The sequence below is a fragment of the Trachypithecus francoisi genome, unplaced genomic scaffold (assembly GCF_009764315.1).
Source record: "Trachypithecus francoisi isolate TF-2019V2 unplaced genomic scaffold, Tfra_2.0 Lachesis_group10, whole genome shotgun sequence".
Classification (NCBI taxonomy): domain Eukaryota; kingdom Metazoa; phylum Chordata; class Mammalia; order Primates; family Cercopithecidae; genus Trachypithecus; species Trachypithecus francoisi.
The window spans coordinates 31,905,818-31,958,518 of record NW_022681455.1 but is presented as its reverse complement, the minus strand read 5'-3'; the positions used below and the strand labels follow the sequence as shown (position 1 = coordinate 31,958,518).

The 52,701-nt window shown below is 53.3% G+C and overlaps 5 protein-coding genes and 1 long non-coding RNA gene across 15 annotated transcripts; 5 read left to right on the top strand and 1 right to left on the bottom strand.

Annotated features, from left to right (window-relative positions):
• The first annotated feature begins 2,219 nt into the window (after positions 1–2,219).
• On the top strand, positions 2,220–4,845 carry ZBTB12 (zinc finger and BTB domain containing 12). Its single transcript, XM_033216688.1, has 2 exons — positions 2,220–2,626; positions 3,135–4,845. Exon 2 carries the CDS (start codon positions 3,155–3,157, stop codon positions 4,532–4,534), a length of 1,380 nt encoding a protein of 459 aa, XP_033072579.1. The 5' UTR covers positions 2,220–2,626; positions 3,135–3,154; the 3' UTR covers positions 4,535–4,845.
• Positions 4,846–5,319: 474 nt separating this feature from the next.
• Positions 5,320–6,673, bottom strand: LOC117086974. The gene is made up of 3 exons (XR_004438636.1): positions 6,511–6,673; positions 6,186–6,219; positions 5,320–5,800 (listed from the first exon to the last, which is right to left on the bottom strand). It is a non-coding gene; the product is annotated as an uncharacterized LOC117086974 (long non-coding RNA).
• A 63-nt stretch (positions 6,674–6,736) lies between these two features.
• EHMT2 (euchromatic histone lysine methyltransferase 2) lies at positions 6,737–25,326 on the top strand. 7 transcript variants are annotated; one of them, XM_033216681.1, is made up of 28 exons: positions 6,737–6,817; positions 7,464–7,530; positions 7,629–7,847; positions 7,936–8,189; positions 11,833–11,917; positions 12,009–12,049; positions 12,181–12,333; positions 15,113–15,247; positions 15,373–15,487; positions 15,645–15,746; positions 15,966–16,114; positions 16,207–16,350; positions 16,437–16,672; positions 16,752–16,934; positions 17,054–17,136; positions 17,609–17,715; positions 17,813–17,935; positions 18,027–18,128; positions 19,733–19,837; positions 19,950–20,104; positions 20,189–20,356; positions 20,794–20,938; positions 21,311–21,388; positions 21,765–21,880; positions 21,989–22,075; positions 23,988–24,066; positions 24,241–24,416; positions 24,823–25,326. In XM_033216681.1, the coding sequence occupies exons 1-28, from the start codon at positions 6,776–6,778 to the stop codon at positions 25,001–25,003; spliced, it is 3,630 nt and encodes a 1,209-aa protein (XP_033072572.1). In that variant the 5' UTR covers positions 6,737–6,775; the 3' UTR covers positions 25,004–25,326. The 7 variants fall into 7 exon arrangements, with proteins under 7 accessions (XP_033072572.1, XP_033072571.1, XP_033072573.1 ...); XM_033216680.1 differs by having other exon boundaries at positions 19,733–19,858; XM_033216682.1 differs by lacking the exon at positions 15,645–15,746 and having other exon boundaries at positions 24,823–25,319.
• A 715-nt stretch (positions 25,327–26,041) lies between these two features.
• On the top strand, positions 26,042–42,559 carry SLC44A4 (solute carrier family 44 member 4). 2 transcript variants are annotated; one of them, XM_033216671.1, is made up of 22 exons: positions 26,079–26,148; positions 27,257–27,518; positions 27,999–28,047; positions 28,946–29,019; positions 29,145–29,223; positions 30,364–30,463; positions 30,546–30,671; positions 30,873–30,933; positions 34,475–34,562; positions 34,639–34,722; positions 34,989–35,224; positions 35,332–35,431; positions 36,092–36,184; positions 36,472–36,574; positions 39,899–40,152; positions 40,241–40,335; positions 40,434–40,537; positions 40,648–40,721; positions 40,956–41,026; positions 41,126–41,220; positions 41,302–41,386; positions 42,291–42,559. In XM_033216671.1, the coding sequence occupies exons 5-22, from the start codon at positions 29,210–29,212 to the stop codon at positions 42,410–42,412; spliced, it is 1,905 nt and encodes a 634-aa protein (XP_033072562.1). In that variant the 5' UTR covers positions 26,079–26,148; positions 27,257–27,518; positions 27,999–28,047; positions 28,946–29,019; positions 29,145–29,209; the 3' UTR covers positions 42,413–42,559. The 2 variants fall into 2 exon arrangements, with proteins under 2 accessions (XP_033072561.1, XP_033072562.1); XM_033216670.1 differs by lacking the exon at positions 27,257–27,518 and having other exon boundaries at positions 26,042–26,148.
• A 519-nt stretch (positions 42,560–43,078) lies between these two features.
• On the top strand, positions 43,079–46,800 carry NEU1 (neuraminidase 1). 3 transcript variants are annotated; one of them, XM_033216672.1, is made up of 6 exons: positions 43,079–43,389; positions 43,804–43,996; positions 44,545–44,807; positions 45,372–45,554; positions 45,729–45,951; positions 46,048–46,800. In XM_033216672.1, the coding sequence occupies exons 1-6, from the start codon at positions 43,228–43,230 to the stop codon at positions 46,272–46,274; spliced, it is 1,251 nt and encodes a 416-aa protein (XP_033072563.1). In that variant the 5' UTR covers positions 43,079–43,227; the 3' UTR covers positions 46,275–46,800. The 3 variants fall into 3 exon arrangements, with proteins under 3 accessions (XP_033072563.1, XP_033072564.1, XP_033072565.1); XM_033216673.1 differs by lacking the exon at positions 45,372–45,554 and having other exon boundaries at positions 46,048–46,798; XM_033216674.1 differs by lacking the exon at positions 44,545–44,807 and having other exon boundaries at positions 43,100–43,389; positions 43,804–43,929; positions 46,048–46,798.
• A 5,052-nt stretch (positions 46,801–51,852) lies between these two features.
• LOC117086970 (60S ribosomal protein L18-like) lies at positions 51,853–52,494 on the top strand. Its single transcript, XM_033216675.1, has one exon. It carries the CDS (start codon positions 51,881–51,883, stop codon positions 52,445–52,447), a length of 567 nt encoding a protein of 188 aa, XP_033072566.1. The 5' UTR covers positions 51,853–51,880; the 3' UTR covers positions 52,448–52,494.
• The last annotated feature ends 207 nt before the right edge of the window (positions 52,495–52,701 follow it).

The following is a 52,701-nucleotide window of genomic DNA, read 5'->3' as shown; positions in this document are numbered from 1 at the left end:
ACTAGCCCTGTGAGGGATCAGGGCCTTCAAGATAAAAATGCTTTCAGATGAGCTAAGGATGGGCGGAGGAGACAAAGATAAGGACACTGTGATTGAGAGAATTAAGTAACTTGCCCAATGGGCCTCAGTTAGTATAGGAATATGGCTTTAGTTTTTAAAAATGATTTGTGAATCTGGCAGCCTTCTGAGCCAGAGTAGGCTCAGAAACTCCTAGGAATGTGGCTTTAAGCCTAGGTGCGTCTGACACAAAATCATGTGTTCTTCCTCAAATCTACATGGCCTAACTACAAAGACAGCAGTTTAGAACAGACTCTTAGATTCCATAGAGGGAACTGGGTACGGGCATAAAATCATAATTTAAAAGAAAAAGGCAAGCGGTGCTCAAGCCTGTAATCCCAGCACTTTGGGAGGCCGAGTGGGCGGATCACGAGGTCAGAGATCGAGACCATCCTGGCTAACACGGTGACCCGTCTTACTAAAAAATACAAAACTACCGAGGTGCCTGTAGTCCCAGCTACTCAGGAGGCTGAGGCAGGGAATGGCATAAAAGAGCTGCAGTGAGCTAGATCTGGCCACTGCACTCCAGTCCGGGCGACAGGCGAGAATCCGCCTCAAAAAGAAAAAGGCAAAGAGTCAAGGTACCACCTAAACACCGTCTACGCTGCCTCTGCCCTCCTGCCAAACAGCATCCCTTGAGTTCAATAATTCAGTTTCAGCTCAAGCACAAACTTTTTATGGGTGGATGCTGGCTGAGCCAAAGAGGAATTACTTCAACAATCATTTATTGCATGACCTTTTTTGGTTTTTTGTTTTGTTTTGTTTTGAGGAGTCTTGCTCTGTCGCCCAGGCTGGAGTGCAATGGCGCAATCTAGGCTCACTGAAACCTCCACCTCCCAGGTTCAAGCGATTCTCCTGCCTCAGCCTCCCCAGTAGCTGGGATTACAGGCACCTGCCACCGCTTCCAGCTAATTTTTGTATATTTAGTAAAGACAGGGTTTCACCATGTTGGCCAGGCTGCAGGCTGGTCTCGAACTTCCGACCTCAAATGATCCACCTGCCTTGGCCTCCCACAGTGCTGGGATTACAGGTCTGAGCCACCACACACACCCGCCCTATTGCTTTTTTTTTTTTTTTTTCAAAACATAACCCACAACGTAATTCCTGCAACCAAGAAGTTTATAGTCTCATGGGGAAACCAGATATTGAACACATTATAAGAAACTTCATCAGAATTGAAACATAAGGAAAACGCACTATTCTCCTGAAGGACGTAAAAAAGAAATCCAATTGGCAGGAAACAGTGGCATCTTCACACAGACTTGGATAGGTGGGGAAGGGAGTGTAAGTATCAGGTGAGAAGAAGGGGAAGGGAAAGGAACAGCCTTCAAGATGCTCCTAAGTGCTGTCGCTGAAGCTGTGGAGACTGTAACTTAGTCGGAAAGAGACAAGAGAAAGAGAAGGCCCGGGCGCAGTGTTGAAGGGAAGTTTTGTTTAGAGCTGGACCTTGTCAGTCTGGAGGAGAGGTGAGGAATAAGGGGGACGGTGCAGTGGAAGATTAGGGTAGAATCAAACTAACATAAATCACATCATTAAAATTAGTCCTAGGGTTAATTATATACTAAAGGTGAAATGGGCAAGGTCACGGATAGCACAAGTGGAGGGCGACTGTCTTGGCAAGAGGTTGGGATTAATCCTGAGAATGGAGGGGAGCGCGGGTGTGATTTTAAAGGACTGACATGGAGTGAAGGAGAGTTGAGGGCACTGGATCGTCTGGTTTTGTGGCAAGTGAATTCATATTTCAGGCCTGAAGGGCTGAGTCGGTTACTAGCTTTACAAGAGTTGGAAAAGCCTGGAAATGTGGCTGGAGCAACTGTGAACACACTCAGCAGCGGAGGCAGGCGTGGGCAACAGCTACCAACAGCTCTGTTAGCCACAGGTCGGTTGGGCCCCTGAGAGGTGCCGCTGATGCACCCAGGGCAGCGCTCTGCACAGCTGGACCGGAGAGGCACCACTCCTGGGAGCAGGTGGCAGCGCCGGCAGCCTAGAGAATGGGTGCGCGCGCGCGCTGCGGGATGCGGCGCAGGCGGGGCGCGCGGGGACGCGGAGCGGGTAGCGCCATGGGCAGCCGGGATTGGGGGGCGGGCCCGAGTGAGCGGGCCTCCGCGCGGCACTTGGCACGCACGCGCAGACTGGTCGCGGGGCCTGGAGGCACAGAGGAGGGGGAGCGAGAAAGAGGGGGGTGTGGAACGTATTTCCGCTCTGGCGGACAAATAATCCCGGCCAAAGAGGAGGCAAGGCCGTCCGGCCCTTTAACCGCGTGGGGGTGCTGGTGAAGAAAGGGGGGTCGGGAAGGGGGGATCCTGCTCCTTTAATTCCCTCCCCTCTTCCTCCTCCCCGAGTCCTAGCCGACGCCGCCGCCGCGCGCGCGCGAGGCCTGGAACACACGGCACGAGCCGCCCCCGCCCCTCCCCCCTTACGCCCACGCGGAGCCGGCCCCGCGCGCGCGCCCCGTGCACCCCCGCGCCTGCGCGCTGCCCAGGCCCTGCCCGTGTGTGGGGGGCGCTGCCGGCCCCGGGGGGGTGGGGAAAATAGGGGATAAAAAAAACAGCGCGCGGAACCGGGCCAGGTGAGAGGAGCGTGCACTCAGGGTCGTGGGGCTGGGGGGGGCGTGCCACGGAGCTCTGAGCGTGGGGGCAGGGCGTGCACGGTGCGTGCAGGCGGCGGGGGGAGGACGTGAAAAGCGCGTGCAAACGTGTAAGGGGGGGCGGAGGAATGAGGCAGCCGGTAAAGGGGGCGGGGTGAGAAGAGTCTACAACCGGGGCCACCTCGGGGTCCAGAGCCCCAGGCCTCTGCCCCCCCTTTTCTCCGTCCTTCCACCGTGGGCGCGCGGGATCGCCCCATCCTAGCGGGCTGCTGGGCTGGGGGTGTGGACGCCGCCGCCCCGCCCCCGAGAACCACGCCTCCCTCCTCTCAGAGGGACAGCGCCTCCCCAGGGTTGGGGAAACTGAGGAAGAGATCTGAAGACCGAGAGATCGGATGCTGGGGGGCTGGGCAAGAATGGGGGCCAGGGTCCTGGAGCCTTGGCTTCGGAGAGCCAGAGACCTTTGTCTCTGACCGGTTTCCTTCCCAACCAGGGTTGCCCACCCCCGCCACAATGGCCTCTGGGGTGGAAGTCCTGCGCTTCCAGCTGCCTGGCCACGAGGCCGCTACGCTACGGAACATGAACCAGCTCCGAGCAGAGGAGCGGTTCTGCGACGTGACCATTGTGGCTGACAGCCTCAAGTTTCGAGGCCACAAGGTCATCTTGGCCGCCTGCTCACCGTTCCTGCGGGACCAGTTCCTGCTGAACCCCAGCTCGGAGCTGCAGGTCTCCCTGATGCACAGTGCACGCATTGTGGCCGACCTGCTCCTCTCCTGCTACACGGGCGCCCTGGAATTCGCTGTTAGGGACATCGTCAACTACCTGACAGCCGCCTCCTACCTGCAGATGGAGCACGTGGTGGAGAAATGCCGGAATGCTCTCAGCCAGTTCATTGAGCCCAAAATAGGCCTCAAAGAGGATGGGGTCAGTGAGGCTAGCCTTGTGAGCAGCGTCAGCGCCACCAAGTCCCTCCTCCCTCCAGCCAGGACCCCAAAGCCAGCCCCGAAGCCCCCACCCCCACCTCCTCTACCCCCTCCACTCCTGCGGCCAGTGAAGCTGGAGTTCCCACTGGATGAGGACTTGGAGCTGAAAGCGGAGGAGGAGGATGAGGATGAGGATGAGGACGTGTCTGACATCTGCATCGTCAAGGTGGAGTCGGCCCTGGAGGTGGCACACCGACTCAAACCCCCTGGAGGCCTGGGAGGGGGTCTGGGCATTGGAGGCTCCGTGGGTGGCCACCTTGGGGAGCTGGCCCAGAGCAGTGTGCCCCCCAGCACTGTAGCCCCACCACAGGGTGTGGTGAAGGCCTGCTATAGCCTGTCTGAGGACGCAGAAGGGGAGGGCCTGCTGTTGATTCCTGGAGGCCGGGCCAGCGTGGGGGCCACCTCGGGCCTGGTGGAAGCAGCAGCGGTGGCCATGGCTGCCCGGGGGGCGGGGGGCAGCCTGGGGGCGGGGGGCAGCCGGGGACCCCTGCCTGGGGGATTCTCGGGTGGAAACCCCTTAAAGAACATCAAATGCACCAAGTGCCCGGAAGTGTTCCAGGGCGTGGAGAAGCTGGTCTTCCACATGCGGGCGCAGCACTTCATCTTCATGTGCCCTCGCTGTGGCAAGCAGTTCAACCACAGCAGCAACCTCAACCGCCACATGAACGTGCATCGTGGTGTCAAGTCACACTCGTGCGGAATCTGCGGCAAGTGCTTCACACAGAAGTCCACCCTGCACGACCACCTCAACCTGCACACGGGAGCGCGGCCCTACCGCTGCTCCTACTGTGACGTGCGCTTCGCCCACAAGCCTGCCATTAGACGGCACCTCAAGGAGCAACACGGCAAGACCACGGCCGAGAATGTGCTGGAGGCCAGTGTGGCCGAGATCAACGTCCTCATCCGCTAGCCGCGCAGGCGTGGAGGCCAGGAGGCTGGGGTCCCTGGGCTGGGTGGGAAAAGGGCTCTTTGGCCCAGGAGAATTGGGGGGTGGGGGGTCTGGGGCAGAAAGGTAAGAGTAGGAGGCTGAGCAGATGCACGCATCCTGAGAGAGGGAAGATGATTCCTTGGAGAGAAGACTGTTGCTCTTCAGAGTGCAAGAAGCTGGAGCTGGGGACAGGGTTCTTGGAGTAGGCCAGGGAAATACGGGGTCCCAGAGAAAGATTTCCTTCTCTTAGAGGTGCATGTGTATGTGGAGGGAGGGAAAAGGGTCCTATAGAACAAGGGAAGACAAAAATGTTTTACTCCTGGCTAAGGCTGCCCAGGGAAAGGTTATGACATTTCTCGAGATAAGAAGGGTGGGTGGGTGGGTACAGGGAGGGAATTTGGCAGGAGGATGTGCTCCTGCTTAGAATAGACCTGGGGTGAGGGAGTGGTAAGGGGAAAAGATTATTGAGTCCCAGAAAAGGAAGGGGGAGACAGTTCTTGCATGCTGGGGAAATGGGACTGCGAGTATGAGGCTTGCTGAAATTTGAGGGAGAACAAAGACGCCAGGTAAGAGAACATGGGGTGCGCATCCTGGGTAGATATTGGGAAGTGGTACAATAGCAAGAACAATGGATAGTCATGGGGGTGGGGGGGGTAGGGCACTTAGAAAAGAAAGAACACAAGAAGGGCTGTTGGGAGGGAGGGAGAGGAGTAGAGACATACAATATTTTTTAAGAAAAAACATATTTTTTAGGATTTTTTCTGGAGTTTGGGGTTTTAGTTTTTCTGCTTTTGTTTTCCACAAAATAAAAAACAAAACAAAAAAAAAACAAAAAACTTTTTTTTCCTTTACACTCTGGCAACTGCCTGTACATGACTATCCTGCCCTAGACAGCCTCTCCCTGTGATGCTGCATTCTTAATACCTAGAGGTCACAACTCATGCATGTCCCTTGCCTGAAGGAGCCCAGCCCTAAACATGGAAGACGAGTGTGACAAGTGAGGTCCTCTGGTCAGGGACTCCCCCAAGTCCCTGCCCCTAGCCTTCCACCAGTTCTGCAATCTCAACACTTAGCCAGGTACTTCACGGTACAAGTGATGGCAGTCGTGGGGATGCACATGAACTCTATTTGAGGGACTTAGATCAGTGCTAGGGATGAGCTACAGGTGGCCAACCTGCCCACGGAAATTGTAAGCAGGAGTCTGTGTTGGTCATATTTTGGGGTAAATGGTTCATGTCTTCAGGAAAGCTTAAAAAAAAAAAAAATAATAAGTTTGGATTAAGGTGCAGGGAAAACTACAATTCCCAGAAGGCACTGGAATAGTTAACCAAAGAGAACTACAGTTCCCAGAAGGCCTTGAATTGGCCTCAGGTGCCCCACCTGCCTGTGTCAAATACTGCGTGTGAAATCATACAGATATTTTCTAACTCGACCAAAACGTAATACCTAAAAGGATGGTACCCTAAATACAGCTATCGAGGTTGTCTATCTTGGTGTACATCATTTATACTTAAAGTGTCCGCTAGGCTATGACCCACGGAGTACCTGACTGTGCTTATGAAGTGTTCGGCAAAAAAGGTTTACTTACTGCAGTGTCACCAGTCAGTAATGACGTTCGGGCCGCTGGGCTTACCTGGATCCCTAATGCGTGTGGAGGTGTAACACGCCTGATATAAACAGAAGAGACATTTAGCCACAGGTTTTCAAAAGGGCACGCTGCTCCAGGGGACAAGAAGCAATATGCTAGAAGGAGCCAAGAACAAAGGTGTCCTCCGCGTCCCTATCGCTCTCTTCTTGCTCGTTAGAAAGGCGAGGCCAAAACTGAGGCCGAGCCTTCTATCTGGTAACCCAAAAACTAGAAAGGCAGAAAAGCAACCAGAGGCGGGAAAAGCCCAAGCAGGCCAGAGGAAATACAGCCGCTGCAGAGAGCCGGGAGGTTCAGAAGCTCCGCTTGTTACCTAAAACCAGATGGGGACAGAGACGCCACACCTGGGCCCAGGCGTGCCTCGCCCTCGGTCCCTGCAGAGCTGAGGCCAGGAATGACAGGAATTCTCCCTTGCAGCTCCCAGCTTAGGACAGTCACAGCCATCTCCGAAGCCGCTGTCAGGGGAAAATGGCCAGAAAGCGTGTAGCGGCTCCTTTAAGGCTCCTCCTCGCCCTCCCTCCCTTGCCCACGTGACCCGGGGCGGCCGCGCGCCGGCTCGGCCCCCCGCGCAAGCGGCGATGGCGGCGGCGGCGGGAGCTGCAGCGGCGGCGGCCGCCGAGGTGCGGAAGGGGAGGGGGAGAGGCGGGTGCATGCCCGCGCGCGCGCCCGGGGGAAGCGCGCGCCCGTGCAATGCTCCGGGGGTGCAACGGGGCCGGGGGGCCCGGGCGGGACTTCCAGCAATCCGGGGGGCCAGCACCGGGGGCGGATGAGGGGACCAGGGGGTGGGAGGTGGGGGGAGTGGGCACGGAGGCGCGCGTGCAGCCGCCGGCTGCCCCTGAGTGGGCGGCGGGCGCCGGGGCCCCAGGAGCACGCGTGAGGGGCACGAGGGGCCGTCCACCGGGCTGGGGGGCAGCGGGTGCTGGAGGGGTTGGTGCCCGGGGTCCCCGCGGCCTGGGGGACAAAGGGGGAGCGGCGCGTGCAGCCGGGAGGAGGGGGCGGGGCCGGGGCACGGAGGCCCCGCCCCCTCCCCCTCCTCTTCTCTCGGCCCCAGAGATGCGGGGTCTACCGAGAGGGAGGGGGTTGATGCGGGCCCGGGGGAGGGGTCGTGCGGCCCCTCCGGGCAGCAGAGGCCGCGGAAGGGGGGGGCCCCATAGAGGAAGAGGTAGGCCCCGGAGCCTACTCTCTCTTCCCAGGGCCCAGGCATCCTGGACCCCCCAACTCTCTACTGGGCTGACCAGCCCTCCTGTCCCTTGTCTCCCCTCCCAGGGGGAGGCCCCCGCTGAGATGGGGGCGCTACTGCTGGAGAAGGAAACCAGAGGAGCCACCGAGAGAGGTGAGTGCAGCTAAAACGGGCCCCAATTGGACCGTCACCTTCCCTAAACACAAGATCTCCGGAGCCGTTAGCTCTGAACTTTTTCTCTTCCTCTACAGTTCATGGCTCTTTGGGGGACACCCCTCGTAGTGAAGAGACCCTGCCCAAGGCCACCCCCGACTCCCTGGAGCCTGCTGGCCCCTCATCTCCAGCCTCTGTCACTGTCACTGTTGGCGATGAGGGGGCTGACACCCCTGTAGGGACTACACCACTCATTGGGGATGAATCCGAGAATCTTGAGGGAGATGGGGACCTCCATGGGGGCCGGATCCTGCTGGGTGAGAGGCTGGGTAGCCTGGGGGGTGCGTGGGAAATTTCTGACTCTGCCTTCCTTCTTATCTTGCCTTCTGCTTGCCTGTTTTTTAGGCCATGCCACAAAGTCATTCCCCTCTTCCCCCAGCAAGGGGGGTTCGTGTCCTAGCCGGGCCAAGATGTCAATGACAGGGGCGGGAAAATCACCTCCATCTGTCCAGAGTTTGGCTATGAGGCTGCTGAGTATGCCGGGAGCCCAGGGAGCTGCAGCAGCAGGGCCTGAACCCCCTCCAGCCACCACTAGCCCAGAGGGACAGCCCAAGGTCCACCGAGCCCGCAAAACCATGTCCAAACCAGGAAATGGACAGGTGAGTGGGATGGGAGAGATGGGATAATCAACCATAAACCTTTGGTGAGCTCTTTTACAGTTTCACTTAAGGCTTCTACTCCATTTACTCATTCATATATTTAAACAAGGGGCTACTGTGTATCAAATATTAGGCTGTGCTTAATCTGTGAACCAACAGACAGGTTCTTCTCTTCCTGCAGTTTACATTCTTGGGTGGTGAGAGTTTGATGTTAAAGAATCAATTATATAGTTAATGTCTTAATTACTCTTATGATAATGACAAGGTAAGGGAATTTCAAACCACTCTTCCTTTCTACCTCAAAGCAAGCCCTTGGGGAACTCAACTGTCACTGCTCTATTTGTAAAGTTTTTCCTGGGAATCCCAGTGGGAAAGGAGATGAGGGCCACAGAAATAATAGAGGAGGGAAGTGGCAAGGGCCCCAGAGGCCCAGAAGATTTATGACCAAGTTCTAGGGTTACTGGGTCATACCAATTGTTGACCTAAAGAAAAAAACTGAGGCAAACTTAACATTAAGTAGTATATATTTGGGCAGGTTTTGAGGACAGCCTTCAGGAGCAAAGATTCAAGTTGCACTGAAAATACACTCTGATTAGCAGCAGTTACAAATAGGGTTTTTTGTTTGTTTGTTTGTTTGTTGTGTTTTGGTTTTGAAGACAGTTTCACTATGTTGCCTAGGCTGGTCTCAAACTGCTGGGCTTCAGCAATCTTCCTGCCTTGGCCTCACAAAGTGCTGGGATTACAGGTACAAGCCACCACAACCAGCCCACAAGTAGGTTTTTAAAGGAAAAGAAGATTGGATGACATGAAGATAATGAAAAAAAAACAGGCTGACTCTGGGCACACTGCCTAGGAGTTAGCCCTGCTCTGGAAGGAGCCACAAAAAGAAAAATAAAATAAAATAAAAATTTTTTAAAATATTGAAAACATAAAACATAAAGGAAAAGAAGAGGCAATTCCTAAATTGTTTACCAGAAGTTTACATTAGAATAACAAGCTATAGATCTGCTATACATTGTTCTTTGTCTCACAGATACTATGCACATGAAGATAATGGGTGAAGCAGCACCCTAGTCAGGTACAAAATGCCTTTAAGCAGTTGCCTCCAGGCATGGGCCCTAACGTTCCATACTCACTTCTCTCTGAGCCTGATAAATTTTGCCTGCTTCACATAGCACAGATTGCTATGAGCTACTTTTCCTTTCTCACTATGATAAACGTTAATTTTTATAGTTGCAGTTCATTTTGTAAAAAATAGGGAAGAAAAGAAAAATTGAATTTATAAATTAGGTACAGTGAGAGATTAACAACAATAATAACATAATAGCATGATTATAACAATAGGCTGGGCGTGACTTGCCTATAATCTCAACACTTTCAGAGGCCAAGGCCAGCAATCACTTGAGGTCAGGAGTTCGAGACCAGCCTGGTCAACATGGCCAAACCCTGTCTCTAACTAAAATAATAATGATAATAATGATAAATTAGCCAGGCATGGTGGTGTGCGCCTGTAATCCCAGCTACTCGAGAGGCTGAGGCAGGAGAATCACTTGCAGTGAGCCGAGATCACGCCACTGCAGTTCAACCTGGGCAACAGAGCGAGACTCAAAATAAAATAGCACAATTCTAACAATATGCCACCATCACTGCTGATAAACTGGATAAGAGGGGACTAGTGTCACATAAAATTTACCATCTAAAAAACATTTTTAGGCCGTGCGCAGTGGCTCACGCCTCTAATCCCAGCACTTTGGAGGCCGAGGTGGGAGGATCACCTGAGGTCAGGAGTTCGAGACCAGCCTGGCCAACATAGTGAAACCCTGTCTCTACTAAAAATACAAAAATTAGGCCAGGCGGGGTGGCTCATGCCTGTAATTCCAGCACTTTGGGAGGCCAAGGCAGGTGTATCACCTGAGGTCAGGAGTTCGAGACCAGCCTGACAAACATGGTGAAACTCCATCTCTATTAAAAATACAAAATTAGCCGAGCATGGTGGTATATGACTGTAACCCCCCACTACTTGGGAGGCTGAGGCAGGAGAATCGATTGAACCCAGGAGGCAGAGGTTGTAGTTAGCCGAGATCCTGCCATTGCACTCCAGCCTAGACAACAAGAGCAAAACTCCGTCTAAAAAAAAATACAAAAATTAGCAGGGCGTGGTGGCGTGTTCCTGTAGTTCCAGCTACTCGGGAGGCAGAGGTGAGAGAAATGCTTAAACCTGGGAGATGGAGGCTGCAGTGAGCTGAGATCGCGCCACTGCACTCCAGCATGGGGACAGAGTAAGACTCCATCTAAAAATTAAAAATAAAAACATTTTTAAGTGTATAATTTAATGGTATTAAATACTTCCATCATGTGCAATCATCAGTCACCATAACTCATCTTGTAAAACTGAAACTCCGTATCCATTAAAAAGTAGTTCTCCATTCCCTCCACCCCCTAGCCCTTGGCAAGGACCATTGTCCTTTCTTTCTCTGTAAATTTGACTAAGTACCTCATCTAAGTATAATCATACAGTATTTATCCTTTTGTGACTGGTTTATTTCACTTAGCATAATGTCCTTAAGGTTCATCTATGTTGTAGCATGTCAGAATTTCTTTCCTTTCACCTGGGCAGCATACCAAGACCCCATCTCTAAAAGCGGTTTAAAATAATTTTTCAAAGGCCAGGCCCAGTGACTCACACCTGTAATCCTGTACTTTCTGGGGAGGATCGCTTGACACCAGGAGTTAAAGACCAGCCTGGGCAAAATGGCAAGACCTCTTTTCTACCAAAAAAAAATTAAGAAAACATTAGTTGGGCATTGTGACATGTGCCTGTAATCCCAGCTTCCCGGGAAGCGGAGGCAGGAGGATGGCTTGAGCCCAGTTCGAGGCCGAAGTGAGCTATGGTCATGCCACTACACTCCAGCCTGGGTAACATAATGAGACGTTATCTCTTAAAAAAAGTACATCTTTCCTTTTTTTTTTTTTTTTTTTGAGACGGAGTCTCGCTCTGTCACCAGGCTGGAGTGCAGTGGCCGGATCTCAGCTCACTGCAAGCTCAGCCTCCCGAGCAGCTGGGACTACAGGCGCCCGCCACCTCGCCCAGCTAGTTTTTTGTATTTTTTAGTAGAGACGAGGTTTCACCGTATTAGCCAGGATGGTCTCGATCTCCTGACCTCGTGATCCACCCGTCTCGGCCTCCCAAAGTGCTGGGATTACAGGCTTGAGCCACCGCGCCCGGCCTCATCTTTCCTTTTAATGGCTGAAGGTCATTCCATTGTGTATAAATGCCACATTTTGCTTATCCATTCATCTGTCAGTGACACTTGCGTTGCTTCGCACTCAGCTGTTGTGAATAGTCCTACTGTGTACATGGCCACGTATAAAAGTCCTTTTAACTTTGTTCAGCTTTGTTTTCTCGTCTGTAAAATGGAAAAGGGCCTGCTCTGCATAGTTGCAGAGGTCAGTGAGTGTTAGTGTGCTTAACACTCGTCCTCTGACGAAATAGCACCCATGGTTGCCACTTTGTGGCTAGTGGAGCCTCACATGGCATTTGGAGGTGTGGCTCACTACCCCACCCCCGCCTGGGGCTCCAGGCTAACCCAGGCAAAACTGTAGGTGCTCTCTGACCCTCAGTGTGCTCCCTCTCGGCCCACAGCCCCCGGTCCCTGAGAAGCGGCCCCCTGAAGTACAGCATTTCCGCATGAGTGACGATGTCCACTCACTGGGAAAGGTGACCTCAGGTCAGTCCTATCCCCCACCCCCGGTGGCTTGATGTGGCCTGTTCTGAAGGTTTCAGTGATAGACCCCACACCATTCTCTCTCTTCTTCCAGATGTGGTCAAAAGGAGGAAGCTGACCTCAGGAGGTGGCCTGGTGAGCAGCAGAGGCAGAGCCTCTACCCCTGGGGGGCTGCTCTGAGGGAGGCTCAGAAGTGGGTCTGCATCCCATCCTCAATAGAAATGGGCAGGGTGTCAGTGGCCTCAATTTTTCTGATCTTTTTCTAGTCGGAGGAGTTAGGTTCTGCCCGGCGTTCAGAAGTGACCCTGGCGAAAGGGGACCCCGGGTCCCTGGAGGAGTGGGAGACGGTGGTGGGTGATGACTTCAGTCTCTACTATGATTCCTACTCTGTGGATGAGCGCGTGGACTCCGACAGCAAGGTGAGGCAGAGCTGGTCCGCCCTCCCCGCCAGTGCTCCCCCAGGGCTGGGGTTTACTGTCCAGTCTTCCTTGTTCCCTGTTTTTCTCCTTTCTGTCCTTTTTACCTTCTGAATATCCACTAAGTCATTGCTCCATGCTGTCTGTAACTCTTTTTTTTGGGAGGGGGAGACGGAGTCTCGCTCTGTCTCCCAGGCTGGAGTGCAATATCACAATCTGGGCTCACTGCAACCTCTGCCTCCAGGGTTAAAGCGATTCTCCTGCCTCAGCCTCCCAAGTCGCTGGGATTACAGGCGCCCGCCACCACGCCCGGATAATTTTTGTATTTTTAGTAGAGGCGGGGTTTCCCCATGTGGGCCAGGCTGGTCTCTTAACTCCTGACTTTAGTTGATCCACCCACCTCGGCCTCCCAGAGTGCTGGGATTACAGGCGTGAGCCACTGTGCCCAGCTGCAACTCATTTTCGGTGTACGTTCTGCCCATTTCATCCACAAAGGTGACCACCACCCTGCACATTGGATTTACTATTTTTTTTATCAGCTAATGAAGTGATCATTTAACAGACTTGTACTGTTTAAAAAAAGAAAATAAAAACGGAAATGACCAGAAAGCACTTTTTTTAACATACATTATGCTGTTTCTATAAAATTCAAAAGCATTCCATTATCATTTATTTGCTTATTCGTTACTCTTTGTCTGGTTTTATCTTATATGTTTGCCTACACAGTAGAATGTTTAGTCTGTCTAGTTTTGCCTTTTATTTAACGTTTTATCATGAAAACTTGCAAGCATTATCAAAAGAGTAGAATAGGAAATCCCTGTGTACCCATCACACAGCTCCAGCCATTATCAGTACACAGCCCATCTTGACCCATCTGTACCTCTCCCAACACACACACCTACTAGGTTATTTTAAAGCAAGTCCCAGACCTCATATCATTTTACCTAAACGTATTTCCATATATATGTAAATATAAGGCCTCTTTTTGTCGTTCAACATCACTACACTACTGTTCTCACACCTAAAAAAATTTACTGATTTCTTAATACCATCAAATATCCTGTCAGTCTTCACATTTCCTCAGCTCTCATAAATGGGTTTTTGTCAAGATCCAAATATGGCCTACACCTTGATTTGATTAACATTTATCTTAGGTCAGCCAGGTGCAGTGGCTCACGCCTGTAATCCCAGCACTTTGGGAGGCCGAGGTGGGCGGATCACGTGAGGTCAGGAGTTCGAGACCAGCCTACCAACATGGAGAAACCCTGTCTCTACTGAAAAAAATACAAAATTAGCCGGGCATGGTGGTGCATGCCTGTAATCCCGGCTATTCAGGAGGCTGAGGCAGGAGAATCACTTGAACCTGGAAGGCGGAGGTTGCAGTGAGCCAAGATCGTGCCATTGCACTCCAGCCTGGGCAACGAGCAAAACACTGTCTCAAAAAAAAAAAAAAATTGTCTTAGGACTCTCTTGGTATTTAGGTTTCCCCATCTTCTTTTTGTTTGTTTGTTTTTGTTTTTTGAGATGGAGTCTCACATTGTCGCCCAGGCTGGAGTGCAGTGGCACGATCTTGGCTCACTGCAAGCTCCGCCTCCTGAGTTCAAGCAATTCTCCTGTCTCAGTCTCCCAAGGAGCTGGAATTACAGGCACCCGCCACCACACCCAGCTCATTTTTTGTATTTTTAGTAGAGACGGGATTTCACTACGTTGGCCAAGCTGGTCTCAAACTCCTGGTCTTGTGATCTGCCCACCTCGGCCTCCCAAAGCACTGGGATTACAAGCATGAGCCACTACACCTGCCTGCTTTCCCCATCTTCAAAAAAAAATTTTCTGGCCATGCGTGGTAGCTCACACTTGTAATCCCGGCACTTTGGGAGGCAGGTGGATCACCTGAGGTCAGGAGTTTGAGACCAGCCTGGCCAACATGGTGAAAACCCATCTCTAATAAAAATACAAAAATTAGCTGGGTGTGGTCGCAGACATCTGTAATCCCAGCTACTCGGGAGGCTGAGGCAGGACAATTGCTTGAACCCAGAGGTGGAGGTTGCAGGGAGCTGAGATCACACTATTGCATTGCAGCCTGGGCAACAAGAGCGAAACTCAATAAATAAATAAGAAAGGCATTTTTTTCTTGCCATTTATTTGTCAAAGAAACTAGGTCCATCATCGTATAGAATTTCTCACATTCTATATGACGTTAGCTGATTGGGTGGAGATTGACACATCCTCTCTGCCCGTATTTCTTGTAAACTGGTAGATCTAGAGGCGTAATCGACTTCAGGTGCCAAGAGACTTGACAGTGGGTGCAAGTGCTTCTGGCCACATCACATCAGGATGCATGGAACATCTCATCTGGTCATTTTTCTTAGTGATAAGATTGACCAGTGGGTTCAGGTGATGTCAGCCTGAACCTTTCATATGAGCTTTGTGTCTAGTGTTTTTAGCAACCATTGGTGGTCTTACCTGTTTATGAACATCATAAAAGGGAGATCAAACTATGTTTATCTTCTGGTACTTGCTTTTTGTTTTTTAACTTAATATCACATTACCAAGATCTGTGTACATTGCTGTCTATAACTGTGGCACCTTTTCACTACTGTGTAATAATAGTCCATGCACTCTCTCTTTATGTGGACCTTTGTCTCCTCTCCTACCCACACTTATCTTCCCCAGCAGCCATCCGTGGGTAGTGGCGGGGGGCAATGGTGGTGGTGGTTTTTTTTATCCATCTCATTGTCTGAGTCCTGGGGATTGGATATGTCCTGTTCTGCCTCTCTCCCAGTCTGAAGTTGAAGCTCTAACTGAACAACTAAGTGAAGAGGAGGAGGAAGAAGAGGAGGAAGAAGAAGAGGAGGAAGAGGAGGAAGAAGAGGAAGAAGAAGAGGAAGATGAGGAGTCAGGGAATCAGTCAGATAGGGTAAGAGACGGAGGCTGATATCTCCAGAGGAGTGGGAGACTGTGGGGCTGGAGGTCTGGTCCTGAAGGTGTTGGGGGGCCCCCTTGGGGTGAGGGTTCATAACTTCTCCTCCTCCCCCTTCCCAGAGTGGTTCCAGTGGCCGGCGCAAGGCCAAGAAGAAGTGGCGAAAAGACAGCCCATGGGTGAAGCCATCTCGGAAACGGCGCAAGCGGGAGCCTCCGCGGGCCAAGGAGCCACGAGGTGAGGAGGCTCTGCTGCTTTTGGGTGCCCTCCTCCAGCCCCCGCCCAGCCCCCAGAGTGTGTGCACGCACACACGCTCTCGCATGTCCACCTGCATGTACCCACGCGTCCAGGCACCTGTGAGCTCGCACTCTCACTCTCTCTGTCTCTGTGTCAGGAGTGAATGGTGTGGGCTCCTCAGGCCCCAGTGAGTACATGGAGGTCCCTCTGGGGTCCCTGGAGCTGCCCAGCGAGGGGACCCTCTCCCCCAACCACGCTGGTAATTGCCAATTGCCGGGACAGGGAGCCACTAGGGGGCGACCTCAGGGCAGGAGGGAAAGGGAAGGAGGGGAACCACGCCAGAGCCGGGGTGTCCATGGCCAGGCTTTAGGGGTTCTGGGGCATGGGGGTGAGGTAGGGAGGGAGTGAGAGGACCCGCCAGGGGTCCCAATGGGTGAGGTTCAGGGCCTCCCTCAGCTCCTCTTTTCCTCCGTCCAAGGGGTGTCCAATGACACATCTTCGCTGGAGACAGAGCGAGGGTTTGAGGAGTTGCCCCTGTGCAGCTGCCGCATGGAGGCACCCAAAATCGACCGCATCAGCGAGAGGGCGGGGCACAAGTGCATGGCCACCGAGAGTGTGGACGGAGAGGTGGGGCCGTGGGCTGGTGGGAGAGGTGCCAGGGCGTCCAGTCCCGGGCCCCAGCCTCACCCTCTCTTCTCACCCATCCTCACCGCACACAGCTGTCAGGCTGCAATGCCGCCATCCTCAAGCGGGAGACCATGAGGCCATCCAGCCGCGTGGCCCTGATGGTGCTCTGTGAGACCCACCGCGCCCGCATGGTCAAACACCACTGCTGCCCGGGCTGCGGCTACTTCTGCACGGCGGTGAGTGACCAGTGGGGCAGACAGGCAGCATGCCCCATGGCAGAGGGGGCCCCGGCAACCTGACCATGTCGTTTCCCTGCTCCCAGGGCACCTTCCTGGAATGCCACCCTGACTTCCGTGTGGCCCACCGCTTCCACAAGGCCTGTGTGTCTCAGCTCAATGGGATGGTCTTCTGTCCCCACTGTGGGGAGGATGCTTCTGAAGCTCAAGAGGTGACCATCCCCCGGGGTGATGGGGTGACCCCACCGGCTGGTGCTGCAGCTCCTGCACCCCCACCGCTGTCCCAGGATGCCCCCGGGAGAGCAGACACTTCTCAGCCCAGGTACTGGCCTCCCCCTTCTCTACTGTCTGTTCCCCGCCCCATCACTATTGCTTCTGGACATGAGCTCCTTCTTCCACAGCGCCCGGATGCGAGGGCATGGGGAGCCTCGGCGCCCACCCTGCGATCCCCTGGCTGACACCATCGACAGCTCAGGGCCCTCCTTGACCCTGCCCAATGGGGGCTGCCTTTCAGCCGTGGGGCTGCCACTGGGGCCAGGCCGGGAGGCCCTGGAAAAGGCCCTGGTCATCCAGGAGTCAGAGAGGTGAGTGGGGAGTTGTTCAGGCACAGCAACTGGGGCTGAGGCCAGAGGAGCAGTGTCAAGGCTGATGCTGGAATCTGAGGAGCTCCCCTTCTCTCCCCACTCCCATGCTCCCTTGGCAGGCGGAAGAAGCTCCGTTTCCACCCTCGGCAATTGTACCTGTCCGTGAAGCAGGGCGAGCTGCAGAAGGTGATCCTGATGCTGTGTGAGTGCCACCTATTCCTTCAGCAGACCTTGACCAAGTTCCATGTATATACCAGGCAGTGGGCACAGGGCCAGGAGTAGTCATGAAGGATACAGTCCTTGCCCTGAAGGACTTAGTGTGGTGGGGAAGACACACATAACCCATGACAATAGGGACGGTGGTGACTTGTAGGTGCTGGGTCCTGTTCTGAGTGCTTATACTTGTTAGCCTTGGCTTGCACAGGGAGGTTAGGGACCTTGCACAGTGCACAGCGGTACTGAGAAGTAAGGCAGGGTTTGAATTTAGGCAGAGCTGATGCCTTTGACTCCTTATTCTGATAAATGCCGTGGTGGAGGCAAGCTCAGAGAATGCCAGGAGGGGCCCTGACCCAACTTGGGGCTCTGAGAAGCCTTCCTGAAAGAAGTGCCACCTGCCCCCTAGCTTGCTTACCACTTGTCCCTCCCTCTCCCGGTGTGGCGGGCTCTCCCCGCAGTGGACAACCTGGACCCCAACTTCCAGAGCGACCAGCAGAGCAAGCGCACGCCCCTGCATGCAGCCGCCCAGAAGGGCTCCGTGGAGATCTGCCATGTGCTGCTGCAGGTCAGCACGGGCCCGGCCCCATGCCTCATTCACCAGGCCCTTAGGCCCCTCCCCTGCCCCATGCCTCCCTGGTGCCAGCCCTCCTGCCCCCTCACAGGCTGGAGCCAACATAAACGCAGTGGACAAACAGCAGCGGACGCCACTGATGGAGGCCGTGGTGAACAACCACCTGGAGGTGGCCCGTTACATGGTGCAGCGTGGTGGCTGTGTCTATAGCAAGGTGTGCACGCAGGCAGCAGGGCGTGGCCCCCAGAGTCAGGGACCAGGTTTGGGGTGCCAGCCGGAGACTCATTTGCCCATGTCTCCCTCAGGAGGAGGACGGCTCCACCTGCCTCCACCACGCAGCCAAAATCGGGAACTTGGAGATGGTCAGTCTGCTGCTGAGCACAGGACAGGTGGACGTCAACGCCCAGGTCAGTGGCCCACCCAGCGCAGCCCGTCCGGCACCCTGGTGCCTGGGTTCCTTGGCTCGGCCTCAGACTTTGGGCACCCTTTCTACATCTGGCCTCTAGCCCTTTCACTCTGTCTCAGGCCGCTTGTGTCTGTCCCCCTTGCTTTCCTCCTCATTTGTATTTCTCTTCACTCTTTTCTTTTTCTTGCTGCTTTCTCTTGATCAAGTTTCAGAATAATCAGTTCCTGCCTTCATCTCTGAATGTGTCCAGTGAGGCTTTTTTAACTCTCAGGTTGTCACACATTGGATGTGTTTTCGTCATTTATTGGCATTCTGCTCAGTCTTTGAATTATTCCATCATTATCTAGAAGCCCCTTCAAGAGGCCTCTGTGGCCGTGACATGACCCAGTGGCCCAGTGGCCTTTGAGAGCATCCTGACCTTTCAGCACATTTCCTGCCCCTAATTCAGCATCCACCATTTCTCTAAGAAACTCTGCTTCCTTTATGGGAAACTTTTTTTTTTTTTTTTGAGATGGAGTCTTGCTCTGTTGCCCAGGCTGGAGTGCAGTTGCGTCATCTTGGCTCACTGTAACCTCCACCTCCTGGGTTCAAGTGATTCTCCTGCCTCAGCCTCCCGAGTAGCTGGGATTACAGGCGCCAGCCACCGTGCCCAGCTAATTTTTGTATTTTTAGTAGAGATGGGTTTTTACCATATTGGCCAGGCTGATCTTGAACTCCCGACCTCATGATCCACCCACCTCGGCCTCCCAACGTGCTGGGATTACAGGCGTAATCTGGCCACTGCGCCGGCCAGAAACATTTTTTAGAGAATACAATCTATGGACCTCGGAGTGTTTATTATTACTGGGTTGTCACTGCTTCTAGGACTTGTGAGTGGGCAGACTTAGGAATTTTTTTTTTTTTTTTTTGAGACGTAGTCTCCCTCTATCGCCCAGGCTGGAATGCAGTGGCCGGATCTCAGCTCACTGCAAGCTCCGCCTCCCGGGTTCACGCCATTCTCCTGCCTCAGCCTCCCAAGTACCTGGGACTACAGGCGCCCGCCACCTCGCCCGGCTAGTTTTTTGTATTTTTTAGTAGAGACGGGGTTTCACGGTGTTAGCCAGGATGGTCTCAATCTCCTGACCTCGTGATCCACCCGTCTCGGCCTCCCAAAGTGCTGGGATTACAGGCTTGAGCCACCGCGCCCGGCCTGTTTTATGTTTTAAGAGAGTCTTGATGTGTCACCCAGGCTGAAGTACGGTAGCAATTCACAGACAGTCATAGTTCACTGCATTCTCGAAATCCTGGGCTCAAGCGACACTCCCATCTCAGTCACATGAGTAGCTGGGACTACAGGCATGCGCCTCCATGACCAGCTCCTGGCTGTATTTTTTGGAAAGAGAATAATTACTCACTTTATTTTCTCTCCAGCATCAGGCAGTAGGCACTACTAGTCCCATTTTTTAGATGAAGAAACTATGACCCAGAGACGTTAAGTGACTTACCCCGGGTCCCACAGCTCGTGAATGGTGGAGCTGGGATTCACACACACAGCCAATCTTGACCATTTGCAGCTTTGGTGAGCAGGCCCAGCTGCCCCCACCCTCACTCCCTTCCCACCCACAGGACAGTGGGGGGTGGACGCCCATCATCTGGGCTGCAGAGCACAAGCACATCGAGGTGATCCGCATGCTACTGACGCGGGGCGCCGACGTCACCCTCACTGACAACGTGAGTGAGAGTTTGGTTGAGGTAGGGCAGCCCCAGGCCCCTGAGCAAGGTGGAGGCTGGATTCAAGGGCCCAGCTGCCTGCACCTCATCTGTTCCCCTTCTATCTCCACAGGAGGAGAACATCTGCCTGCACTGGGCCTCCTTCACGGGCAGTGCCGCCATCGCCGAAGTCCTTCTGAATGCGCGCTGCGACCTCCATGCTGTCAACTACCATGGGGACACCCCCCTGCACATCGCAGCTCGGGAGAGCTACCATGACTGCGTGCTGTGAGCCTCTGCCCTGCCCTTGATGCCCCTGCCCCCACTTCTTGCAGCCTCAGACCCCACATTGGGCATCTTGTCCCCCTTCAGGTTATTCCTGTCACGTGGGGCCAACCCTGAGCTGCGGAACAAGGAGGGGGACACAGCATGGGACCTGACGCCCGAGCGCTCCGACGTGTGGTTTGCGCTTCAACTCAACCGCAAGCTCCGACTCGGGGTGGGAAATCGGGCCATCCGCACGGAGAAGATCATTTGCCGGTGAGCCCTGGGCCCCTCTCTGCACCCAAGGCCACCTCCCCACCCAGCCTCCACAGGCTCCGTTGCATCCTCACAACATTCCAACACCTCCCCATGTACCACTGAATCCCCAGAACCACCCACAAGCCCCCTCCCCACTGGGTTGCCAGATATAGCAAGTAAAACTAGAAGACACCCCGTTAAACTGGAATTTCAGATGCACAGATGCATACTTTTTTAGTGCGAGAATGTCCTGTGTAATTTTTGGGACATAGTGTACTAAAAAGCTATTTCTTGTTTATCTAAAATTCCATGTTAACTGGCTGTCCTGCATCTTACCTGGCAACCTTACTCCCCTGCCCCCAGCCCCAGGAACCTCCCCAACTGTCTCCCTGTACCTGGAGTAGCTCCTCACCCCCTGTTCCAGCCTCCCATCACCTTCTCCCCGTCTTCTGCAGGGACGTGGCTCGGGGCTATGAGAACGTGCCCATTCCCTGTGTCAACGGCGTGGACGGGGAGTCCTGCCCCGAGGATTACAAGTACATCTCGGAGAACTGTGAGACGTCCACCATGAACATCGACCGCAATATCACCCACCTGCAGGTGAGTAGGGGGCCGGGGTCTCCCCAAAAGGACACTGAATGCTGCCAAGTACAGTTAGACAAGCTTCAAACCAACAAAGGCACCTGGCCTAGGAAGGGTTGGCTGAAAGGGAGCCCTGGTGTGGGGTCGCATCCACCCCAGGGGAGGGAGCCTTTTCCTGGGTCACAGAAAGGTGTCATATGAACTCCCAGTAGCCGTAGGGACATCACCATGAGCAACATACTGATTCCCCATCACCCTCGGACCATCGCCACCCACTGTTGTAACACATGGACCCCAAAGAGAGGACAGTGGTTAGGGGGTCGGGGCACCGAGAGTAGAGGAACCCAGACCCATCGTGGGGTTGAGCTGACCCCTGCCTCCTCGCCCCAGCATTGCACATGTGTGGACGACTGCTCCAGCTCCAACTGCCTGTGCGGCCAGCTCAGCATCCGGTGCTGGTATGACAAGGTGCGTGCCCCTTGCCTTGGCCACAGACACCCAGCCCCTCCTTCAGAGGAGCCAGCCTTCAACAGGCCAGCTCCCTGGGACCTTGTCCTTCACCTACCCTGTGGGGGAAGTGACTGAGAGGACTGGGCAAGGTCTGGGAATCCTGGGACATGGCTGGGATAGCGATGGGCGTGTGCCCAGGTCTATGCAAATCAGGGATGATGCTCCTGCATTTCCTGCTCTTGGATCTCGGAGCCTGTGTGACCTCCCCAACCCCATCTTCTCTGTCTCTGGGTTGGGTTCAGCAGTGGATTTTTCTGTAGAGTCTTGGGGTTCCTGGGCGGGCAGCTGAGGTGGCCCCCAAGGAGAAACCACTGTCCTCCCCTCCGCACCCTAGGATGGGCGATTGCTCCAGGAATTTAACAAGATTGAGCCCCCGTTGATTTTTGAGTGTAACCAGGCGTGCTCCTGCTGGAGAAACTGCAAGAACCGGGTGGTACAGAGTGGTATCAAGTGAGGCCCTGCTCCACAGCCCACCCTCTCCCCACATCACCCTTTCCTCCCTGCTCCTGGGACTTTTCCAGGGCCTCCACCCAACAGCGCCCTCTCTCCTACCCCCAGGGTGCGGCTACAGCTCTACCGAACAGCCAAAATGGGCTGGGGGGTCCGCGCCCTGCAGACCATCCCACAGGGGACCTTCATCTGCGAGTGAGTCACCAGGAGCACCTTGACACCTGGGGGGAAGGAGATACATGGCCACTGCTGACTGCCAGGCCTCCCTCTCATCCCCCTGCCCTGATGAGTCACATGTCTCCATCTGGCCACTCTCTTGCCAGCCTCCTCTGACCCCTATTCCTGCAGCTGAGCAGCCAGCCTCCTCTGACCCCCATCCCCGCAGCTGAGAATGGCACCTGCCTCCACTCTGCCCAGACCACAGGTCTTCCCTCCCTCCACCTCTACCCTCTACCTTCCCCTCTACCCACTCCTCGCCCTTCCTAGCTGGAGAAAGTGCCAGTTTGGGAGACAAACAGACTTGGATTTGAGCCCCTCCCTGCTTCTGGATGTCCTTGGCCAAGTTACTTAACTTCTGTGAGCCTCATTTTTCTTGTCTGTAGAGTGGAGGTGATAACAGCTACCTTTCTGTCCACCTCCTCAGGGGCCTGTCCCTCTCCATCAGTTCTCTGCCCAGCATCTGTAATTCCCCGCTTTCTCTTGGCTCCCATCCCATGACCCTCAGTCTTACCTTGGTCTCCTTTGGCCTTTATTTTTTATTTTATTTTATTTATTTTTTGAGACGGAGTTTCAACTCTTGTTGCCCAAGCTGGAGTGCAATGGCACAATCTTGACTCACTGCAGTCTCCACCTCCCCAGGTTCCAGCAATTCTTCTGCCTCAGCCTCCCAAGTAGCTGGGATTACAGGCACGTGCCACCACACTTGGCTAATTTTTTGTATTTTTAGTAGAAACAGGGTTTCACCATGTTAGTCAGGCTGGTCTCGAACTCCTGACGTCAGATGATCCACCTGCCTCGGCCTCCCAAAATGCTGGAATTACAAGCTTGAGCCACCGCGCCCAACCGTCCTCAGGCCTTTAAAAAAGATAGTTCATTAGGCCAGGCGCGGTGGCTCAAGCCTGTAATCCCAGCACTTTGGGAGGCCGAGACGGGCGGATCACGAGGTCAGGAGATCGAGACCATCCTGGCGAACGTGGTGAAACCTCGTCTCTACTAAAAAAATACAAAAAACTAGCTGGGCGAGGTGGCGGGCGCCTGTAGTCCCAGCTACTCGGGAGGCTGAGGCAGGAGAATGGCGTGAACCCGGGAGGCAGAGCTTGCAGTGAGCTGAGATCCGGCCACTGCACTCCAGCCTGGGTGACAGAGCGAGACAACATCTCAGAAAAAAAAAAAAAAAAAAAAAAAGATAGTCCTCTAACCATACTTGCCTGTTCAAGAGACCATCCAGTTTCTTTCCATCATGTCATCTCTCAACTTCTCTAGCAAGCAGCCCCTTCCTGCTGGGCCTCAGTTTCCCCACCATCCACTCACTGCCTGTCCCAGGCAAAATCAGCCTTTGCCCTTCCTGCTCTGCTGAAGCTCTCTTGACAGTCACTCCCCACCCCACGTCCTCTCCATGTGTCTTAATCTCCCAGTGTCTGCTCACCCCTCCTTAGATAGCCGGCTCCTCTCCTCCCTCTGCTGTCCAGATATGGGCGCTCTTGCCCTGACTCATGCCTTGAGGTCCTTGCCACTCCTGTACCTCGGGCTCTTCCTGCAGTCCTGGCCCCTCTTCTGTCCCATATCGCCCATTCCTGCCGGGTGGTTCCTAGTACACAAGCCTCTCTGTATCCAAACCTGAACTTCCCCACCCAGGCCAACTGCCCCTACACACTAATCCCCTTAACCACAGAGCCTGTGGCCTCTCTGTGCTGACTGAAGGCTTCCTCTGTCAAGGCTGGAATGCTGCCCTTTCACTTGCCCACCACTGCTACTCCAGGCCTTCCCTTCCCCACACCGGCCAGCCCTGCCTATTCCAGATTCCACAGGCTTGTGAGGAGAGATGGGGCCTAAGCCGCCTCCTAATAGCCCACACTCACCTTCAGAACCGTGGGTTCCTGTCCCACAGGTATGTCGGGGAGCTGATCTCTGATGCTGAGGCTGATGTGAGAGAGGATGATTCTTACCTGTTCGACTTGGACAACAAGGTGAGCAGGAGACCCCCCCTTATCCTGCTGCTCCCCAGGGCTGGCTTTCAGGAGCTTCTGGGAAGTCAGTAAATGGAAACCTGGGGATGAAGGACTGGGGAGTCAGTGGGTGGGGAGGGCGATCAGGGAAGCAGGGCGGGGGGAGATGTGAAGAGTGCCGTCCCCCCACCCCAGGATGGAGAGGTGTACTGCATTGATGCCCGTTACTATGGCAACATCAGCCGCTTCATCAACCACCTGTGTGACCCCAACATCATTCCCGTCCGGGTCTTCATGCTGCACCAAGACCTGCGATTTCCACGCATCGCCTTCTTCAGTTCCCGAGACATCCGGACTGGGGAGGAGCTAGGGTGAGACTCTAGGGGTCTCTAGGGGCTCTGCCAGGGGGTGGAGATGCAGCAAACCTGGGACCTGAAGGCTGGCGTGTACCTGGTGTCCAGGCATGGAGCAGTGCCGAGCTTCTCAGACTTCAGTGTACATAAGTATCTCCTGGAGGACTTGGTGAAACAGTCCTGCGCCTCCCAGCGAGATTCTGAATCAGTAGGCTTGGAATGGGACCCAGGATTCTGCATTTCTAACAAGTCCCCAGGCAGTGCTGATGCTGCAAGTCCATAGAACAGACAAGGGCTGAGATCCCATCTGGAGAAGATAGGTTGGGTGCGGGGTCCCTCTTAGGGAGTAGGATCCACAGGGTCTTCCGGGTGGGCTCTTAGTGGCTGGGTCCAGCTCCCACCAGCTCCTGTTTTCCTCTGACAGGTTTGACTATGGCGACCGCTTCTGGGACATCAAAAGCAAATATTTCACCTGCCAGTGTGGCTCTGAGAAGTGCAAGCACTCAGCTGAAGCCATTGCCCTGGAGCAGAGCCGTCTGGCCCGCCTGGACCCACACCCTGAGCTGCTGCCCGAGCTCAGCTCCCTGCCCCCTGTCAACACGTGAGAACGGACCACACCCTCCCTCCCCAGCATGGACGGCCACAGCTCAGCCGCCTCCTCTGCCACCAGCTGCTCGCAGCCCTTGCCTGGGGGTGCTGCCATCTTTTCTCCCTACCACCCCTTCAAACATTCCTGACCAGAGATCCCAGCCAGGCCCTGGAGGTCTGACAGCCCCTCCCTCCCAGAGCTGGTTCCTCCCTGGGAGGGCAACTTCAGGGCTGGCCACCCCCCTGTTCCCATCCTCAGTTGAAGTTTGATGAATTGAAGTCGGGCCTCTATGCCAACTGGTTCCTTTTGTTCTCAATAAACGTTGGGTTTGGTAATAAACTGCTATTTTTGTGTTGGGGTGAGGAGAAAGCACACTCTGCTAGAGGGAATATGGGTCCAAGGGCCAGAATAGGATGGGAAGCAGGCTGGATGGGTGTGGCTGGTGTGACGGCTGCCCAGTGTGGGGCGGGGAGGTGGGGGGTTGTGGGGGCCCGCTATGAAGATCCCATTTCCCAGGCGCAGTGGCGCACGCCTATAATCCCAGCACTTTAGGAGGCTGAGGCAGGAGAAACCTGAAGTCAGGAGTTCAAGACCATCCTGTCCAACATGGTGAAACCCATCTATACTCAAAATACAAAAAACTTGCTGGGCGTGGTGGCGGGCACCTGTAATCCCAGCTACTCGAGAGGCTGAGGCAGAACCGCTGAACCCAGGAGGCAGAGGTTGCGGTGAACCAAGATCAAGCCACTGCACTCCAGCCTGGGCAACAAGAGTGAAACTCCATCTCAAAAAAAAAATACAGGTCCAATTTCCACACTTTAATCTTTGGCGGGAGTGTGTTGTGAGTGTATGGCAGTTAAGGTAGTTTGTGAGATTATAAAGTGTTTTCTTATCAGAGCATGCCAGGTCGTTCACTGTGGTCCGTAGTGCCCCCGGGAAATAGCCCTGAGCCCCGGTCCCAGGCTCCAGCTCCCCAACCTACTGGGCAGAAGTTGAGAAGAAGGAACTAGAGTGTGTCGGGGACCACAGGCGGGGGTGGGGCTGTGACGTGTAGGAGGGCGGGACAGGCAGCAGGTGAGACGCCAGGTCTCCAGGGCTCCAGTCACTCTGGAGACTGAACCATGGGGGGAAAACAGCAGGACAAGGATGATGAAGCCTATGGTGAGACCCGGGCAAGGCCCAGGACCCTGTGGAGGGAGAGGAGGATGGGTGCTATGGGAATGGTGGCTAGGACTGGCTCCAGGGAGAGGAACTAAGGAGAGTCCTGTGTCCCTGAGGGGAGGGCCCGGGAACCGGGAGCCATGGAGGGAGGGAGTCAGGATCCTGGGAGGAGGATGGGGCTTGGGGGCTGGGGCTGTTGCTGGAGAGCCCGTGGGGAATAAAGCTAGGTGTTTCTGAGGAGTTGGGGCTGAGGTCCTTGGGAGGAGGGAGAGATTTCAGGCCTGGACTCTGGGTCCCCAAGGGCAGGGCCCTAGGAAACAAAGCCGAGATGAAAGGTGGCAGGTTGGGGCCCTGAGCAGAATGGGGCTGGAGGCTGGGAGTGTCCTGTGCTGCAGGGTCTGGGTGAGGCTAGGGCCCCTGTAGGAGGAGGAGATTCAGCCTGGAGTCTGGGTCCCTGACGGGGAGAGCTGCTTGTAGCCTGCCGGCTCCCTTGAGGAGTCAGGGGACCCTGAGTGGGCTGGCCTCCACCCGCCAGGCTCTCCGGGAGAAGTGGCAGAGGGAGTGGGTTCTGCTGGGCATCCCTGTGAGGAGTTGGGGTGAAGGTCTTTGTGGAAAGGGGGCTGGGGTCCTGCCTAGGGGTCTCTGTGAGGAGCTAGGAGCAGGAGCTGGTCTTGGAGTACTTTGAGGAATAGGGACAGGGCCCCTGGGGTTCCTGTGAAGGGTGAGGCCTGAGGGGAGAAACAGCAGAGAGCCTGTTTCCAGAACCTGCGAGGAAAAGGGGCTGGGGTTCTGAGGAGAGAAGGAGCTAGGGGCCGGCGTCCAGATCCCCATGGGCAGCAAAGGCTGGGACTCACCTGCAGAGGCCCCCCTGGGTTTCTGCGCTGAAGGGGAAGGAACCCACATGACGGACCTTCTCGAGGAGAGGCTTGAATCCCTTAGGGCTATAGGGGAGTGGGCAGTGAGGACTCCCAAGTAGACTTCCTGGAGCGGCTTCAGGTCAATCATTGTCCATAAGTCATGGAGGGACAGAGTCCAGGGCACCTGGGGAGAGCAGACCCCACCCGCCCCTTCCCAGACTCCTGCCCAACCCTCGGCCCTCCCTCCTCAGTGCCCACAAGGAACTCTGACTGCCCGGCCCTCCTCCTCCGTGTGTGTGTACTCAGGGAGGACCAGGAACTCAACGTGCCTGCAATCTCTGTAGCCGGTCTCAGGTGTCACTCTGACTGCTGGCCCAGAGCCGGGAGCACACTGTGGCCAGAGGACTGAGGTCCCACTGGAGTGAGGATGTACAGGGCTGCTTCCCTCCCCAGGCCCTGCTGGGGTTGACACCTTTGTCTCCAGTTTCTTCCCCCATAGCCTTGAGCCAGAGTGTAAGGCAGGGCCTGGGACAGATGTGGGAAGAAACTATGACCTCCCTGAGGGTCTGTGGGTCTGTGTGATCCCTGGGGAGGGATTAGGGAGGAGAGAGGGATGAGAATGAGGGTGTGAGAGCCACTGGGAGTCCCACATCCCAGCTAAAGGGAGACTCAGGAGAACCATGCCAGGGTAGGGCAGGGGACCAAGGCCATTTCCCAGACTGACTGCCTTGAGATGTGAGCCGGAAACTATAAAGGCCTTCCTTCCCCTCCCCGTGGCCGCCTGGGTGGAGTTCCCAGGGAGCTGCTGAGCTGCTGACCAGGCCTGGATCCTACCTTTCCGACTCCCCAGTTTTCCCCTCCTGCCAGTCCTACTCTAGCCCACCTCCCTCCAAACACCTGAGGCCTGGGTAGGATCCCGGGGCTAGGAGGACTCAGCAGGACAAGATATGCAGAGAGAGACTCATTCTCCACACCTCTTCCCATGTCCCTCAGGGAAGCCAGTCAAATATGACCCCTCCTTTCGAGGCCCCATCAAGAACAGGTGAGCTCTGGGTACTGCTCTGGGGGCTGGCAGGGGTGGTGGATGCAGTGTGGAATCCAATATTTGCTTTGTATTTGCTAAAATGTTAGTAAGAAACTTGTGAAAAAGACGAACTCCTGCCCCAGGTGGGTGGTGCCCTGGGGGGATCCTTGTGTCTGGAGCAGGCATCTAGGGCTTCCCAGTTCCGGGGGATGTTCTGTTTCTTAAGTGCCGGCTTCACAGGTGGGAGGACTCGCCTCGCTGAGCCCTTGAGAGCTGTGTGCTTTCCTGTGTTTTGCTTCAGAAGAAAGTCTACCCACCCAGAAAAAAGTTGTCTTTCTTTTTGTATTTTGGAGATGGGGGTTCACTGCAGCCTCAAACTCCTGTGCTCAAGTGATCCTCCTGCCCTAGCCTTCTGAGTAGCTGGGACTACAGGCATGCACCATCACACCAGGCTAATTTCTTTGAGATGGGAATCTCACTATGTTGCCCAGGCTGGTCTCAAACTTCTGGCCTCAAGTGATTCCCCTGCCTCAGCCTCCCAAGTAGCTGGGATCACAGTCATGAGCCAATGTGCCTGGCTAGGTTTTCTAAATAAAATAATATATTTTTAAAAACTTTGCCGGGCAGTAGTGGCACATACCTGTAATCCCAGCTACTTGGGAGGCTAAGGCAGGAGAATCGCTTGAACCCAGGAGGCAGAGGTTGCAGTGAGTCAAGATCGTGCCACTGTACTCCAGTCTGTGTGACAGAGTGAGACTCTGTCTCAAAATAAAAAAATAAAAGCAATAAAAAATAAAAATAAAGCCTACTGATGCCCACGCTGCAGCATCCCCCAACTCTCTAACCCTTGGCCCCTCCAGACCATAAACCCTACCTCCCCAAGTCTCCTTAGCTCAGCTTCTCATTTCTCTCTCAGAAGCTGTACAGATGTCATCTGCTGCATCCTCTTCCTGCTCTTCATTCTAGGTTACATCGTCGTGGGGATTGTGGGTGAGTTTCCAGCTGCTCAGAGCCGGGGCAGAGGGCGAGGGACAGTAACCCAGGGAGGGACCATTCCTATAATTGCCCCAATAAGTCCCTGCCCTCCAATGACTCATCTGTGCCTCTGTCTGCAGCCTGGTTGTATGGAGACCCGCGGCAAGTCCTCTACCCCAGGAACTCTACCGGGGCCTACTGTGGCATGGAGGAGAACAAGTGAGTACAGAGGCGAGAAGAGGAGGGCAGGAACGAGGTCAGGTGGGGTGGGCAGGAGACACCCCCCCCAACTCAGGCTCCAGACCTGTCCGTGCTCTTCCACAGCCTTTCCCTGCTGTCCCCACCCCACCTCCATCTCCCTGAATCCGACCACTCCAGGTCACGTTGAGAACCACTGCTGGACAGTTAGCTTCTTGAGTCCCCCCAGAATGGGAGGCAGTGGAGAGTCGTGTTAAGTGTATGAGTTTTACCGTTCAGAGATTGGTGTTTGGATCCCCAACTGGACCAACTTTTGGTTGCGTGGCCTTGGACAAGTTACTCAAGCTCTCTGAGCTTTGATTTCCTTATCTGAAATGCAAGGAGAATTCCATAAGCAATCCCAAGAGTCCTCACATGCAGATGTCCAATAAGTAATAAAACCTCTAATATTTGTATAGCATTTACTATGTTCCAGGCAGGCAGTAAACTTTACACACACAAGCTCATTGAAATCTCATGAGGTAGGCACTATTCTTTTCTTTTCTTTTTTTTTTTTCCGAGACGTAGTCTCACTCTGTTGCCCAGGCTGGAGTGCAGTGGCATGATCTCGGCTCACTGCAAGCTCCGCCTCCCGGGTTCATACCCCTCTCCTGCCTCAGTCTCCCAAATAGCTGGGACTACCAGCACCCACCACCATGCCTGGCTAATTTTTTTATATTTTCAGTAGAGACGGGGTTTCACTGTGTCAGCCTCGTGTCAGGTCTCGATCTCCTGACCTCGTGATCTGCCCACCTCGGCCTCCCAAAGTGCTGGGATTATAAGCGTGAGCCACTGTGCCTGGCCCACTATTCTTTTATATGGAGTAGAACCAAGACCGAGAACAAGTGACTTGCTCAAGATCATAAAGATGATATGAAGTCATGGAGCTCCAAGTTCATCCTATGAGCCATTTGTCAGCTGCTGCAATGCTGACTTACTCTGAGAGATCTTCTAGGCGTCTCCCTACCTCCCCAGCTGAGCTAGGGCCAGGAGCTGGGGGGTGACTGGTCTGGGCCACGCTGGGCTGGGCCCACTGTATTCTTGAGAAATCACCCTAGTGGTCCCTTCCCTCCCCCAACACCTGACCGGGCCCTGATGCACACGGTCCCTCCCCTCCCACAGAGATAAGCCGTATCTCCTATACTTCAACATCTTCAGCTGCATCCTGTCCACCAACATCATCTCAGTGGCTGAGAATGGCTTACAGTGCCCCACGCCACAGGTCAGAGCCTGGGACCTGCCTCTGCCCCAGATCTCACCAAGGGTCTCAGGTTCCAGCCCCTTAGCATTCTCTCTGCACCCAGGTGTGTGTGTCCTCCTGCCCGGAGGCCCCATGGACTGTGGAAAAAAACCAGTTCTCGCAGACTGTGGGGGAAGTCTTCTATACAAAAAACAGGAACTTTTGTCTGCCAGGGGTACCCTGGAATATGGTGAATATTGCCCCTAACCTCATCACTGTCGCCCAGGAGGGCTCAGGGTGGGTGCAAGTGGGAGGGGGAGTTGGGTAGATGATCACCAGGTTGGCTCTCCTGGGGTGTGTGGGACAGGCTGAGCCCCATGGTGGTGGTGAGGGGACCCGCTTCTTCATCCTGCTCTGTGTCTGTGTGTCTGTCCTTTCACTCCTGCCACAGATGGTGATCACAAGCCTGCAACAGGAACTCTGCCCCAGTTTCCTCCTCCCCTCTGCTCCAGGTGAGAAGCACAAATTCCTTCCTCAGACATCATCTAGTCCAGTGTTTTCTTTCTTTTTTTTTTTTTTTTTGAGACGGAGTCTCAGTCTGTCACCCAGGCTGGAGTGCAGTGGTGTGATCTCAGCTCACTGCAAGCTCCGGCTCACTGCAAGCTCCTCCTCCCGGGTTCACGCCATTCTCCTGCCTCGGCCTCCTGAGTAGCTGGAACTACAGGCGCCCGCCACCATGCCCGGCTAATTTTTTTGTATTTTTAGTAGAGACAGGGTTTCACCATGTTAGCCAGGATGGTCTCGATCTCCTGACCTCATGATCCACCTGCATCAGCCTCCCAAAGTGCTGGGATTACAGGGGTGAGCCACCGCGCCCAGCCGAGCCCAATGTTTTCATTGCTTGAATGAAGAAACCAGGCCCAGAGAGAATGAAGTCATATAGCTTGTTGGTGGTAAAATTGGAATTAGCATCAGGTCTTCATTTTTATCTTTGTTATGTGGCCTTACAGTCAGACCATCAGTGTTTTGGGGAACTACTATGTGCCAGGTGCTGGGGACAGAGGCAGGGATAACAACTGCTCCCTGCTTCAGCTACATTCTAGGTGAAGAGATCAGAGTTATTCGCAAAGAGACTGTATGAAAATATCATGAAAACACACACAGGTGAATCTACACACTTTTTTTTTTTTAGACAGAGTCTTCCTCTGTCGCCCAGGCTGGAGTGCAGTGACGTGATCTCGGCTCACTGCAACCCCCGCCTCCCAGGTTCAAGCAATTATCCTGCCTCGGCCTCCCGACTAGCTGGGATTACAGCACAAGGTGCCTGCCACCACGCCCGGCTAATTTTTATTTTTATTTTATTTATTAACTTTATTTATTAAATTTGTGTTTTTAGTGGAGACAAGGTTTCACTATCTTGGCTAAGCTGGTCTTGAACTCCTGACCTCGTGATCCACCCACCTCAGCCTCCCAAAGTGCTAGGATTACAGGCACAAGCCACCACGCCCAGCCTGCACACTTATTATTATTATTATTTTTTTTTTTTTTTTTTTTTTTTTTTTTGAGACGGAGTCTCGCTCTGCCGCCCAGGCTGGAGTGCTGTGGCCAGATCTCAGCTCACTGCAAGCTCCGCCTCCTGGGTTCACGCCATTCTCCTGCCTCAGCCTGCCGAGTAGCTGGGACTACAGGCGCCCGCCACCGCGCCCGGCTAGTTTTTTGTATTTTTTAGTAGAGACGGGGTTTCACCATGTTAGCCAGGATGGTCTCGATCTCCTGACCTCGTGATCCGCCCGTCTCGGCCTCCCAAAGTGCTGGGATTACAGGCTTGAGCCACCGCGCCCGTCCCACACTTATTATTTTTATATATGCACAGGGAAAAGGCTAGAAGGATATTTGTTCAAATGTTATAAGTGAACGTGACTGGGTGGTAGGATCACAGTTGAACTTTTTTTCTTTTACAGTATGCTCTTCCTTCCAATAGCAAACGTCTTTTTTTCTTTTTTTAAGAGATGAGGTCTTGCTATGTTGCCCAGGCTGGTCTTGAACTCCTGGACTCAAGCAATCCTCCCACCTCAGCCTCCCAAAGTGCTGGGATTACAGACATGAGCCCTGACACACAGTTGCAAATGTCATTTTTAATATAAAACATTTTTTTAGGCCAGCCATGGTGGCTCACGCCTGTAATCCTAGCATTTTGGGAGGCTGAGGCAGGCAGATCACCTGAGGTCAGGAGTTCAAGACCAGCCTGGCCAACATGGCGAAACCCCATCTCTACCAAAAATACAAAAATTAGCTAGGCATGGTGGCATGCACCTATTATCCCAGCTACTTGGGAGGCTGAGGCAGGAGAATTGCTTGAAACTGGGAGGCAGAGGTTGCAGTGAGCCGAGATTACACCACTGCACTCCAGCCTTGGTGACAGAGTAAGACTCCGTCTCAAAAAAAACAAAATTTTTAGGCTGGGAGTGGTGGCTCACACCTGTAATCCCAGCACTTTGGGAGGCCAAGGCAGGCAGATCACAAGGTCAGGAGTTCGAGACTAGCCTGGCCAACATGGTGAAACCCTGTCTCTACTAAAAATACAAAAATTAGCCAGGCATGATGGTAGGCGCCTGAAATCCCAGCTACTCGGGAGGCTGAGGCAGGGGAATCGTTTGAACCCAGAGGTGGAGGTTACAGTGAGCTGAGATGGTGCCACTGCACTCCAGCCTGGGCAACAGTGAGACTCCATCTCAAAAAAAAAAAACATTTTTTGAAACAATTTATAGCATAAGATAAGATATCCAGTTATCAATTTAAGTACAATAAGGAGTATCTCAAGTGAATGCTTCAAAGTCACGTAGATCTGAATATAAATTCTAGCACTTTCCAGCCCTATGGTCTTGACCCAACTATGCAAACTCTCAACCTTGTTTCCTCATCTTTAGAATGTAAATGACAGTGAGGTGCGGTGGCTCATGCCTGTAGTCCCAACTGTTCAGGAGGCTAAGGCAGGAGGATCACTTGAGTCGTGGAGTTTGAGGTCACAGTGAGCTATGATTGTGCCGCTGCGCTCCAGCCTGGGCAATAGAGTGAGAGACCCTGTCTCTAAAAAAAGAAATAGGCTAAATGAGGTGACTCACATCTGTAATCCCAACACTTTGGGGGGCTGAGGTGGGAGGATTGCTTGAACCCAGGAGTTCAAGGCCAGCCTGGGCAACATAGCAAAACCTCATCTGTAGAAAAAACTTAAAAATTAGCCAAGTGTGGTGGTGCGCATCTGCAGTTCCAGTTGCTTGGGAGGCTACGTGGGGAGGATCACTTGAGCCCAGGAGTTCAATGTCGCAGTAAACTATGATTGTGCACCTGCACTCTAGCCTGGGTGACAGAGCCAGACCCTGACAAATAAATAAATAAATAACAAAGCAAGCCTGCCTGGCAAAGTTGTTGCAAGGATGGCAGTAAGTGGCTCTGTAGGCACATAACAGGTGCCAAAGGAGGTAGGGATAAGGTCAGAAGGCTTCCTGGAGGAGGTGAGATGCAGATGGATTTGAACAGGGAGTCATGGATGGGATTTCTGGTGGAAAGAGAGCCCTGAGAGAGAGGCACAGTAAGAGCAAAGGTATAGAGTAGAAAGGAACATGGGCTGGATTTGGACAGCAGAGCCTGGAAGGCTGGCCAGGGAGTGTGGACGCTGTCTCTGGGGCAGAGCCTCTGGAGATGTCTGAGTTGCAAAAGGACCCAGAGCCCTGGAGTGATGAAATCCAGGCTGTGCCACGGTCTCCCTGGCACTCCACTTGGGTGGAGGGCGGATGGAAGGGCGACAGGGTGTTCTAAGAGTTGAGGCCAGCGGAGGGGAGGGTCCAAACCAAGGCAGCGACAGGGAGGGGAGGCAGGGGATGGACTGGGCTCCATAGGGCAGAAGCCCATTTGTGAAATCAAAAGCAGCCCACTGAGGGATGCAAAGCCCATCACCCTTCCCTCCCCTAAGGGCACTGTGGACTGGGAGGGGGCCAGAGACCTTCCAGGCAGAGCTCCTGGCCCCCGACCCAGCAGCCTGGCTCTCCCTTCTAGCTCTGGGGCGCTGCTTCCCATGGACCAATGTCACTCTACCGGCGCTCCCAGGGATCACCAATGATACCACCATAGCGCAGGGGATCAGGTAGGCACCTCCCTCCCCCACATCCTGGCCACACCCCTTCCACCCACAGCCCCGTCTGACTCTATCTCCCCAACAGCGGTCTTATTGACAGCCTCAATGCCCGAGACATCAGTGTTAAGATCTTTGAAGATTTTGCCCAGTCCTGGTATTGGATTCTTGTGTGAGTCACCAGATTCCCCTTCTCTCATGTCCTTGCCTTCTCCCTCCCTGATCCTCTATCCCCTCGCCCAATGTCTGAAACACAGGTTTTGGACAGAGGAGGAGGAGCCAAAGCTCAGAATGGATTCCAAAACCAACAGGATTTATAAGGGAAAGAGGCCTAATCTGGGGACGTTGGGTGGTGTGTGGAAAGGCAGGGGGAGCCTCTGAAAGGGGAAAGATATGAGGGACTAGGGCTGAACCTCACTGTCCTCATCCTGCCTACAGAGCCCTGGGAGTGGCTCTGGTCTTGAGCCTACTGTTTATCTTGCTTCTGCGCCTGGTGGCCGGGCCCCTGGTGCTGGTGCTGATCCTGGGGGTCCTGGGCGTGCTGGCATACGGCATCTACTACTGCTGGGAGGAGTACCGAGTGCTGCGGGACAAGGGTGCCTCCATCTCCCAGCTGGGTTTCACCACCAACCTCAGTGCCTACCGGAGCGTGCAGGAGACCTGGCTGGCCGCCCGTGAGTGTCCTGCCCACCCCCAAGCCACCAGCTGCCCAAGGACTGCCCTGGGCCATGCCCGGCCCCAGCCCTGGCCCTGACCTGGTCTGTCTGCCTGTCCTCTGCAGTGATCGTGCTGGCGGTGCTTGAAGCCATCCTGCTGCTGGTGCTCATCTTCCTGCGGCAGCGGATTCGTATTGCCATCGCCCTCCTGAAGGAGGCCAGCAAGTTAGGGCCTGCCTGGGAGGGACATGGGGCTGAGGACAGCGTGGACCCAGGACGGGGGGTGCTAGAGAGGTGGCAGGGAGCCTCAGAGGAGAAGGGAGGAATAGCACAGCGGTGAACACTGCTGTGGCTTTGCCTCTCTAAGCCTCTGCTTCCCCATCTGTAAAATGGGGGTAACAATAGTTCCTGCCTTCCAGGGTTGTTGTGAGGATTAAGTGAGTGCCTGGAACATGATATAGGCCTTCTAGAAGGGTTGGTGGGAGTGGTGGTGGCTGAGTGGAATGGCAGGAATCCAGGCCAGGAGGGGCAGCAGCTTGCTCCTGACCAGGAACTGCCACACACACCTGCCAAGGGATCACACTTAGGGGTGATCTTCCCTTACTCCACCTGAAGCTGCCCCAGATGGTTTCTCTGTGACTCTAGTTTCCTCTAAGGGTCCTGTGAGCCTGATTTATTCAGTTCTGTTTATCCAGTGAGCACCTACAGTGTGCCTAGCCCTGCACCAGGCCCTGAGGACACAGATATGAAAGATAATGTCACTGCCCCTGTTGGTGCCACCCTGGGGGAGTAGGGCAGGCCCCAGCGAGGGCAGAGATGGGGTCAGCCCCTTGAGAAGATGGACAGCTGGGGCAGTGACAGTGAACAGCTCTTGTTTCCCTGCAGGGCTGTGGGACAGATGATGTCTACCATGTTCTACCCGCTGGTCACCTTTGTCCTCCTCCTCATCTGCATTGCCTACTGGGCCATGACTGCTCTGTATCCTCTGCCCACGCAGCCAGCCACTCTTGAAGTCCTGGGGGGTGATGGAAAACAAAGCAATACTTGCCCCGTACAGTGCCTTGGTGTCACTGGAAGAGGTGCCCCTTTCTCTGGGCAGACGCAGCAGCACTGTGCCTGAACAGAGTTGAAACGGTACACACAAGCTGAATTTCAGCCCTCTCTGTGCAGCAAAAGATCTGCACAAGCACCTAGGAACAGGTCCCTAAGGAGTGAGTGGTCTGTGGAGACCTCACGTGACCATGCTTTCCTTGACTCTCCTCTGGGTACCTGGCTACATCAGGGCAACCCCAGTATGTGCTCTGGGCATCCAACATCAGCTCCCCCGGCTGTGAGAAAGTGCCAATAAATACATCATGCGACCCCATGGTAAGAGGAAGCGGGGGACATGGAGGCAGGACTGGTAGGGCTGAGGGGCCGTAGGGGCCACATTCCTCATTGTACAGGGAAGACTGAGACCACAGAGGGCAAGAAACTCATGCAAGGTCACACAACCAACCCCCAGCAGAGCTAGAAGAAACCAGCTCCCAGAATACCTGGTATTCCTGTTGGGACGTCCATCATGTGGGGAGGGAAACTGAGGCTGGGAGAGACAGCCCTGGATACCAGGACTTACTCCACCCCTCCCCAGGACATTCCTCTGACTTAAGGACCATCAACCCACTTCACCCTCTGAGTCTCAGCCTACTCCTGTTTGTTTGTTTGGAGACAGGGTCTCGCTCTGTTGCCCAGGCTGGAGTGCAGCAGTGCAATCTCAGCTCACTGCAACCTCCATCCCCCAGGCTCAAGCAATCCTCCCACCTCAGTCTCCTGAGTAGCTGGGACTACTAGCGTGTGACACCACGCCAGGCTAATTTTTTTTTTTTTTTTTTGAGATGGAGTCTTGCTGTGTCGCCCAGGCTGGAGTGCAGTGTCGCAATCTCAGCTCACTGCAAGCTCCGCCTCCCAGGTTCCCGCCATTCTCCTGCCTCAGCCTCCCAAGTAGCTGGGACTACAGGTACCCACCACCACGCCCGGCTAATTTTTGAATTTTTTAGTAGAGACGGGGTTTCACCGTGTTAGCCAGGATGGTCTCGATCTCCTGACCTCATGAGCCACCCGCCTTGGCCTCCCAAAGTGCTGGGATTACAGGCATGACCACCACGCCCGGCCACGCCAGGCTAATTTTAAGCTTTTTGTAGAGGCAAGGTCTTGCTGTGTTGCCTAGGCTGATCTTGATCTCCTGGGGTTGCCCCGATGTAGTCAGGTACCCAAGCGATCCTCTGGCTTAACCTCCCAAAGTACTGGGATTATAAGAGTGAGCTGCCACATGCAGCCCCACTCCTCTGTAAGATGGGGACAATTATAATAGCCATCCCTGGGGTGGCTGAGAGGATGAAATGACTTTGGGCACATAAAGTGCTTAGTACAATGCCTGGCACCTGACAAGAGCTCAATAACAAGTTGGATTGTATTGTATTGTTAAGTCTTCCTCCCTTGGAGCACAGAGCCCTAGGTAGTAGCTAGGTAGGACTCCCTGGGCGGGGGACCTGGGAGAGAAGCTACTTCCAACACTCTCTCTGAGGTTTCCCGGGAGTGGCGCTGGGTTGCTGGGAATTTACTCTTCTCAAACCTGCCATGTCTTCACCTCGTCTGAGCTGGAAACATGAGCTGTGCTGCAGGCATTAGCCCCACTCCTATTAAAAAGGGGAGGTTTGGCCGGGCACGATGGCTCACGCCTGTATTCCCAGCACTTTGGGAGGCCGAGGCAGGCGGATCACCTGAGATCAGGAGTTTGAGACCAGCCTGGCCAACATGGCGAAACCCTGTCTCTACTAAAAGTACAAAAATTAGAAGGGCGTGGTAGCAGGCACCTGTAACCCCAGCTACTCAGGAGGCTGAGGCAGAAGAATTGCTTGAACCCGGGAGGCGGAGGTTGCAGTGAGCTGAGATCGCGTCAATGCACTCCAGGCTTGGCAGCGAGACTCTCCGTCTCAAAAAAAAAAAAAAAAGAGGGGGGAGGTTTATTTACATGTACAGAGGACCCACTATGTGCCAGGCCACTGGGTATACAAAGCCCAAAATGATGTGGTTCTTTTTCTTTTTTCTTTTTTTCTTTTTTAACGAAGAAAAAGGCTGTTACCCAGGCTGAAGCGCAGTTATGCGATCGGGGCTCACTGCAGCCTTATCTCCCAGGCTCAAGTGATCTTCTCACCTCAGTCTCCCAAGTAGCTGGGACTACAAATGAGTGCCACCATGCCCGGCTAATTTTTTTTTTTTTTCAAGAGATGGGGTTTCACTATGTTGCCCAGGCTGGTCTCGAACAACTGGGCTCAAGCAATTTGCCTGCTTCAGCCTCCAAAAGTGCTGGGATTGCAGGCGTGCACAATTGTGCTGGGTATGACATGAGTTCAACTTGCTTATGATCTAGCAGTAAAGACTGACAGAAGGCCGGGCACGGTGGCTCACGCCTGTAATCCCAGCACTTTGGGAGGCCGAGGCAGGTGGATCATGAGGTCCAGAGTTTGAAACCAGCCTGGCCAATATGGTGACAGAGTGAGACTCCATCTCAAAAAAGAAAAAAAAAAGATTTTTTGATTAGCCAGGCATGGTGGCACACACCTGCAGTCCCAGCTACTCGGGAGGTTGAGGCAGGAGGATTGCTTGAACGGGGAGGCAGAGGTTGCAGTGAGCTGAAATTGAGCCACTGTACTCCATTCTGGGCAACAGAGTGAGACCCTGTCTCAAAAAAATTTTCTTGGTTATATTTGCTATAAAGGGTTGTTTTTTAATTTGTGACTTTTTACTTTTTATTATGGGAATTTTGAAATATATGCAAAAGTAGAGATGATAGCACAGTCAGTCCCTGTACCCAGATTCCACAACCCTCAACTTTCTACTATTCTTATTTCATCTATATCCTCACCCATAATTTTTTTTTTTTTGAGACGGAGTTTTTCTCGTCTCCCAGGCTAGAATGCAGTGGCGTGATCTCGGCTCACTGCAACCTTTGCCACCTAGGTTCAAGCGATTCTCCTGCCTCAGCCTCCTGAATAACTGGGATTATAGGCGTCTGCCACCATGCCTGGCTAATTTTTTGTATTTTCAGTAGAGATGCGGTTTCACCATGTTGGCCAAGCTAGTCTTGAACCCCTGACCTCAGGTGATACGCCCGCTTTGGCCTCCCAAAGTGCTGAGATTACAGGTTTGAGCCACCATGCCCACCACGTTAATTTTTTTTTCTGGAGACTTTTAAGGCAAATTCTGGACATCACGCCATTTCACCTGTACATACATCGGGATGGATCTCAACAGATAAGAACTGTTTAAAAGCATAGCCACTATATCATTATCACATCTCACAAAATTAACAATAATTCCTTAATATCATCAAATACCCAGCCTGTTCTATCTGCTGGAAAGGGTTTTGGTAGACGTTGCAGAGGCTGCTCTGGAAGAGGAATGCTGAGTGAGTGCCTTCCCCTCTGATTGAGACTGAGGGAGCTGATTATGCTTATGCTATAGGCAGACCAAACTGAATTTGAGCCTAGAGATGGAACTCTCAGACAGAACTTGACTCCCGCAGTTCAGAGAAGCTGCTACTTCCCACCTGTCAACTCTGGGAAGGGCAGAAGCTACTGGGAATGGGACGCCCAGGCTCCATACTGAGGTGTCCGAAGCCTGAGCCTACTCTATCTCCGTCTACCCTCCCAGGCCCAGCCTGTGAACTCCTCGTGCCCAGGGCTGATGTGCGTCTTCCAGGGCTACTCATCCAAAGGCCTAGTCCAACGTTCTCTCTTCAACCTGCAAATCTATGGGGTCCTGGGGCTCTTTTGGACCCTTAACTGGGTACTGGCCCTGGGCCAGTGTGTCCTGGCTGGAGCCTTTGCCTCTTTCTACTGGGCCTTCCACAAGCCCCAGGACATCCCTACCTTCCCCCTAATCTCTGCCTTCATCCGCACACTCCGGTAAGGATGGGGCAGGGGCCTGGTCATTGTAAGCACGGGGGCCCCAGGGGTCCTGGAGCCGTCTCTGACTGCATGACACCCTCTGCAGTTACCACACCGGGTCGTTGGCATTTGGAGCCCTCATCCTGACCCTTGTGCAGATAGCCCGGGTCATCTTGGAGTATATTGACCACAAGCTGAGAGGTGAGCCTGGAGTCGGAGTAGGAGTCAGGAGCTGGGGAAGGCCATCAGGGAGGGGCTATAAGAGGCCAGTGACCAAAATGAGCTTTCCTTGCTCCCAGGAGTGCAGAACCCTGTAGCCCGCTGCATCATGTGCTGTTTCAAGTGCTGCCTCTGGTGTCTGGAAAAATTTATCAAGTTCCTAAACCGCAATGCATACATCATGGTGAGCCACACTGCAAGCAACCCTTTGTCCTGGTACCCTTTGGTCTAGACACCCCCAATCCTGGTCCAGGCAGCTCACCTTGGTAACTCTGACCTTTCCACCTCGCTCAGATCGCCATCTACGGGAAGAATTTCTGTGTCTCAGCCAAAAATGCCTTCACACTACTCATGCGAAACATTGTCAGGTTAGGCTGGTCCCCACTCCCTTTGTGGCTCCCTCCTCCGATCTCCCACCCAAGGCTGGCTTCATGGGCGTGCTGTGCTCATCCGGGCCCTAGACTTGATTTAGTGCTCTGCTCTTGCCATCTTGAAATGTGAACAATTTTCATTTTGCACCAGTCCCCACAAATTACAAAGCCAGTTTTACTCTCAGCATTGCCAGGCTTCTCACCCTCAACCTCCCCTAACTTCTGGCACAGGGTGGTGGTCCTGGATAAAGTCACAGACCTGCTGCTGTTCTTTGGGAAGTTGCTGGTGGTTGGAGGCGTCGGTAAGGGACCAGGAGCTGTGGGGACAGAGGGTAGGTGTGCTGGGCAGCTGAAGAGGTGGCCTCAGAGCAGCAGCACTAACCCCCAGAATTATTCCACAGGGGTCCTGTCCTTCTTTTTTTTCTCTGGTCGCATCCAGGGACTGGGTGGAGACTTTAAGAGCCCCCATCTCAACTATTACTGGCTGCCCATCATGGTGAGTGACTCCCCTCTCTGCCGCTCCACCCCCAACTCCCCAATGGAACCCTATAACCCCAACGGGTCGTGTGTCTTCCAGACCTCCATCCTGGGGGCCTACGTCATCGCCAGCGGCTTCTTCAGCGTTTTCGGCATGTGTGTGGACACGCTCTTCCTCTGCTTCCGTGAGTGACACCCCCAGCCACCTGTCCCCAACCTCAAAGTACTGAGCCATTTAAGCATTTTTTTGGAGATGTGGTGCTTCTAGAAACAGTTCCTTCGTGAGCTAAACGAACCAGAGGGAGCTTCTTGTGACATCCTGAGGCCAGGAGTTTAGGGAAAAAGGGAGAGAGTGAGCCCCCAGGCCAGTATAGGCCCTCCAAAGAAGGAGTATTCTGATGGAGAAGTCTCTGCTATCTTCCCTAGGAAATCTCGGGTAGAAGTTAGTCATTAGAGGCCAGGCACGGTGGCTCACTCCTGTAATTCCAGCACTTTGGGAGGCTGAGGTGGGCAGATCACTCTGAGGTCAGGAGTTCGAGACCAGCCTGGCCAACATGGTGAAACCCCTCTCTACTAAAAATACAAAAAATTAGCTGGGCGTGGTGGCGGACGCTTGTAATCCCAGCCACCTGGGAGGCTGAAGCAGGAGAATCGTTTGAACTCAGGAGGCAGCGGTTGCAGCGAGCCGAGATTGTGCCACTGCACTCCAGCCTGGGCGACAGAGCAAGGCTCCATCTCAAGAGAAAAAAAAAAAAGGCTTAAAAAAAGAAAAAAAGAGCCATTAGAGAGACTTCCCAGCAGGTGGCTGTAGCGGCAGGGGATTTTCTTAATCTACAGCATGCATCCATTCAGGGTTTGCCAGGCTCCTCCTAAGCGACTGACACGCATTTTTCCGCTAATTCTTATCATCACTCTGTGCAATATAATATTCCCGACCCCAGTTCACATGAGGAAACTGAGATTACATAACCTGCCCAGGGGTAGGGGTGGTAGTGCAGCTTGGATTCCAAACCCGGCAGGCTGCTTGCCTCCCAGTCCCCGATTTCCCAGCCTCAGGGTCCGCTCTAACCGATCTCTGTTGCCGCTCAGTGGAAGACCTGGAGCGGAACGACGGCTCCCTGGACCGGCCCTACTACATGTCCAAGAGCCTTCTAAAGATTCTGGGCAAGAAGAACGAGGCTCCTCCGGACAACAAGAAGAGGAAGAAGTGAGAGTTCCAGCCCAGATCCAGGACTACACCCCACCCCCACCGTCCAGCCTCACTCCATTTTGTAGTAAAAAAGGTTTTAGGCCAGGCGCGGTGGCTCACGCCTGTAATCCAACACTTTGGGATGCCGAGGCGGGCGGATCACCTGAGTCAGGAGTTCGAGACCAGCCTGGCCAACATGGTGAAACCCCCGTCTCTACTAAAACTACAAAAGTTAGCCGAGCGTGGCGGCATGCACCTGTCATCCCAGCTACTCAGGAGGTTGAGGCAGGAGAATCGCTTGAACCCGGGAGGCAGAGGTTGCAGTGAGCCGAGATCGCGCCACTGCACTCCAACCTGGGTGACAGACTCCGTCTCCAAAACAAAACAAAAAAATATTTTATTAAAGATATTTTGTTTTCTCTGTAAATCTGTGACTCATTCTCTCCACGACGACAGGCGGCTTTTTTTTTTTTTTTTTCCCGCGCCCGGCTCTTTAAAATCGGCCCGCCCCTGTGATGCGTCCTGGTGCCGCAGCCAATCAAAAAGCCCAATACGGATGGTGCAGGTCCCTTCTTCCCCCCAGCCAGTCCGCTTCCCGTTCGAGTCACGCGCTCCGGGCCTCCAAGAGGGCCAATCGGAAGGGCAAGCTTCGAGGCGCTGCGTGATCACGTGGGAGAAGATGTGCTGCTTGAAGACCAATTAGAGTCCTGGAAGCGCGGTGGGGCCTCCAGACGGGGGCGGGCTTAAGGGTGACATCTGCGCTTTAAAGGGTCTGGGTCAGCTGCCTGTCGACCCTGTGGAGTCTAGCTGCTGGAGTCACGGCAGCTGCGGGGAGAGATGGCTGGGGAGCGACCCGGCACGGCGCTCCGGCGCAGACGCTGGGGGCCGCGGATTCTGGGCTTCTGGGGAGGCTGTAGGGTTCGGGTGTTTGCCGCGATCTTCCTGCTGCTGTTGTCTCTGGCAGACTCCCGGTCCAGGGCTGAGAACGACTTCGGTCTGGTGAGTCACCCGTCACATAGCCCTATCACCGACCCATGCAGGTGATCGACACCTAGTGTCCCCCGGGACGCGGGCGGCTGAACCGCTTTTCCGCAACAGGACCCTTTTCTTTCTCCCAGACCCCGTTTCCTCCGACGGCTCCCTCTCCGGGTCCCCGTCTTCCTCCTCATTCGAGCCCCTTCCTCTTCTGGGGTCCCCTTCCCTCCCTGAAGGCTTCTTCTCCTCTCGTAGACCCTCCCCTGCTCCGAACCGCTAGCTTCGCTCCAAACTCTCCTTCGTGTTCCTCTTTCTTGTTCTGGGTCCCCAGCCCCTACTCGGGATCCCCATTATATCCTCCCTCTCCCATCGGAACCTGAGTTCCTAAAACCCCCAAGACAAGGTTGTATTTGTTGACCCTTCCTTCTCCCATGACAGGTGCAGCCGCTGGTGACCATGGAGCAACTGCTGTGGGTGAGCGGGAGACAGATCGGCTCAGTGGACACTTTCCGCATACCACTCATCACAGCCACTCCGCGGGGCACTCTCCTCGCCTTTGCTGAGGCAAGGAAAATGTCCTCATCCGATGAGGGGGCCAAGTTCATCGCCCTGAGGAGGTCCATGGACCAGGGTATAAAGATGCCTGGGTGAAAGAGCCGGTGCTAGGTCGGATGAGTAGGCAGCCCAATGGGCCCAAGGGCCCTGAGGATAGGGGAACTTAGAGGGTTGATTGCCTGGGTTCCTGAGGGGTAAGGGGAAACTGACAAGGGCAAGTGTCTAGGACAGTGATCTGGAGATTGGGATCACCAAGGAGTTGGACATTCATTCAGCAAACATTTATTGGGTACCTACTATATACCTATACTAGGCACTGTTTTAGGTTTAATGAATATAGCCACGAACAAAACAAAAACCTCTGCCCTCACAGGACTTAAATTCTGTTGGAAGGAGACAGACAAACATAATAAACGAGCAAACTTTTTTGTGTGTTTCAAGGTGATAAATGCAATGGAGAAAAATAAAACAGGACAAGAGGTATAGATAGTGCAAGTGTTGGATTGCACCCTGGGGCTGTCGGAAGGCCTGGGGTCCCTAGCAGGAGGTGGGAAATTAACGGGAAGTGGTAGAAAGGGTACCTGCGGAGTGCTCACTCTGGGTTTCTTCCTCCAATTTTTTCAGGCAGTACATGGTCTCCTACAGCGTTCATTGTCAATGATGGGGATGTCCCCGATGGGCTGAACCTTGGGGCAGTGGTGAGCGATGTTGAGACAGGAGTGGTATTTCTTTTCTACTCCCTTTGTGCTCACAAGGCCGGCTGCCAGGTGGCCTCTACCATGTTGGTTTGGAGCAAGGATGATGGTGTTTCCTGGAGCACACCCCGGAATCTCTCCCTGGATATTGGCACTGAAGTGTTTGCCCCTGGACCGGGCTCTGGTATTCAGGTCTCTGTCCTAGGAGATAGGTGGAGGGGGCTGCCTTGTGGAGAGTCTGAGGGATACCCGCAAGTGGACTCCTTTCCAAGGGGAAGATTCTCTGAAGTCAGATTTTCTGGCTTGGGTGGGATTCCTTGAAAGACAGGGCATCCTGGTAGGAACACACCATCAGGAGGAGAGGGAACTTTGCCATTGGCTTTCCATTTGGCATTGTCAACAGGACTGTGCTAGTCCATGCAATACCCTCATGCAGAGTGGAAAAAGGCACTGCCTCTTTGGACAGACACAAGCCTGTGCTGGGGTGCACAGCTTGGCAGTGAGCACAGGTTGGGCTTAAGCTCTCGTGCACCCTGTGGCTGGGCCCCGGTGCACATGTCCAGCTGCACACCCTGGGAGAGCTTCTTAATTCAAACAGGGTGTGTGTTTATGGGATCCGACTGGAACCCTCAGTGAGCAAGGGCCGAACTGAAGGGGACCATACATGTGATTGCATTTGGGAAGTGGTGGGTTCCCTGTCCCTGCCTCTGAGCCTCTAGAGTCTCCTTCTGTGACACCCAGTTCCCTTTCCCACAGAAACAGCGGGAGCCACGGAAGGGACGCCTCATTGTGTGTGGCCATGGGACGCTGGAGCGGGACGGAGTCTTCTGTCTCCTCAGCGATGATCATGGTGCCTCCTGGCGCTATGGGAGTGGGGTCAGCGGCATCCCCTACGGTCAGCCCAAGCGGGAAAATGATTTCAATCCTGATGAATGCCAGGTCAGGAGTCCATGAGATGCTCCCTACCCATTTGACCCTCCCTGCCCTCCAGAGCATCGTTTCACACACAGACCCAGGGTCTGACTGCTCAGCTCAGTGCCACACACCCTTGCTCCCCTCAGGGACAGGGCATTTTGCCTGTTCCCTCCCTGAGGTCCTGTCCTCTCCCCTCAGCCCTATGAGCTCCCAGATGGCTCAGTCGTCATCAATGCCCGAAACCAGAACAACTACCACTGCCACTGCCGGATTGTCCTCCGTAGCTACGATGCCTGTGATACACTGAGGCCCCGTGATGTGACCTTCGACCCTGAGCTCGTGGACCCTGTGGTAGCTGCAGGAGCTGTAGTCACCAGCTCCGGCATTGTCTTCTTCTCCAACCCAGCACATCCAGAGTTCCGTGAGTGCCTCATGGGTGGGGTCAGCAGGGAGAGCCGTGTGTCTAGATAAGGCCTGGGCAGAGACCCTCCCTCCCTGACTCTCCTGCTCTCCCCAGGAGTGAACCTGACCCTGCGCTGGAGCTTCAGCAATGGTACCTCATGGCGGAAAGAGACAGTGCAGCTATGGCCAGGCCCCAGCGGCTACTCATCCCTGGCAACCCTGGAGGGCAGCATGGATGGAGAAGAGCAGGCCCCCCAGCTCTACGTCCTGTATGAGAAAGGCCGGAACCACTACACAGAGAGCATCTCCATGGCCAAAATCAGTGTCTATGGGACGCTCTGAGCTGTGCCACTGCCACAGGGGTATTAGGCCCAGGACTCTGCCTTCAAGACCATGGGTCTGTAGAAGGTCTGCTGGAGATGTCTGAAAGACAGTTCCATCTTCATTTAGACTCCAGCCTTGGCAAAATCACCTTCCCTTTACCAGGGAAATCACTTCCTTTAGGACTGAAAGCCAGGCATCCTCTCCCACAAAAAAGTCCTGCCCACATCCTTCCCATGTGGCCAAGTGTGGCCCCACCACCCTCTCTGCCCTATCTCCCGGGACATTGATTGGTCCTGTCTTGGGCTGGGCTAGTGAGCTGTAGAATTGAATCAATGTGAACTCAGGGAACTGGGGAAGGTTGAGCCTCCTCTTTGGTGTTGGGGTAAGATAACTGCTTTCAAGAGGGCTGGTGAAAGTCCCCAGATGGCAGGATATTTGGTTTCAGAGTAAGGACTAGGTGCACCACCCCCATTGACTATTTATCAATCAAAATGTTTGTAACTTAAAATTTTTAATGAAGGATAATGAGTATTTGTAGAGTCTCTATGGTTCTGTCAATGTACATCTTCATGTCTGTTTCCCTCGTGTATCCTTGTGAGCCTGGGTAAGTTCTGGGGAGAGAGCTGACGTGCATATTGCCTGTGAAAATCTGACTTTGGCAAATCAAATCCTGTTTTCCTTTTGACATTCCCTCTTTTTTTGTTGTTGCTTTTTTTGAGACAGGGCTCGTCACCCAGGCTGGAGTGCAGTTGCACAATCACGGCTCACTGAAGCCTCGACCTCCTGGGCTCAAGTGATCCTCACATCTCAGCCTCCAGATTAGTTGGGACTACAGGTGGGTGACATCATGCCTGGTTAATTTTTTTTTTTTTTTTTTTGAGACGGAATCTCGCTCTGTCGCCCAGGCTGGAGTGCAGTGGCCGGATCTCAGCTCACTGCAAACTCTGCCTCCCGGGTTTACGCCATTCTCCTGCCTCAGCCTCCCGAGTACCTGGGACTACAGGCGCCCGCCACCTCGCCGGGCTAGTTTTTTGTATTTTTTAGTAGAGACGGGTTTCACCGTGTTAGCCAGGATGGTCTCAATCTCCTGACCTCGTGATCCGCCCGTCTCGGCCTCCCAAAGTGCTGGGATTACAGGCTTGAGCCACCGTGCCCGGCCCCAGCTGATTTTTTTTTTGAGACAAGTCTCGCTCTTGTCCCCCAGGCTGGAGTACGATGGTGCAATCTCAGCTCACTGCAACCTCTGCCCCCCAGGTTCAAGCGATTCTCCTGCCTCAGCCTCCCAAGTAGCTGGGATTACAGGTGCCCGCCACCATGCCCGGCTAATTTTTGTATTTTTAGTAGAGACGGGGTTTCACCATGATGGCCAGGCTGGTCTTGAACTCCTGGCCTCAGGTGATCCACCCGCCTCAAGCTTCCAAAGTGCTGGGATTACAAATGTGAGCCATGGGGCTGGCTGGCTGTTTTCAATTTTTAGTAGAGACAAAGTCTCACTATGTTGCCTAGGTTGGTCTCAAACTGCTGAGCTCAAGCAATCCGCCAGCCATGTTCTCTCAAAGTGCTGGGATTACAGGCTTGAGCCACCGCATTCAGCCTATAAGATGTCTTAAAATCCACACTCGGCCAAGCGTGGTGGCTCACACCTGTAATCCCAGCACTTTGGGAGGCCGAGGTGGGTGGATCACAAGGACAGGAGTTCAAGACCAGCCTGGCCAATATGGTGACATCTCATCTCTACTAAAAATATAAAAACTAGCCGGGCGTGTTGGCATGTACCTATCGTCCCAGCTACTCAGGTGACTGAGGCAGGAGAATCACTTGAACCAGGAGGCAGAGGTTGCAGTGAGCTGAGATGACACCACTGCATACCAGCCTCGGTGACAGAGTGAGACTCCGTCTGAAAAAAAAAAAAAATCCATGTTGTTTTATAGTTCTAACATGGGGTAGGATACTATCCTCCATGAAATAGGGTGCAAGTGTGTGAAATACAGATGGGAATCCTGTCCCGGCTAGCCTGACAGGGAAGTGAGCACTTCCTATGGCAAATTATGTAAGAAAATGTTCCCCAGGCAGATGCTTATGAAAAGAATCTGGGCAGCCTGCAGGTGAGTGGGAGAGCCCTTGCTTTCCTCCATGTGGAAGGAAAATGCAGTGCCTAGATGAGATGTTAAGAAAGTTAAAAGGCGGTCGGGCGCGGTGGCTCAAGCTTGTAATCCCAGCACTTTGGGAGGCCGAGACGGGCGGATCACGAGGTCAGGAGTTCCAGACCAGCCTGGCCATCATCGTGAAACCCCGTCTCTACTAAAAATACAAAAACTAGCCAGGCATGGTGGCAGGTGCCTGTAATCCCAAGCTACTTGGGAGGCTGAGGCAGGAGAATCGCTTGAACCCAAGAGATGGAGGTTGCAGTGAGTTGAGACCACACCACTGCACTCCAGCCACCACTGCACTCCAGCCTGGGTGACAGAGCAAGACTCCGTCTCAAAAAAAAAAAAAAAAAAAGACAGTTAAAGACTGTGGGCTGAGGGCCACATTCATTTGCAGTTAGAGGTTTGTTTTACTTTTAACTGTTTCTCTAAGAAATGTTGGGATAATTTATTCTGTCTGATGGAAGCAGTAGAATAATCCCAGTATATGTCAAGGCATGGTATAATTTTGTAATATTTTATCCAGAATTTGTGATCAGTAATATAATATTTATTTTTTTATTGAGACATTTGTAAAAACACACAAAAGTAGAGAAAATAGTTTAATGAACCCCATGTACCCAGCATCCAGTTCCAACAGTTATCAAGATGTTGCCACATTTGCTTCTGTTCCTTTTTTCTTTTCCTTTTTTTTGCTGAAGTATTTTAAAGCAAATCCCAGACCTCATGACATTCTCCCCTACATTATTAAGTATGCATTCATTCTTTAAAATGAAGTTTTGACCGGGTGCCTGACTCATGCCTGTAATCCCAGCACTTTGGGAGGCCGAGGCAGGTGGATCACCTAAGGTCAGGAGTTCGAGACCAGCCTAGCCAACATGGCAAAACCCTGTCTCTACTAAAAAATAAAAATTAAAAAAAAAATTGCAGAAACCCCATCTCTAGTAAAAATATAAAAATTAGCTGGGCATGGTGGCGGGTACCTGTATTCCCAGCTACTCAGGAGGATGAGGCAGGAGAATTGCATGAATCCAGGAGGCAGAGGTTGCAGTGAGCCGAGATGGTGCCCCTGCACTCCAGCCTGGATGCAGAGTGAGACTCCATCTCAAAATAAATAAATAAATAAAAATAATAAAATGAATGTTTGGTTATATAACCATAATGCCAATGCAGACCCAAAAAATTAATAACTCTGTGTCATCATCTAATACCGTCATTATCCAAATTACATCAAATGTCTCAAAAGTATTTATAGATGATTTGTTTGAATCAGGATCCAAAAAGAATCTACACATTGGCTTTACTTCTTCTTTTTGTGCAGACAGGGTCTCACTGTTGTCCAGGCTGGTCTCTAACTCCTGGACTCATGCATTCCCTCCTGCCTTAGCCGAGTAGCTAGGGTTACAGGCATGTGCCACTACATTTGACTCACATTGCATTTCGATGTCTCTTAAATCGCTTAATCTACAATAGTCCACCTCCTCTTCCCTTTTTTGTTCTTTTTTTAAATGCCATCTATGCAGAAACAGGGTTATTTGTCCTGTAGAATGTCCCATTCTCTGGATTTGTCACTTTGCTTTGTCAGTGTCATTTAATTTATTCCTCAATCCCTTGTATTTTAGTTATCAAACCTCTGAAGGTTTGATTGGATTCACATTCTATTTTGGAGGAGCAAGAGTCCTTCCTAAGTGCTTCCTATTGTACCTGCACTGTCTGCTTGTCCCTCTCTGACTCAAGCTGTGATTGAGCAGTGGGTTCAGATAGCCATAGCCTGACCTCTCTCTTGTAAGTTTCCCCATCAACCTTTCAACTGACAGTTTGATCCACACATGTTTTGTCTGATTCAGTTATTCTATGAGGGGTTGCAAAAAGGTGATTTTAAAATTCTCCTATTTCTTCTTCATTTATTAGTTGGAATTCCTCAGTAAAAAGTTCACTGGCTGGGCGCGGTGGCTCATACCTGTAATCCTAGCACTTTCGGAGGCCGAGGTGGGCAGATCATCTGAGCTCGGGAGTTCGAGACCAGCCTGGCCAACGTGGCAAAACTTCATCTCTACTAAAAAAAAATACAAAAATTAGGCCAGGTGCAGTGGCTCATGCCTGTTATCCCGGCACTTTGGGAGGCTGAAATGGGTGGATCACCTGAGGTCAGGAGTTTGACACCAGCCTGGCCAACATGGTAAAACCCTGTCTCTACTAAAAATACAAAAAATTAGCCAGGCATGGTGGCGGACACCTGTAATCCCAGCTACTAGGAAGGCTGTGGCAGAAGAATCGCTTGAACCCAGGAGGCAGAAGGTTGCAGTGAGCCAAGATGGCACCATTGCACTCCAGCCTGGGAGAGAGAGCAAGACTCGGTCTCAAAAAACAAACAAACAAAACAAATACAAAAAGTAGCCAGGCATGGTGGCACCTGCCTGTAGTTCCAGCTACTCGGGAGGCTGAGGCACGAGAATCACTTGAGCCAGGAAGGTGGAGGTTTTCAGGGAGCTGAGATCACACCATTGCACTCCAGCCTGGGTGACAGAGCAAGACTTTGTCTCAAAAAAAAAAAGGGCTCATCAAGGCTATTTGGTTACCCTGATTACCCTGAAACATGGTTTATATAGGAAAGGTAAGATAAATGCTTAATTTTCCCCTTTCATTAGTGGTTTTGAGAGTAAACTGATGTAATACTTTACTCTTGGTCAGTAAACCACATTGTTACTTCATGGGACACACACACAGAGGGCCTGTCGGAAGCAGGGGTAGAGCAAGATAGGTAATGTGGTTGTGGGGTTCGCCTTTGTAATGCAGATCACTAAACAGAGGTGAAGCAAGGAAGAATGGAGTGCAGCATCTGCAGCAATTGGGATGTCAGCTGCATGTCTAACACCACTACAAACCAAACAGGCACAGTGGCTCATGCCTGTAATCTCAGTACTTTGGGAGGCTGATGTGGGAGGATCGCCTGAGGCCAGGAGTTTGAGATCAGCCTGGGCAACATAGTGAGACCCCATCTCCACAAAAAATAAAACTAAATGGGCATGGCGGTGCATGCCTGTAGTCCAAACTACTGAGGAGGCTGAGGCAGGAGGACCACTTGAGCCCAGGAGTTCAAGGCTGCATAATCAATGATTGTGCCCCAGTCTGGGTAACAGAGTGGGACTCTGTCTCTAAATAAATAAAGAAAGCACATTTTACAAAGTTTTGCTGACAGTTTTATTTATTGGAAATAGTGGAAGACAGGAAAGGACACTGTGAGTGTCTGATCCATGAACTACTGCCTGCTAGAAACAGAAGTGCTGGGAGGCTTGAGAGAGAGACACGACCTTCCTGGCTAGGTGTGGTGGCTCAGAGCTGTAATGCTAGCACTTCGGGAGACCAAGGCAGGATGATCAAATTCAAGGGCAGCCTGGGCAACATGGTGATACCCCATGTCTAAAAAACTGAAAAATTAGCCAGCTTTCCGGACCTGGCAGAGCAGGAGGCGCCATCATGGGAGTTGACATTCGCCACAACAAGGACCGAAAGGTTCGGCGCAAGGAGCCCAAGAGCCAGGAGATCTACCTGAGGCTGTTGGTCAAGTTGTATAGGTTTCTGGCCAGAAGAACCAATTCCACATTCAACCAGGTTGTGCTGAAGAGGTTGTTTATGAGTCACACCAACTGGCCGCCTCTGTCCGTTTCCCGGATGATCTGGAAGATGAAGCTTCCTGGCCGGGAAAACAAAACGGCCGTGGTTGTGGGGACCGTAAGGGACGACTTGCGGGTTCAGGAGGTGCCCAAACTAAAGGTATGTGCACTGCACGTAACCAGCCGGGCCCGCAGCCGCATCCTCAGGGCAGGAGGCAAGATCCTCACTTTCGACCAGCTGGCCCTGGACTCCCCCAAGGGCTGCGGCACTGTCCTGCTCTCCGGTCCTCGCAAGGGCCGAGAGGTGTACCGGCATTTCGGCAAGGCCCCAGGAACCCCGCACAGCCACACCAAACCCTACGTCCGCTCCAAGGGCCGGAAGTTCGAGCGTGCCAGAGGCCGACGGGCCAGCCGAGGCTACAAAAACTAACCTTGGATCCTACCCTCTTATTAAAAAGATTTTGAATGCTGAAAAAAGAAAAAAAAAAATTAGCCAGGCATGGTAACACACACCTATAGTCCTAGCTACGTGGGAGGATGGCTTGATCTCTTTGACCCCAGGAGTTCCAGGCAGTAGTGAGCTATGATTGCACCACTGAACACCAACCTAGGTGACAGAGTGAGACCTCATCTCCAAAAAACCAAACCAAAACAAAAAACCTTCAAAAAAGAAAAAAAGCTTGA

Coding starts and splice junctions, on each gene's coding strand:
- ZBTB12 (XM_033216688.1), top strand. CDS start 3,155: ATGGCCTCTGGGGTGGAAGTCCTGCGCTTCCAGCTGCCTGGCCACGAG.
- EHMT2 (XM_033216676.1), top strand. CDS start 7,251: ATGCGGGGTCTACCGAGAGGGAGGGGGTTGATGCGGGCCCGGGGGAGG. Junction 12,050..12,180: donor TGACCTCAGGAGGTGGCCTG/GTGAGCAGCAGA, acceptor ATCTTTTTCTAG/TCGGAGGAGTTAGGTTCTGC. Junction 24,067..24,240: donor TGTTCGACTTGGACAACAAG/GTGAGCAGGAGA, acceptor CCCCCACCCCAG/GATGGAGAGGTGTACTGCAT.
- SLC44A4 (XM_033216670.1), top strand. CDS start 26,109: ATGGGGGGAAAACAGCAGGACAAGGATGATGAAGCCTATG. Junction 29,020..29,144: donor CATCGTCGTGGGGATTGTGG/GTGAGTTTCCAG, acceptor CTCTGTCTGCAG/CCTGGTTGTATGGAGACCCG. Junction 40,538..40,647: donor ACCGCAATGCATACATCATG/GTGAGCCACACT, acceptor CACCTCGCTCAG/ATCGCCATCTACGGGAAGAA.
- NEU1 (XM_033216672.1), top strand. CDS start 43,228: ATGGCTGGGGAGCGACCCGGCACGGCGCTCCGGCGCAGACGCTGGGGG. Junction 43,997..44,544: donor GAGGAGGTCCATGGACCAGG/GTATAAAGATGC, acceptor CAATTTTTTCAG/GCAGTACATGGTCTCCTACA. Junction 45,555..45,728: donor TCAATCCTGATGAATGCCAG/GTCAGGAGTCCA, acceptor CTCTCCCCTCAG/CCCTATGAGCTCCCAGATGG.
- LOC117086970 (XM_033216675.1), top strand. CDS start 51,881: ATGGGAGTTGACATTCGCCACAACAAGGACCGAAAGGTTCGGCGCAAG.